This window comes from Saimiri boliviensis, chromosome 12 (genome assembly GCF_048565385.1).
Source record: "Saimiri boliviensis isolate mSaiBol1 chromosome 12, mSaiBol1.pri, whole genome shotgun sequence".
NCBI classification, from domain to species: Eukaryota; Metazoa; Chordata; class Mammalia; order Primates; family Cebidae; genus Saimiri; species Saimiri boliviensis.
Window position 1 is genome coordinate 101564465 of NC_133460.1, and position 60948 is coordinate 101625412.

Sequence of the window (60948 nt, forward strand, 5' to 3'; positions counted from 1 at the left end):
TGTAGAGACGGCATTTCACCATGTTGGCCAGGCTGGTCTCGAACTAACAGCCTCAGGAATTGCCCTTCCAACCAGAACCAAGGCAGACTGTTGCCTCAAATATAAGAGGAGTCTCAGCACTGTTCCTCAGCACTCTTCTTCCCCAAGCTGCCCTGTGAAATGGGGACACTGGGGAAGGCAGAGGCAATGGCATGAAGGTTCTAGGCCATTTCAGAGGAGGCACTAGCTGACATGAAGATGAAAACTACAGATGACCGGGCCTGATAAACCCTGAACCAAAACCCTGAGTGTGTGCCATCTTGGACAGATTCTGTGATTTTGACTATGCATGAGGAGAAAGAGAATGCAAGTGCTCTCTTCATTAATGGAGTTTTGAACCCAGAAAGACTTTTGAGCCTCAGAGAGCGCCTTCCACCCATCTCATATGTGAGTCATGAATGGCAAATGATACCTGAGCAGGGGACGCCTATATGTCCTGCCGTCCCTCTCAAAGGTGCCTGCCAGTGCAGGCCAGGGCTGGAGTCATCTCTCGGTAGAGAGCAGGAGGCGCTCAGGTCGGCCTGCCCTCTGAAGCCTTTCCAGACATCACTACAAACGGCTACCACTACCCAGCGGTCATTCACGCCCCAGATACATTGTCTTTCTTTCTTTCTTTTCTTTCTTTCTTTCTTCTTTCTTTCTTTCTTTCTTTCTTTCTTTCTTTCTTTCTTTCTTTCTTTCTTTCTTCCTTTCTTTCTTTCTTTCTTTCTTTCTTTTCTTTCTTTCTTTCTTTCTTTCTTTCCTGAGGCTCTGTTGCCCAGGATGGAGTGCAGTGGTGTGATCTTGGCTTACTGCAACCTCCACCTCCCAGGTTCAAGCGATTCTCCTGCCTCAAGCCCTGAGTAGCTGGGATTACAAACATGCTCCACCATGCCTGGGTAGTTTTTGTGTTTTAAGTGGAGATGGAGTTTCACCATGTTGGCCAGGCTGGTCTGGAACTCCTGAAATCAGGTGATCCACCTGCCTCAGCCTCCCAAAGTGGTGGGATTACAGGTGTGAGCCACTTCACCTGGCCAGATGCATAGTTTTTCTCATGCTTGTCCTTGCACATCTCCAGGGTGCAGGAATGTCTGGAGCCCATAAAGTGATCTGTGCTGAACCCCAAAACCCGAAAGTCAGGGCCAATTCTCTCTGCCTCCCATACTAGGTGGGGCCTTAGGTTTTTGCATGAAAACTAAAAGCCCACAAGCCCAAGGGTTCTCCACTCTTTATAACTGTTTCTAAACGTAAACAAGGAAATTTCTGGACGAGCTAAAATAACCCCAAGAAGAAGGAACAAGTGCTAGTGACATCTTCACATGAGGATGAAAGCCTCATGAATTCAGACTATTCTAAGCCACAGGTCATCTCAGGTGGGCGTTGTCATGCTTTTGGACGTGAGTGCTGGATCTCCTTCTAGGATAATTGAACCACCTCATTCTGACAGCAAAACACCACATCACTCACATCCCCATCCTAAACCAAGAGGAGGTTCTGCAGTAAGAAGTGGCACATGGATAGAATCCATAGCCAGAGTGGTTCTGACTTTAATTTCAGTGCCTGGAGAACAGAGTTGCATCTATTATCACTTTTCACAGGGCGGCTTGAGGAAGAGGGGCACTCGGGAATGGGGCTGGGACTCCTACGATGTTCGAGGTGACAGTCTGGGCTCTTTTTTGGTTGGAAGGGCAGTTCCTGAGCTGCAAAGCCCGGCAGAGGAGGGGAGAGAGAGTGCTGGATTCAGTCCTCTGGAGAGAATACTACAGACTGACTCAAAGCTTCTGCTTTGAGTCTGAAATGAGGGAAAACTCACGGTGGAGGACAGCTATTCTGCCACTCTGCAGATCCAGCATTATTCCGCCATATGCTTTTCACGAATTAGGAGTGTAGTTACAATCTTGGGCTTTTAAAACTGATCTTTGCACCTGCTGGTAGCAGAGAGCAACATTTTCTCCGCCCCCGACTTCCTTTTTGAGCTGGGAGGGAGTAAAATCCAGCTCTGTTGTTGGAGCTCTCTCTGGTGGCAGTTTCCGAAAACGATCCAGCCCCGTGGATTTTGCGGAAGGTTGGTAACACCAAGGCGTCATGGGCATTCAGCAGGAAGCAGTGAGAGGAAAGATCCTCCGCCCTTTCAGAGACGGGGCGGAAGGGCCAGCTGTGCCCTCTGCAAGGTGGCCGGCTGTTCAGATTCTGAAGAGGTGGAATTCCGCGGGAGTCGGCCCTGCCAACGCGCCCACGTGTCCTGGGGGCTGGATGATTTGCTCAGACGACTTGGAAATCCGCCGCGTGGCCCCCAGGTGCGTACATCTTTGCTTACGTTTTCCTAGATCTGTCTCAGCCCCGCGCAGATTGGCAGCTTCTAGGGCGCTGGAATGGCGCCTCAGCCACCTTTGCGGGGCGCCCCCTTCCGCCTTCCTGCTAGCATCTGGCAGGGACTTCCTGGAGACCCGCAGGCCGGGACAGGTCACCAGGTGAAGCAGTGCGCCTCCGAGGCCGACGCTGGGTAACCCACTGCGTCCACCACTTTCCTGGCCGCCTGCCCGTGCTGTGTGCGTCCTCACAGGTCTTGGCAGATGGTGGCGGCTTTGACAGTTCGTCAGCCCCGCCTGGACGCTCGTCCGCAGTCACTGCCCTCGGACCGCCAGCTCTGCTTAGGAGATGGTGCGCAGCTAGGGTGGGAATTTGGAGGCAGCGGCGAAGTGGGACAGGAGCTGTGCTGTGGAATAACAATGTCAACACCCAGGCGTGGCTTGTGCTGAACGCTGGAGAAAGGCTCAGGGGAGCGGGAGGCTGCAGCAGCGAGAGAATGGGACGTGGACACACGAGACCTGGGCCCCAGGCCTGGCTCCGCCTTCTCTCAACACAGTTTCTGTTTAATAACCCTGGCCGAACATGGTGTTTTCCAAAGGTCTTTTCCCAGATCCGGTATTTTCTTTACTAGGTATACATATTTTCTAAATGGATGTTGGCGTGTTAGGTGACCTGGGGATACTTGCTACCGCTGTCAAGGAGAGAAACTCAAGAATCTGAAACTCAGTATTTCCACGAATTTGCGCAACATGGGATGTCATCGCCTGGACACCACCGCCCCCTCGCGGCAGCTCACCTAAATTTGCAGATGGTGACAAGGAATTCAAGGGCTTGAAGGTTCAGCCCCTAGAAACCTGAGTTAAACGGGTTGGATAATGGCCCCAAAGCTTTATTCATCCCTGGAAGGAACTGTAACTAGATTGGAGGCTTTATCTGCTTAATGCCATAATGCCTTTCCCCAGCCTAAGTGCATCTAGAGCCAGATTACCCAAACCCACTTGCAAATTAACTCACATTAAAATTTGCAAGCTTCTTGGGGGTGGAGTAAGGCGGTTAAAAAAAAAAAAAGAAAAGAAAAAAAAAATCACAAGATTCGGAAAGCAGTATGCTCCTACCCCAGAGTGGATTCATTGAAAGAAAATGACCCTAAGCCCATGTGGCATTTCCTGTTATTAAATCCCCCATTTGTATGGACATAATCTTTTCTTTTTTGCTTTTATTGAGGTAAAGTTTACATAACACAAAAGGAACCATTTTAAGTGACTAATTTAGTGGCATTGAGTACATTCACTATTTTATGTAAACTATTACCTCTATCAAGGTCCAAAATATTTTTATCGTTCCAGAATAAAACCCACACCCAGGATGTAGTTACGCTCTGTTCTCTGGCAGACACCAGTTTGCTTCTGTACGTATGGGTTTACCTATTTGGGGTATGTAATAGAAATACATATATTTTCCATGTATTTGTGTCTGTTTTCTTTCACTTAAGACTTTTGATGTTCACACACATCATAGCATGTTACAATACTTCATTCCTTTTTATAGTCGAATAATATTCTGTTATGTGTATATTTCACATTTTGTTTGTCCACTGATGGATATTTGGGTTGTTTCAACCTTTTGGCTGTTGTGAACAATACTGCTATAAATATTCATATACATGTATTTGAGTTCCTATTCTCATTTCTTGTGGGTATATATCTAAGAGTGAAATTTCTGGGTCTTATAGGAGTTCTCTCCAGGCTGGAGTGCAGTGGTGCAATCTCGGCTCATGGCAGCCTCTGCCCCCAGACTCAAGTACTCTTCCCATCTCAGCCTCCTGAGTAGCTGGGACTGCAGGCACATGCCATCAGCATGCCCGGTTCTTTTTTTGTACTTTTAGTTGAGACGGGGCCTCGCCATGTTGGCCATCCTAGTCTTGAACTTCAGAGCCCAAGCGATCAGCCTCCCAAAGTGTTGGGATTAGAGGCATGAGCCACCCTGCCTGGCTGAAAGTGCTCTTTAGATAAAGTGAAAGGTCATTAAGTGGAGATGGATGACAGTGTCCTCCAGGATCTGCCAATTCCTAACGCCTTGTGTTAGGCCATTCCTGTGTTGTTATGAAGAATACCTGAAGCTGGGTAACTTAGAAAGAAAAGAGGTTTAATTGGCTCATGGATCCACAGAATATACGGGAGGCATAGTGCTGGCATCTGCTTCTGGGGAGGGCCTTGGGAAGCCTCCAATTCTGGCAGGAGGCAAAGGGGCATTATGTGTATCACATGGCAGAAGTGGAAGCGAGAGAAGAAGGGAGAAGTCCCCATGCAGTTTTTTTTTTAAATTGCATTTCAGGTTTTGGGGTACACGTGAAGAACATGCAAGATTGTTGCATAGGTACACACACGGCAGTGTGATTTGCTGCCTTCCTTCCCCTCAGCTATATCTGTCATTTCTCCCCATGCTATCTCTCCCCACCTCCCCACCCCCCCGTCCCTCCTCCATTTCCCCCCAGCGGACCCCAGTGTGTAATGCTCCCCTCCCCGTGTCCATGTGTTCTCATTGTTCAACACCCATCTATGAGTGAGAACATGTGGTGTTTGATTTTCTGTTCTTGTGTCAGTTTGCTGAGGATCATGGTTTCCAGGTTCATCCATGTCCCTACAAAGGACATGAACTCATTGTTTTTGAAGGCTGTGTAATATTCCATGGTGTATATGTACCACATTTTCCCTGTCCAGTCTATCATCGATGGGCATTTGGGTTGGTTCCAGGTCTTTGCTATTGTAAACAATGCTGCAATGAACATTCGTGTGATGTATCCTTATAATAGAACGATTTATAATCCTTTGGATATATACCCAGTAATGGGATTGCTGAGTCAAACGGAATTTCTATTTCTAGGTCCTTGAGGAATCACCACACTGTCTTCCACAATGGTTGAACTAATTTACACTCCCACCAACAGTGTAAAAGTGTTCCTACTTCTCCACATTCTCTCCAGCATCTGTTGTCTCCAGATTTTTTAATGATCGCCATTCTAACTAGTGTGAGATGGTATCTCAATGTAGTTTTGATTTGCATTTCTCTAATGACCAGTGATGAGCATTTTTTCATATGTTTGTTGGCCTCCTGTATGTCTTCTTTTGTAAAGTGTCTGTTCATATCCTTCATCCACTTTTGAATGGGCTTGTTTGTTTTTTTCTTGTAGATCTGTTTTAGTTCTTTGTAAATTCTGGATATCAGCCCCTTGTCAGATGGGTAGAATGCAAAAATTTTTTCCCATTCTGTTGGTTGCCGATTCACTCTAATGACTGCTTCTTTTGCAGTGCAGAAGCTGTGGAGTTTGATTAGGTCCCATTTGTCTCTTTTGGCTTTTGTTGCCAATGCTTTTGGCATTTTGGTCATGAAGTCCTTGCCTATGCCTATGTCCTGAATGGTTTTGCCTAGATTTTCTTCTAGGGTTTTTATGGTGTTAGGTCTGATGTTTAAGTCTTTAATCCATCTGGAGTTAATTTTAGTGTAAGGTGTCAGGAAGGGGTCCAGTTTCTGCATTCTGCATATGGCTAGCCAGTTTTCCCAACACCATTTATTAAACAGGGAATCTTTTCACCATTGCTTGTTTTTGTCAGATTTCTCAAAGATCGGATGGTTGTAGATATGTTGTGTTTCCTCTGAGGCCTCTGTTCTGTTCCATTGGTCTATATGTCTGTTTTGGTACCAGTACCATGCTGTTTTGATTACTGTAGCCTTGTAGTATAGTTTGAAGTCCGGTAGTGTGATGCCTCCTGCTTTGTTCTTTTTGCTTAGAATTGACTTGGCTATGCGGACTCTCTTTTGGTTCCGTATGAAGTTTAAGGTGTTTTTTTCCAGTTCTGTGAAGAAGGTCATTGGTAGCTTGATGGGAATAGCATTGAATTTTAAATTACTTTGGGCAGTATGGCCGTTTTCACGATGTTGATTCTTCCTAACCATGAACATGGGATGTTTCTCCATCTGTTTGTGTCCTCTCTTATTTCGTTGAGCAGTGGCTTGTAGTTCTCCTTGAAGAGGCCCTTTACGTTCCTTGTTAGTTGTATTCCTAGGTATTTTATTCTCTTTGTAGCAATTGTGAATGGCAGTTCGTTCTTGATTTGGCTCTCTTTAAGTCTGTTACTGGTGTATAGGAATGCTTGTGATTTTTGCACGTTCATTTTGTATCCTGAGACTTTGCTGAATTTGTTTATCAGTTTCAGGAGATTTTGGGCTGAGATGATGGGGTCTTCTAAATATACAATCATGTCGTCTGCAAATAGAGACAATTTGACTTCCTCCTTTCCTAATTGAATACCCTTTATTTTTTTTTCTTGCCTCATTGCTCTGGCTAGAACTTCCAGTACTATATTGAATAGGAGTGGTGAGAGAGGGCATCCTTGTCTAGTGCCAGATTTCAAAGGGAATGCTTCCAGTTTTTGCCCATTCAGTGTGATATTGGCTGTTGGCTTGTCATAAATAGCTTTTATTACTTTGAGATACGTTCCATCAATACCTAGTTTATTGAGGGTTTTTAGCATAAAGGGCTGTTGAATTTTGTCAAAGGCCTTCTCTGCATCAATTGAGATAATCATGTGGTTTTTGTCTCTGGTTCTGTTTATGTGGTGAATTACGTTTATGGACTTGCATATGTTGAACCAGCCTTACATCCCTGGGATGAATCCTACTTGATCATAGTGGATAAGCTTTTTGATGTGCTGTTGCAATCGGCTTACCAGTATTTTATTGAAGATTTTTGCATCTATGTTCATCATGGATATTGGCCTGAAGTTTTCTTTTCTTGTTGAGTCTCTGCTGGGTTTTGGTATCAGGATGATGTTTGTCTCATAAAATGATTTGGGAAGGATTCCCTCTTTTTGGATTATCTGGAATAGTTTCAGAAGGAATGGTATCAGCTCCTCTTTGTATGTCTGGTAGAATTCGGCTGTGAACCCATCTGGACCTGGGCTTTTTTTGGGTGGTAGGCTCTTAATTCCTGCCTCAACTTTGGACCTTGTTATTGGTCTATTCAGGGTTTCGACTTCTTCCTGGTTTAGGCTTGGGAGGATGCAAGTGTCCAGGAATTTATCAATTTCTTCCTGGTTTACTAGTTTATGTGCATAGAGTTGTTTGTAATAATCTCTGATGATAGTTTGGATTTCTGTGGAATCTGTGGTGATATCCCCTTTATCATTTTTTATTGCATCAATTTGGTTATTCTCTCTTTTCTTTTTTATTAATCTGGCTAGTGATCTATTTTTTTGATCTTTTCGAAAAACCTGCTCCTGGATTTATTGATTTTTTGAAGAGTTTTTTGTGTCTCTATTTCCTTCAGTTCTGCTCTGATCTTAGTTATTTCCTGTCTTCTGCTAGGGTTTGAGTTTTTTTTTAATCTTCCTCCTCTAGCTCTTTCAATTTTGATGATAGGGTGTCAATTTTAGATCTCTCCTTTCTTCTCATGTGGGCACTCATTGCTATATATTTTCCTCTAGACACTGCTTTAAATGTCTCCCAGAGATTCTGGTATGTTGTGTCTTCATTCTTGTTGGTTTCGAAGAACGTCTTTATTTCTGCCTTCATTTCATTGTTTATCCAGTCAACATTCAAGAGCAAGTTGTTCAGTTTCCATGAAGTTAGTTTCTGAGTTAGTTTCCATGAAGTTAGTTTCTGAGTTAGTTTCTGCATTCTGAGTTCTAACTTGATTGCACTGTGGTCTGAGAGACTGTTTGTTATGATTTCCATTCTTTTGCATTTGCTGAGGAGTGATTTATTGCCAATTTTTTGGTCAATTTTAGAGTAGGTATGATGTGGTGCTGGAAGAATGTATATTCTGTGCATTTGGGGTGGAAAGTTCTGCAAATGTCTATTAGGTTTGCTTGTTCCAGGTCTGAGTTCAGGTCCAGGATATCCTCGTTAACTTTCTGTCTGGTTGATCTGTCTAATATTGACAATGAGCTGTTAAAGTCTCTCACTATTATTGTGTGGGAGTCTAAGTCTCTTTGTAAGTCATTAAGAACTTGCCTTATGTATCGGAGTGCTCCTGTATTGGGTGCATATATATTTCGGATCGTTAGCTCTTCTTGTTGCATTGATCCTTTTATCATTATGTAATATCCTTCTTTGTCTCGTTTGATCTTCGTCACTTTAAAGTCTATGTTATCAGAGATAAGAATCGCAACTCCTGCTTTTTTTTTTGCTCTCCATTTGCTTGGTAGATCTTCCTCCATCCCTTTATTTTAAGCCTTTGTGTATCCTTGCATGTAAGATGGGTTTCCTGGATACAGCACACTGATGGATTTTGGCTTTTTATCCAATTTGACAGTCTGTGTCTTTTGATTGGGGCATTTAGTCCATTTACATTTAGGGATAGTATTGTTATGTGTGAATTTGATACTGTTATTTTGATGCTACCTGACTGTTTTGTTGGTTAGTTGATGCAGATTCTTGATTGTGTTGATGCTCATTACCGTATGGTATGTTTTTGGAGTGGCTGGTACTGGTTGTTCCTTTATATGTGTAGAGCCTCTTTTAGGAGTTCTTGTAGAGCAGGTTTGGTGGTGATGAAATCTCTGAGTACTTGCTTGTTCACAAAGGATTTTATTTTTCCTTCACTCATGAATCTTAGTTTGGCTGGATAGGAGATTCTGGGTTGAAAGTTCTTTTCTTTAAGGATGTTGAATATTGGCCCCCAATCTCCTCTGGTTTGTAGGGTTTCTGCTGAGAGATCTGCTGTGAGTCTAATGGGCTTCCTTTTGTGGGTAACCTGACCTTTCTTTCTGGCTGCCCTTAGCATTTTCTCTTTCATTTCAAACCTGGTGAATCTGATGATTATGTGCCTTGGGGTTGCTCTTCTTGAGGAATATCTTTGCGGTGTTCTCTGTATTTCCTGGACTTGAATATTGGCCTGCCTTGCTAGGTTGGGGAAGTTTTCCTGGATAATATCCTGAAGAGTATTTTCCAGCTTGGATTCATTCTCTTCATCACATTCAGGTACACCTATCAAATGTAGATTAGGTCTTTTCACATAGTCCCACATTTCTTGAAGATTTTGTTCATTCCTTTTTGCCCTTTTTTCTTTGTTCTTGCCTTCTTCTTTTATTTCATTGAGTTGATCTTCAACCTCTGATATCCCTTCTGCTTGGTCAATTTGGCTGTTGAAACTTGTGCATGCTTCACGAAGTTCTCGTGTTGCGTTTTTCAGCTCCATCAATTCACTTATATTCCTCTCTATGTTGTCCATTCTTGTTAGCATTTCATTCAATCTCTTTTCAAGGTTCTTAGTTTCTTTGCATTCGGTTAGAACATGTTCTTTTAGCTCACTGTAGTTTCTTACTACCCACCTTCTGAAGTCTGATTCTGTCATTTCATCACCCTCCTTCTCTATCTGGTCTTGTTCCCTTGCTGGTGAGGAGTTGTGATCCCTTTTAGGCAGAGAGGTGTCCTGGTTTTGGGAGTTTTTATCCTTTTTGTGCTGGTTTCTTCCCATGTTTGTGGGTTTATCCACCTGTTGTCTTTGTAGTTACTGTCTTTCAGATTGGGTCTCTGAGTGAGCTTCCAGTTTGTGGATGCTGAAGTTATTTTTTTTTTTAAATCTTTCCTTCTAGCAGTCTGGCCCCTCTGCTGTAGGACTGCTGAGGATCTATGAGGGAGTTCTTGCTGTTAGTTCTGAGATCTGATTATTTAAAACTGCATGGGGGACTTGCTGACTCTTTGGATCTATGGGGGTCGGGGAGCTGCTTGAGGAGACAGTCTGTCTTTTACTGGGGCTCAAGTCCTAAGCCATGAGCTCCGTTGTTCATTCAGAGCTGCTGGGCAGGTACGTTTAGGTCTGCTGCAGCTGAACTCATAAACTGCTTTTTGTTCCCAGGTGCTCTGTTCCGGGGAGTTAGGGCTTTATGAGTTTCCGTTGTGCTGCTGCCATTTTTGTTTTTTCTTTCAGGGCTGCTCCGCCCAGCTATCAGCCCACCTAGTCACTGTCTGCCTGCAGAGGCTTTGTTGAGCTGCTGTGGGCTCTGCCCAGCTGCCGTGTGATCTTCCCTGCAGTCATATTTATATTGGCCTAGTTAGAACTGCCTCGGCAATGGTGGCCCCACCTCTGTTATGGCAGACTCTCTCTGTTGTGGCAGGTTGCCTCAGCAACGGCCTGCCTCCATAGTGGTGGAGAGTCTCAGTAATGGTGGACACGCCTCCCCCACAGAGCTGGACCGCCCCGGGTTCAGCTGTGCTTGCTGTGAAACGCTCAATCCAGAGCGTTTTCAATTACTGTTTTTGTTGTCGTTGTTGTTTTTGGTGGTGGTGGGGTGGGACCAACTGAGCCTGATCACCTGGCTCCCTGACTCAGAGTCTTTTTTTTCTATTTTTTTAAGTTCAACGACCCAGCGTTCCAGTTGCTTCACAGTCCTTTCACAGTATTAACATCTCCGCTCCATTGAAAAGTCACCGGGATCTCCTGTGCTGCGACTCACTGAGCCGGCTCAAACAGCAGCGCAGAGGTTCCTGGCGGTTTTTTTTTGCCTAGGAATCTCCTGGCCTGGCTCGCTATTTCAGTTGAATGGGCAACCCTGCCATCTCAGGTCTCGCCAGCTAAGAGGGCTCTCAGACCAGTGGCTTTTGTACAGAGAACCACCGCAACAGGGCGTGGTCAAAGCAGCCACGCGGGCCAAATCAGCCCGGCTGGGGCCAAAATAGCTGCACCGGCCGGAACAGCAGCGCTGGCGACCCTTCTGCCTGGGTATCTCCTGGTGTGTGGGCGATAAAAATTCGTCTGGAAATGCGGCGTCCACTCACCCTCTGCACTTTCACTGGGAGCTGAAGTCCTGAGCTGTTCTTAGTTGGCCACCTTCCCTAGATGGCAGCAGTCCCCCATGCAGTTTTAAACAATCAGATCTCAGAACTAACAGCAAGAACTCCCTCATCATCAAGGGGATGGTGCTAAACCATTCTTGAGGGATCGAGAGTCACATTAACATGAGATCTGAGAGGGACAAACATCCAAACCATATCACACCTCCTTGTTGATTCTCCAGTGTCTGCCACAGGTTTGTGGGCTGGCTAGTTTGCCTTTGCTTCAGATGGGGTTCCTCGGGGCTCTGGGCACCAGGTGTCTAGAACCAACAGCTCCCAGAGAGTGCTTTTTTTTTTCTTTTTCTTTTTTTTTTTTTTGAGACGGAGTTTCGCTCTTGTTACCCAGGCTGGAGTGCAATGGCGTGATCTCGGCTCACCGCAACCTCCACCTCCCAGGTTCAGGCAATTCTCCTGCCTCAGCCTCCTGAGTAGCTGTGATTACAGGCATGTGCCACCATGCCAAGCTAATTTTTTGTATTTTTAGTAGAGACGGGGTTTCACTATGTTGACCAGGATGGTCTCGATCTCTCGACCTCGTGATCCGCCCACCTCGGCCTCCCAAAGTGCTGGGATTACAGGCTTGAGCCACCGTGCCCGGCCGAGAGTGCTTTTCTATAGTGCGTAACAGAAGCCTCAGAGGCTAAACCCATCCATGTGAACACATTCAAAGCCTCGTCTGGCATCACAGCTACTCTTTTACTGGCCAAAATAAGTCACAAGACCAAACCGAATTTTAATGGAGTGGAGATGTTAATACTGTGAAAGGAAAACATCTTGGGCCCCCAAAATCACTAAGCTAAAAGAAAAACTCGTGCTGGAAACTGCTAAGGCAAAGCTGCCTCCCATTCTCTTTAAAGTCATCCCTCTGCTCACTGAGAGAAATTCGAATCTGGTTGCCTCCTTTGGAAAGGCTAATCAGAAACTGAAAAGAATACAACCATTCTCTCTCACTTATCTGTGACCTGGAAGCCTCCTCCCAGCTTCAAGTCTTCCTGCCTCTGTTTCTAGTTGTCCCGCCTTTCCAGACTGAACCAATGTACTTCTTACATCTATTGATTGATGCCTCAGGTCTCCCTAAAATGTATAAAACCAAGTTGTGCCCCGACCATCGTGGGCACATGTTGTCAGGACTTCCTGAGACTGTGTCACGGGCATACCCTCAACCTTGGCAAAATAAACTTTCCAAATTAACTGAGACCTGGCTCGAATTTTCTGGGCATACAATACTCACCAGCTCTCTCAGGCACTGCTGCAGTCACATGGCGGAGGGTGTGGCTGTATCATCCTCTTACAGGCAAGGAGTAAAGGATTGGGAATGGTGATCTTCCCCATCATTCCCAAAGAAGTTTCTGAGCTATAATTTAAATGCTTAATTTACCTTTCCTCTGACATATTTACATTTTATCAAAGACATTCATGATCTTGACACAAAAGAGTTTGCACTGTGGGATATTTTTAATTAGAGATCCCCCACACCCAAGTGTGGAGCAGCCAAGCGTTCTGTCTGCAAGAAATGCCTCCAGGGAGGCTGGGCTCCCACTCAGTGGAAACCTTCAGTCTCCTTTAACCTCAGCCTTTTAAGGACTGTGAATCAATAAGCGGCATAAATCATTCATAAATTATTCACCTCACAGAACATTCTCAGAAATGGACAGCAGGCTGAAGAAATCGCCAGCAGGGGATGCATTCTTTGCAGTGTTTGGACCTCTGCTCACCTTCCAAATGGCTGGACCTTTCTATTAAATATTCAGCTTTCAGGGAAGAATGAATCTAAGTTGTGCAGAGATTTCAATGAGACTTCCTGTTTCCTTTTCAGATGCAACTAACTGGTATGGGGCCTCTTCTGCATGGTCGAAGGGAAGCGTGTGTGCAGTCTCGCTCAGGGTCAGGAGCAGCTGGCTGCCTCCCTGATGTGATCTCAGACCTGGTGAAAGGACCTAGCCTCTGCTTAGAAAGATCTTCTCTCCTGGTGAACTGAGACATCAGAAGACATCTCCCCATCTCTGCCAGGTGCAGCAGCTCACACCTGTAATCCTGGCACTTTGGGAGGCCAAGGTGGGCAGATCACTTCAGGTCAAGAGTTCAAGATCAGCCTGGCCAATATGGTGAAACCCTGTCTCTACTAAAAACACAAAAATTAGCTGGATGTGATGACAAGCGCCTGCAATCCCAGCCACTTGGGAGGCTGAGGCAGGAAAATTGCTTGAACCTGGGCGGTGGAGGTTGCAGTGAGTCGAGAAGGCACCACTGTGCTCCAGCCTGGGCCACAGAGAAATTTCATCTCAAAAAAAAAAAAAAAAAAAAAAAAAAGCATGATTGTTGGATTATAAGGTTAAGAATAGATTTAGTTTTGTAAGAAACTGCCAAGCTGTCTTATGAAGTGGCTGTATTATTTTGCTTTCTCACCATTGATGAATGAGAGTTCCTGTTGTTCCACATCCCTTCAGGATTTGGCGTTGCTCGTGTTTTGCATTTTGGCTATTCTAATAGAGATATAGAATATTTCATTGTCATTTTAATGTGCAATTCCCAATGACATATGATGGTGAACATCTTTTTATATGCCTGTTTGCCAGCTGTATTATTTTTTTCATGAGGCATTTATTCAGGATTTTTGCTCATTTTAAAATTGAGTTGTTATTTTTTTATTTTATGAATACATAGTAGATATATATATTTATTGGAATTTAGATATATATAGTAGATACATATATTTATTGGAATTTAGATATATACAGTAGATACATATATTTATTGGAATTTTTCTTACTGTTGAAATTTAAGAATTATTTGTATACTCTGGATAACAGTCCTTTGTCACATGTATCTTTGGCACATACCTTCTCTTAGTCTGTGGCTTGCCTTCTTATTCTCTTGAATCCAGTAAGATATATATATATTTATATTTATATTTATATGGAGCCTTGCTCTGTAGCTGAGGCTGGAGTGCAGTGGTGCAATCTCAGCTCACTGCAACCTCCTCTTCCCAGGTCCTGGTTCAAGCAAATCTCCTGCCTCAACCGCCTAAGTAGCTGGAATTACAGGCATGAACCACCATGCCCAGCTAATTTTTGTATTTTTTAGTAAAGACGGGGCTTCACTATGTTGGCCAGTCTGATCTCGAACTCCTGACCTCGTGATCCACCTGCCTTAGCCTCCCAAAGTGCTGGGATTACAGGTGTGAGTCACTACACCTGGCCAGTTTTAAATATTATGTATTTTAATTTTGAAATCTAGAATATCCTTTTGATTCTTTTTTTTCTTTGAGATGGAGTGTTGCTCTTTTTGCTCAAGCTGGAGTGAAATGGTGCAATCTCAGCTCACTGAACCTCCGCTTCCCAGGTTCAAGTCATTCTCCTCTCGCAGCCTCTCAAGTAGCTGGGATGACAGGCACATTGCAGCACATCCTGCCAATTTTGTACTTTTAGTAGAGACAGGGTTTCGCCATCTTGACCAGGTTGGTCTCAAACTCCTGACCTCAGGTGATGTGCCCACCTTGGCCTTCCAAAGTGTTGGGATTACAGGTGTGAGCCACTGTGCCTGGCCTTGATTCTCTTTTATAGACTCTTTGACAGATTGTCTGTTAAAACTGTTCACTCATCCCTTTGTCAATATTTTCCTCCATTGTATTGTGCACCTCACTTATAGCTATTTAAGTACTTGTCTGCTAACTCTAGCATCTGGCTCATCTGTGGTTCTACCTTTTGCCCCATGCCCACCCACTGCCATTTGATTAGGGTCACATTTATCTGCATGTCTGTGTGTCTATTTTTTATTGTGTGCTGGACATCAAGTACACAAGATGACGTTTTTCTCTTTTTTTGAGACAGAGTCTCACTCTGTCACCAAGCTGGAGTGCAGTGGCACGATATCAGCTCACTGCAACCTCTTACTCTCTGGTTAAAGCAATTCTCCTGCCTCAGTCTCCCGAATAGCTGGGATTACAGGCATGAGCCACCACGCCCAGCTAATTTTTGTACTTTTAGTAGAGATGGGGTTTCACCATGTTAGCCAGGATGGTCTCGATCTCCTGACTTCATGATCTGCCCACTTTGGCCTTCCAAAGTGCTGGGATTACAGATGTGAGCCACATTGTGCCTGGCTTTTTTTTAATTTTAATTTTAATTTTTTTTTTTGACAGAGTCTTGCTCTGTTTCCCAGGCTGGAATGCAGTGACATGATCTTGACTTACTGCAACCTCTGCCTTCTGTGTGATTCTCATACCTCAATCTCCCTAGTAGCTGGGATTACAGGTGACTGCTACCATGCCTGGCCAACTTTTTTGTATTTTTAGTAGAGATGAAGTTTTACCATGTTGACCAGGCTGGTCTTGAACTCCTGACCACCTCAGCTTCCCAAAGTGTTGGGATTACAGGCGTGAGCCATCATGCCTGGCCAGATGACATCTTTCATCAGTTAAAGTCCCTCCTTCCTTTTATTGGAAGATAAGGTGAAGGTGAAGTACTGATGACCTCAATTATAGGTTGAACTGCGGGAGGTAGCAATTTTATTGGGTCCTATCGTCTTTGCAACTTTTCTGGTCCCTCAAGAATTATCCCCTTGATTAGTACTTTGGGTGAGAGATTGGCAGTTGTCTCTCTTCTCAGCTATGAAAGACTTTCTTTTTAGATGCTCTCTCAGTTCGTAGTCTCTTGTCACATGTAGACAACATATGACAAACATCTTTGGGGGGAGACTTTCCATATATTTGAGATGGAACTCTTCTCTCTACTAAGACTTCATCTCCTAAGCACAGTGGGATTTTACTCCACCTTTCTATCTAGCCCAGCTTCTCAGCCTGTCACACCACCCTAAAATATATCAAGTTTTCCATGTGGGAAAGTCAGCCTCATGTTTGGTGTCCTTTAGTTTCTAATTTGTTGTGCTAGCTCCAGAATAACCACTGAAAGCTCTCTTTCTTTCTCTTTTCCCAAGCAAAGCCCCTGCATAGGCCATGTTCCAATCCTGCAGCCATGCCTGGATGACCAAATACCCAAAGGGAAGAAGACGCCTTGTGCCTACCAGCTTACCTAGGAAGGCTCTTTCCATTCCAGAAATTTTATCTCCTCCTTGTTTCCACAACTCCCTTATGCTTTTTAAAAATATGATTTTTGCTATTTGTCTTTTTTTTTTTTAAGTTGTTGCAGCAGGAGTGCTGGATTCCTGCAACTTTCTCCTGGCTACCAGAACACAAGTCCATGAATCAGCTTCTGTGTCGGAGTCACAGATGCTCATGTTTCTCCACACAGTCTCATTCTCTGAAGCATGAAGAGCATCTGTGCCAAAGTATGTCTTAAAGAATGCCCTACTGTGGTTTTCTAGGTTTTCTGCCATGCTGCAGACACATGCTACAAATTTTGATAAGTTGACTAACTTAATTCTTTCATTTTATTTCTTCAATTGATTCACAATTAAATATTACTGGAAATTCCCCAGCTTCTGTTTCAAGACAGCAATAAATTTCTGACAAATTGAAGTTTGGCATCCTAACTGTTAACTCAGCACATAAATTGGTCACACCAGTGTCTTTTAAGTTGAAATTTCTTTCCTTTATTCTGAGGGTATTAGCAACTTCTCCTCATGTCACTTATATTATCTGGCATGTTGTATCAACAGTGAACATAACTCAAATGAAGTGACAAAATGTGAACAACTGTGACCCAGTTTGTGCACATGGGAAGTGAGGGCAAAGCCCTTGCTGCTGCCTGGCAGGTGCAGGTTATAAAATGCATCATGAGGGCTGGGTGCGGTGGCTCATGCCTGTAATTCCAGCACTTTAGGAGGCTGAGGCGGGTGGATCACGAGGTCAAGAGATTGAGACCATCCTGGTCAACATGGTGAAACCCCGTCTCTACTAAAAATACAAAAAATTAGCTGGGCATGGTGGCGCGTGCCTGTAATCCCAGCTACTCAGGAGGCTGAGGCAGGAGAACTGCCTGAACCCAGGAGGCGGAGGTTGCGGTGAGCCGAGATCGTGCCATTGCACTCCAGCCTGGGTAACGAGCGAAACTCCATCTCAAAAAAAAAAAAAAAAAGCATCTTGATTTCAGAAATGTAACAAGTGCTAAAGCTAGAAGAGTTAATGAAGCAGGTACAGTCTCCACTCTTACGGAGTTTACACTTTAATAGAGGAGATGAACATTAATTAAATATGTATAAAAGCAATTACATGATTTAAAGACTTTAAAGTATCTTACATAGAAAGCAAGTAATACATTTTTTGATGAGCTGGGAATGAAGAAGTATAGGATGCTATCATAGCAAAAAAAATATGTTATATATTACCAAGGATAACTTTTCAGCTGCCATAACATTGAAAAAATAAAAATAAGAATGCTATTCTTTTCTCATGTGATAGTCTGGTAAGTGGCCCAGGGCTGACCAATTGGCTCTGCTCCATGCGAGCCACATTCACTCTATTATTTTGCCACTTTCAACAAGTTGACTACCACCGTCAGGTCTGAGTCTAGCCAGTGGGAAAGGGGAAAGAGGAGGTGAAGGGCAAACACCTTTCCTTCTAAGGTAGGACCTGGAAACCACACAGATTACTTTTTCCTTGCCTTCCATTGGCCCGAGTCTGGTCATGTGGTCACTTCCTACTGCAAGGGTGGCTGGGAAGTGTAGTTTTTCCTTGCATAAATCCATGCGCCCAGGTAAAATTTGTATTACCAGGGAAGACCTGATACTGGAGAGGAAACTAGCAGTCTCTACACAGGGAGATTTGATGTAGTTTTAAGGAAGGAGTTAAGATAAGGCTTCTTTGAAGAAGAATAATTTGCTGGAATCTGAAGAATGAGAAGGAGCTCCCTGCAACAGTGGGTGGAGGGCAAAGGGTAGAGCAGCCTAGGCAGAGGAAATGGCAGGTGCAAATGCACCAAGGCAAGAAGGAAAGGGGATGCTGATGCATTGGAGGAATGAAAAGCAAGCTCTGGAACCTGGAGGAGACAGTGTGAGTTGAGGCTGTATAGGTAGGCAAGGCCAGATGGTGTGGGACCTTGCCAATGTTTACTGTTTCGTTGTGCATTAGAACCAGGCTTTCAAATGAGATCTAACTGACTTTAAAACCACCCTTTCTTTCCCAATCCAGATGGATGGATTGACTCATTAAGTCAACTGCAGTGACTAACATGACAGTCACTGATTTTTTGGTCCATATGGGCATCTGGCTCTGGCAGCCTTTGAAGCTTCCTAAAGTGTCCTTGATGAATAGCCAAGGATGAGATCCACTGGTCCAGTGGGGTCCTTGGCTGAAACCATAACATACCAGTTTTATTGCTAGCACATTTTGTGAGTGTTCTAGGCTAAACATTTTACATGTGTGATCTTATTTTCTATCTTGCTAAGGAGGTTATTATCATTTCTATTTTACCGATGAAGAGATGGAGGCTCAGCGAGGTTAAGTAAATTGCCCCAGGTCACGTGGCCAGTAAACAACAGAAACATATGCTGGGGATATTACCCAGAAACTCTGTTCCTTTCTGTTCTCCCAACATCCTACTTACTCAGGGCTATACAGTCCGTCCTTGATCTGCCTGAGCTGGAAGATCATTTTGTACCAAGAAGTTGATTGGTCCCAAACCAAGACTTTTCAGGAAAACTCTAGTCTTCTAATAATCTTCAGTGAAAGCAACACAAGGCCCCCAAATTAAATCAGCTGATCAACTGTTTTCTTTCCTAGACCCAGGTTCAGACTTATCCTCCCCAACAGTGGCCCCCAACATTTTTGGCACCAGGGAGCAGTTTTGTGGAAGACAATTTTTCCATGGGCCACAGAGGGGATGGTTTTGGGATGATTCAAGTGTGTTATATTCATTGTGCCCTTTATTTTTATTAATGTTACATTAATGATGAAATAATTATATAACTTATCATAATGTAGAATCAGTGGGAGCCCTGAGCTTGTTTTCCAGCAACTAGACAGTGCCATCTGGGGGTGATGGGAGACAGTGACAGATCATCAGGCATTAGATTTTCATAAGGAGCATACAACCTAGATCCCTCACATACACAGTTCACAATAGGGTTTGTGCTCCTGTGAGAATCTAATGCCACCACTGCTCTGACAGGAGGCAGAGCTCAGGCAGTAATGTGAGTGATGAGGAGTGCCTGCAAATGGAGACAAAGCTTCCCTTGCTCACCTGCTGCTCACTCCCTGCACCCTGTTCCTAACAGGCCATAGACTGGTATCAGTCCATGACCTGGGGGTTGGGTACCCCTGCTCCAGAACCCTGCCTGTGTTTCTTAGGGAGAAGTTAGAAAGTTCTTTGATCTGGCCAGGCGCGGTGGCTCACATCTATAATCCCAGCACTTTGGGAGGCCGAGGTGGGCAGATCATGAGGTCAAGAGATTGAGATCATCCTGGCCAACATGGGGAAACCCCTGTCTCTACTAAAAATACAAAAATTCACCAAGCGTGGTGGAGTGTGCCTGTAGTCCCAGCTACTTGGGAGGCTGAGGCAAGAAAATCACTTGAACCCAGGAAGCGGAGGTTGCCGTGAGCCAAGATCGTGCCACTGTACTCCAGCCTGGCAACAGAGGGAGACTCTGTCTCAAAAAAAAAAAAAATGTTTTGATCTTATGTAAGCCATGGAACTGTGCCTTCTCTGTGGTGGTGTTTCTCCTCAGGCCAGGCCCATGACCAGCATTGGGCCTGGTTCAAGGTCTCATTGGTCCCTCAGGCTTCCCAGGGGAGAACATTCTCCCTTGACCACAGTCTGTCACCAAGACTCGAACACACTGCTGCTCAAGTGTCTCTGTCTCCACCATCTGGGAAGAAGATGAGGCTGCAATGGACAGGCTCCTCTGGGCCATTCGTAAGATGGAAATCTGGAATCCCTGCCACAAAGACCCTGAAAAATGACACTTGATTTTTATCCAAAAACAAAACCAAAAACCAAAGCGAACAACCCAGGCAACAACTCCAAAGGGCGCTGTGGTATAATGAGAAGAAAGAAGATCTGGCATCCAAGACCAGGCTCTGCCACTACCTAGCTGTGCAGCCTTGGGCAAATTGCTCATCCTCTCTGAGCTTGTTTCTCTTTCTGTAAAATGGCTATGATGACACCCATCTCAAAAGCCTGTCTTAACTTGCTTAGCACAAGGACTAGCACATCTGAAGCCCAAATACATGATTGCTCATTCATTAGTTTTGCCAGCATGGTGGCCAACACTCATTATGTGTTTTTTGATTGTGTTTCAAAATTGTCCTAAGAAAAACTGAGTAGGTATGATTCTGTGACAATATCGTTCAAAGAGGCTTTGCAGGTTGCTTGAAGACCCCAAGATGACTTTAACAATTTAGGTCACAAATAAACAATTTATTACCATGACCAGTACAAGCCACAGCTACTGGGTGCCAGGAGATATGCTAATGCTCCATATGCGTTATCTCATTTAATCTTCACAGTAAATGGAGAATGGAATGCATTAGAGTTCAGCACAGGAAATCTATTCTGGACGTTTCAGCAGTAAGGAATTTAATATGGGATACTACGTGCTTTCGACCACTGCAACGCCCAAAAGAGTGGGTTCTCAGCTGGTCCTGCAGGCATGACACCCAGAACACTGCAGACCTGGTTTTCTAGGAGTGCTGCTACCTTGGAGGCTGGCGCCGGAAACACTGAGTTTACAATGACACACAGCAGCAGCTGAGATCCAGAGATCAGAAAGCCAGAGTCGGGAAGCCACCTGCCCTGAAATTTCTTCTGTGCATTCAGGAAGCTGGAGAACACGTCTTGGAGCACAGCCCTGAAGAAGCGCCTTGCCTCTGTGACCCAGCTTGCCAGTGGAGAAATGTCCCAAAGGAAAGAGAAGAACGTCTTTACCGCACTTCTGCTTTCCAAATCTTGTGGAAGGGCATCTACTTTGAATCCAAACCTAATTGCATTTGTTATCTAGAATCTAATCTAATTTACATCCAGAATCCTAACAGCTAAAGAGAGTAGGAAATACAGTATTTAAATTTCCAGCCTCTGCTGGAAAAAGAACAGTTGCGTCTTAAGTCAGTAGTGCCACAGATGTCACTGTTATTCCCATTTTACAGAGGAAGAAATGGACTTAGAGACTAGGAGAGGTCATCTTTCCCCTGAGTGAATGAGCAAATCCATTCAATGTCTGGGGGAAGTCACTGAACACCCAATTTTGGCCTCAAGTTCAAATTACTTCCTCAGATCCAACTTTATCAGCAGTAAAGCTGATGCGGGGCCCCTCTCCAGCATGTGTGTCTATTTCCCAATTGGTGTGGAGCCTATAGGTGGGAAGGGGTGGGACCCTCCAGACCTCAAAATTCTAGAATAATAAAAATAGCCACCACCACGAGAACAAGAAGTGTGGTACTCTTTGGATTTAGACAGTGCTTTAAAATTCTAAAGCATTTTACATGTATGTTATCTTTAAGCTCTCCTCACTCTGTCCTCCTCCAACCAGGATAATTACTGGCAGACTGTAAGAAGTCATCTCTAAAAGGAGATTTTATTAAAGCCCTTGCCAAAGGCTCAGCGATGTGTTTCCATCAGCAAGGATGGTGATTTCAGCGGCTGTCTTAGGATGTCCTGTTGGCGGGATTATGGTCAGTTGTGCCCTCAAAATCAATCCTTCCCTTCTTCTTGTACAATGGAAGCCCACTAGAGACTACAGCTGGCAGCTGACTTTGTGGCTGGGTGTGGCCCTGACAAAGTGCTCATCAGCTGGATGTTAGCTGGATGTTGCCATTTACAGCTCCACTGGCTTAAAAGAAAATGGGTTAGCTTGGACTCCCTGTCTTTCCCTTTTCCTTCAGCTAGAAGAGAAGTATGCCTGAGATTCCAGTCTTATCCATGCAGATGAAGATAATGCTCTAGACTCACCTGGAGGGCTTGGTCAGATAGCTGGGTCCCACCTCTAGTGTTTCCAATTCAGTAGGTCTGGAACAGGGCCTGGGAACTTCCATTTCTTACAAGTTCCAAGATGATGTTCAGGCTATTGATCCATGGACCACACTTTAAAAACCACTGCCCTGGAACATAAAAGGGCAACAAATAGAAGACCCTGGACTTAATGGCTGGGTGGCACAGAGCTGTCCCCACACTGGAACTGTTGCTTCTGGACATTGGTGAGAGACCAATCAACTTCTATTTCTTTTAAGCCACTTTCGATGGTTAATTTTATGTGCCAACTTGACTGGACCACAGGAGGTCCAGATAGCTGGCACCACATTACTTCTGGGAGTATCTGTGTGGGTGTTTCTGGAAGAGCTTGGCATTGAATCAGTGGATTGAGTAAAGAAGGTCTGCTCTCACCATTGCAGGCAGGCATCATCCAATCTATTGAGGGCCTGCAGAGAACAAAAAAGTGGCAGAAGGGAAAACTTGCTCTCTTTTTGAGTGGGGGCACCCTTCCTCTGCATCAGAACCCTGGAGCATCAGAACTCTGAGTTCTTGGGTCTGAGGACTGTGGGACTTACACCAGTGGTCCCCCAGTTTCTCAGGCCATCAGCCTCAGACTGAGAGTTACACCACCAGCGGCCTTGGTTTTCAGCTTTTGGATGCAGACTGGATTACACCACTGGCTTTTCTGGGTCTCCAGCTTGCAGACAGCATATTGGGGGACTGCTAGTCCTCGTAATCAAGTGAGCTAACCCCCACAATAAATCTCTTCTTATATGGTTTTATATATCCCACTGGTTCTGTGGTTCTGTTTCTCTGAAGAACCCTGGCTACCCTACCATCGTATATATATTTTGGTCCTCTTTGTGAAAGCAACTTCTCTTTTGCCCCATCCAGCACCCGGGGCGATTGTCTAGGCAGGGAAAAGGAGCCAGAGGCTGAGGCTGATTTTCAGCTAGTGATTGCTTTAAAGTCCAGTTAATGACTCCTCTGTTGTTAGGTCCTGCAGGACCTTTTTTTTTTTTTTTTTTGAGATGGAGTCTCACTCTGTCACCGAGGCTGGAGTGCAGTGGCATGATCTCAGCTCACTGCAACTTCCGTTTCTGGGTTCAAGTGATTCTCCTGTCTCAGCCTCCTGCGTAGCTGGGGTTACTTACAGGTGCCTGCCGCCTCGCCTGGCTAATTTTTGTACTTTTGGTAGTGATGGGGTTTCGACCCGTTGGCCAGGTAGGTCTCAAACTCCTGGCCTCAGGTGATCCACCCACCTCGGCCTCCCAAAGTGCTGGGATTAGAAGCCTGAGCCACCATGCCTGGCCATACAAGACCATCTTTTTCTGAAAGAATTGTCCTTTGCCCATAGCCCCTACATAGCAGGCCACATGACTCTTGCTAGAACAAAGCCAATGGGGTCAGAGGTGGAACGCCTATCCTAGAGGTGCCCATCTGGGGGCTGAGTGTGTGGGCTGGGTCAAACAAACAAGCTTTGGAGACCCCTGCTCTCTCTCTACCAACCTTTTTATATTAAGACTTTATTTCTTCAATTCCCACACTCTCTCCTAAAGTGATTAAACCTGTAGGCCATGAATAGAAAGTTGGCCATAAAACTGGATTGTAACATAGCAATTGGATTTTAGGTACCCATGCCATGTTCATGCAGGAGTGCGATTGCCTTCTCATTATTCTTAAAAGAATTGGTGGGTATTTTGTGACCAAGTAGCCCATCTCCAAATGCCTGAGCCAGAATGAGAGAAAGAGAGACAGAGAGAGAGAGAGAGAGAGAGAGAGAGAGAGAGAGAGAGAGAGAGACAGAGAGAGACAGAGAGAGAGAGAGAGAAGAATATGGTGGCCATACCTCTCCAGGGCAGCCTGTAGCAGGGGAGCTCACACTGGTTGTTGCTGCTGCACCTGGGGAGGCTGGGCTCCCCCTGTCTGTCACAGTCATCTGTGCTGCTATAACAAAATGCCTCAGACTGGGTAATTGATAAAGAACAGAACGTTATTGCTCATAGCAGTTCTAGAGGCTGAAAGTCCAGGCTCAAGGTGCCGCCAGGTTTGGTGTCAGGTGAGGGCTTTCTCCACCAATGGGTGCCCTCTTGTGGCAGCATCCTCCCATGGCAGAAAGCAGAAGGGTGAAAAAGGCCCGACTAGTTCCCTCTAGCCCTTTTATAAAGTCACTAATCCTATTCATGAGGGCTCCACCCTCATTATTTAATCACCTCCCAAATGTCCCATTTCCTAATACTAAACCTTGGATCTCAGATTCCAATACATGAATTTTGAGGGGATACATACATTCACACCATAACAGTCCCCTAATCTTGGGTTAGATGGATTAATCTTTGGCTGCCAGAATATTACACTCTTTCTCCACTGTCTGTGTGCACCGTACCTGCCTGGAGTGAGGCACCCCATTGGGTCTCAGGCCACAGGAGGTGGCTGTATAAGTCTGTTTTCATATTGCTATAAATAACTGCTCAGGACTCGGTAATTCAGAAAGGAAAGAGGTTTAGTTGACTCACAGTTCCGCATGGCTGGGGAAGCCTCAGGAAACTTACAAACATGGCGGGAGGTGAAGAGGAAGGAAGGACCTTCTTCACAAGGCAGCAGGAGGGAGAACAAACACAGGAGGAACTACCGAACACTTATAAAAGCATCAGATCTTGTAAGAACTCACAATCACAAGAACAGCATGGGGGAACCATCCCCATGATTCAATTACCTCCACCTGGTCTCTCCCTTGACATGATTTTGGGGGTTATGTGGATTTTGGGAATTATGATTTAAGATGACTCAGGTCACTTTGGAGGTGAACCATGTGCTTTGGAGGAATGGCAGGACCTCACAGTCCTCACTTTATCCACAATATTTCCCTTCTTCTGTGGGTTCTCACCCATTCTTGCCACCATCATCACGTTGGCCCAAATGTGGCCAAATGACTCTTGTATACTTGAGACAAGACTGGAATGTTTCAATAAAAACTGAAACTGGAAAATAGACACATTGAGTTACACACAACCAGATAATCTGGCTAATGTGCTGGAGTTCACTTACCTTCAGCTTGTGGCTCATCTCCAGCTCCCTGTAGCTTTCCAGGTGATACATGGCATTGTGATACCCACCATCAAGGAGGATGAGTACACAGGGGTCTGTGAAGTCATTCTGTACACTATTCTAGATACTCGAAGTAAGCTTTTTTAAAAGACTTGAAGAGTAAAAATACATTTTCAGACTGTCACCATCTTAACACTTTTTTCCATTAACACTGACCTCGCATGCATTAAATAACACTTAGAATGCATTACCTAAAAAGTAACAAATAACTTGACTTGCTCATTCTTATATTTAAACATTAATTTTTTTTTTTTTTTAGACAAAGTCTCACTCTGTCACCCAGGCTGGAGGGCGGTGGCACGATATCGGCTCAGTGAAACCTCTATCTCCTAGGTTCAAATGATTTTCATGCCTTAGCTTTCCCAGTAGCTGAGATTACAGGTGTGTGGTGCCAATTGTACTTTTAGTAGCTAATGTCTTTGTATTCTTAGTGAAGACAGGGTTTCACCATGTTGGTCAGGCTGGTCTCTAGCTACGGGCCTCAAGCAATCTGCCACTTGGGAGGCTTGGCCTCCCAAAGTGCTGGAATTACAGGCATGAGCCACTGTACCTGGCCCTAAAAATTAATTCTTGCCTTGAATAAAGAATCATGGAGCACACTAAGCTGTTGTTCACAAGTAACAGACAGGAAAGCTACCCCATATTTATGGCTTGAAAGAGTCAACATAGTAAAGATGTTGAGTCTGCTCACATTGATCTATAGATTTAATGTAATCCCTGTCAAAACCTCAGCAAGGTTTTATGTATTCATAGATAAGACTACTTTTAAATTTATATGGAAAAGGCTTAAAATAGCTAGAAAGAATCTTGAAAAGAGAATAAGGCAGGAGAAATCACTCTATCTGACATTAAGGCCTACTACACAGCTATAGGAATTAGAAACTGTGTTATTGGTGAAGGGCTATGTGCTATTGATGCAGAGGTCAATGGAACAGAAGAGAAAACCCAGAAACAGACCAACACAAATATGTTCAACAGATTTTTCATAAAAGTGAGAAACCAGTTCAATGGAGTGAAGATAACCTTCTCAACAAATGAAGCCGGAGCAACTGAACATCCGTAGGTAAAAAAGTGAAACTGGATCTCACACCTTACCAGAAATTAACTCAGAATGGATCACTGACTGAAATGCAAAACATAAAATTCTAAAACTTTTGAGAAGAAGGGCCAGGTGTGGTGGCTCATATCTATAATCCCAGCACTTTGGAAGGCCAAGGCAGGTGCATCACCTGAGGTCAGGCATTTGAGACCAGCCTGGCCAACATGGTGAAAGCCCATCTCCACTAATACAAAAATTAGCTGGGCATGGTAATGCACACCTGTAATCCCAGCTACTCTGGAGGCTGAGGCAGGAGAGTTGCTTGAACCCAGGGGGTGGAGGTTGCAGTGAGCTGAGATCGCACCATTGCTCTACAGCTTGGGTGACAAGAATGAAACTCGGTCAAAAACAAACAAACAAACAAACAACTCTTGAGAATAAGATAGCAGAAAACTTTGGGCATCCAGGGCTAGGCAAATAATTTTTACGCTTGACTCATCTAGGAAGCTGGATATAGATGGAGGGTGGGAATGAGATGTGCAAGGTATTGGTTTGCTCAAGGCTTGGAGATCTTGCCTTCTCTTTCTTCAGGGCAGTATATATGCAACGAAGCATTTGCCGCTTCTATTTCAAATGGAAAATTATACAACTACATGTCTTCTTCGCTGTTTTCCCTCCCCAGAACTCTAGGGTCTGCAGCATTAGAATTATTGGTCCCCAAAGGGGACACACGCACCTGGAAACCCAGCAAGGGACCCACTGAATACACCGTATGATGGCTCCCTGGGCACTTTGGGATCCATGTGTCCAGGAACCAGCAGATAAGACAATGGGTGACCATCTTGTTAGGGGCTATGTTTTGGTTGTGTTCCCACCCAAATCTCATTCTGAATTGTAATTCCCATAATCCCCACATGTCATGGGAGGAACCAGGTGGAGATAATTGAATCATGGGGTTGGTTTCCCCCATCTCGTTCTCATGATAGTGATTTCTTACAAGATCTGATGGTTTTACAGGGGGTTTTCCCCTTCATTGGGCACTCATTCATTCTCCTTCCTGCCACCCTGTGAAGAAGGACGTATTTGCTTCCCCTTCCGCCATGATTGTGAGTTTCCCAAGGCCTCCCCTGCCATGCTGAACTGTGAGTCAGTTAAACCTCTTTCCTTTATAAATGACCCAGTCTTGGGTAATATCCTTGCAGCAACATGAGAATGGACTAATATAGGGGCAATTGATTTGGTCAGCAGAAGGAGGCAGGGCTGCTTTCATACAATAAGGACAGAGAATAATATGGGTGGAGCTCAGGTGACTCAGTTGGGTACCTCTTGGTACTTCTTACCCAACTATGTCTGTGAGTGGACAAGCGCTAGCAGCTCCAACCTGAAAAGGAAGGATATGGTTACCAAGGGCTCAGACTCCAACCCCACTCCAAGGAAAGAAGATTAGGGTCACACCACTGGGTAGGCCACGGAGACCAGTAGAAGAGGTAGCAGAGGGCAAGAAAGGTAGAATGGATAGTGAAGGAAGGAGATGATGAGTGTCAATTGCAGCCCTGAGACTGGAGGAAGTAACAGGGGCTGTTTGTTTTACTAACCTCCTTCTTCTAAGCTTGCCTGCACGGGGGGGTCAATGCAACTTTATAATAGCCATCCAAACTCACTGGGCTTGTGTTTATCATACCTCCAATATGTTTTGAATGCCTGAGTCACTGCACTAGTCAACACACCATCCCAGCTCACTGCTGGTGAAAAGTTTAGCAGTTGGGCAGCCACTTTGCACTAAAGGCTGCCTGTACACCATCTCCTTATCACTTGGGTATGGAGGGACCCAGTCCTCCAACTCCATCTTAGCTTTCTTGGTTTTTTTTTTTTTACACAGAGTCTCAATCTATTGTTCAGGCTGGAGGGCAGTGGTGTGATCTTAGCTCATTTCAACCTCTGCCTCCCAGGTTAAAGCAATTCTTGTGCCTCAGCCTCCCAACATAGCTGGGATTACAGGTGTGCATCACCATGCTTGGATAATTTTTAGTAGAGATGGGGTTTTGCCACGTTGGCCAGTCTGGTCTCGAACTCCTGACCTCAAACAATCCACTCTCCTCGGCCTCCCAAAATGCTGGGATTACAGGGGCGAGCCACTGTGCCTGGCCCCCATCTTAGCTTTTTGAGCAGGCTTTTTCAGACCACTTCTGGTGCCAACTATTGCTGGATCCTCAGAGAAGCAGACACCAACACAGAGTCACTATTGCAAAAGCTTTATTGGGAAATAAGACTTGTAAAAGGAAAATGAAGGAAGCGGATGGGACAGGGAAAGCCGGATCATAATGCAGACCTGACAAGGTCTCTCTGAAGACGAATGAGACACTCTGGAACAAAGACTGCAGGTTGGAGGAGTCCTATATTGGGCAGAAATGAATAGTCTCCTGGGTCCCTACCTTGCTTAGTCACTAGGCCCAGGCTTCCCCAAGAAGAGGGCTTGACAGCAGTGGCAACCCCTCAAAGAACAAAAGGGGCTGTCATGAACCATGCTCATCAAAGCCGCACAACAAGTCTTTTCTGGAAGAGGGATCTGAACCTGCATGCATCTCCACAGCTGCCATCTGGGGCACTTTCTACCCCCACTGGTTGTCAAGTGATCCTTTATTGAGATATTTTCCTTTGTGCTTCTTAACAAGCTGGGCATTCCAATGCACCACTGCTGATGTCATGAGGGTGATGGCCATCAGCATTGTAGCCCACAGATGGTCCTGTCCCCAGGGTCTCTTTAATTGTTCCAGAGAGTTCCCTAACTAAAGATCGGTGCTGCATCTGTCAGGCAATGTTGACATTCTCATCAGGTGATATTTCCATCGTGTTTAATGTTTTTCTGTTTCTTTCTGTCTCCTGGAGGTTCCTTGAGGGCTTTGATGATCAGGGCAGAGGCAGAAGGTACTACCTCAGTCTGTACATGTCTGTTCTGAATGGTCAGTTTCACTATAATCCTCAGATCCTTCAAGTCACCGGTTGCCTTGGCAATGTTGTTACCTATGTGTTTTGGAGACAGACACGGGGGTTGATCTTTGGGGCCAGCACAGATGTGGGACCAACATAATTTCCAGTGCATTTTGGACTTTAATCTTTTTGGGGTCAAACTTAGGTGGCATGGTGGAGGTAGATGGTGTTGGATGAACCTGGATTCAGGACAAACAAAGAAAGTTGCACATTGGCCTACTCCCAGCTACAAACTGAAAGCTGGGCACTTTTTCTCATGGCAGACACAGGCACAGCTGAGCAAGGCCAAATGCGCAAGCACAGGCCCAGCCCCTGCTTGCATCACATCTGCTAACACCCAGCTGGCTGGAGCAAGTGAGATGGCCCACCCTAATGACAAGTTCAAGGAAGTACACTCTGCCCACCATGAGGCCATGGCAAGGGTGGGTATGCAACAGGGGAGTGAAGAATTGGGATGAAATAATTAGATCCACACAGGATAAAGGTCCTTTGGAAACAGTTGAGCTCTGGCCACATTAGTTACTATGGTCACTATTACCATTATTTGTTACTATTATTATCACCTGTTCAGCAGACCAGGTCCCCTAAGCCAAGTGGTGTCACAGACAGCTCTCAGGAAGGAAAATCACTTGAGGAAACACCTAAGATCAGGTTTGGGATCTGCAATTCAAAACTGCAGTTAGGGGATAGAAAAGATCAAATGTAGCACAAAGCAACCACCACACTATCCTCCCAAAGCCCCTGCCAGACAGCTCCAGGGCTGGCCCAGCAGATCAATAGCAATCTGGGGTGCTAGGGAGGGCGCCATCTGAGTAGTTCAGATGAACTGAACATGATGAGTTGCCGGCTGCTTCCCGAGTCCTTGGGGAAGCACACGCACCATCCACTTAGCGCTGGAGCCTGGCTGTTCTCCGGGCACTCCTACCCCGTCTTCCTGGCGGGGCTTAGATGCTCCTGCCTCTTCCACCAGCTCCTCCTGCCCTGCATGCTCCAGGGAGGATGGAGACCTCCGGGCACCCCCAGGCCAGGAGATGCTGCCCAGAGGCCCTGGGAAAGCTCTTCCCCGGCTTTTGCTTCCTCTGCTTTCTGGTGACCTACGCCCTGGTGGGTGCTGTGCTCTTCTCTGCCATTGAGGACGGCCAGGTCCTGCTGGCAGCAGATGACGGAGAGTTTGAGGAGTTCTTGGAAGAGCTCTGCAGAATCTTGAACTGCAGTGAAACAGGTAGGTGCCTCACCTGGACAAGGGGGGCCTTTTCTCTGTGGTGGCAGCAGTTCCCTGAAAGCAGAGGGCTGCCTTCCAGGAGGCTGGGTCTGGGAGCTGCCTGCCTGTATCCTCCTCATGCCTGGGCACTTTAGGCGAGTAACTTCTTTCTGAGCCTCCATTTTCTTCTCTGAAGTATAGGGAGACTAGCCACCTCTTGGTGTTGCTGTGAAGAATGCAGGAAAAGCCCTGAGCACCCAGGAGGTGCTCGGGAAAGACCAGCTCCCCTTCCTGTGCCTCTTCTCCCACCCCCATCTGGACCAGCAGGCTCAGGGGAGGATGGATTTCCAGGAGTGGGTGGGGTGGGGTGCATGGGTGAGCAAATCCAGGGCTGGGGTTGCAGGGCTAGGTTGGTTCTCAGAACTATGTCTGCCTGACCCAGGATGCAGTTTGCAGGGATGAGAATTTAGGGAACAACCCAAACTGGGTTTGAATCCCAGCAGAAGCCCTGGCCCCCACACCCCCACTTCCTCTTCCAAACACCTTTTCTGCTGTCTGGCTCAGGAGAATGGGGAGGTAGGGGCAGGTCCTGGCTCTTGTCCCAGCTGCTCTCCCAGCTTGCTCTGCAATCCATGGAGGCAAAGCTTTGCTCTCTTTGGATCTCAGTCTGCAGGAGAGAAAGGGACCCTCAATCTCAGGCCTGCCGGTCACAGGGACCCTGTGAGAAGCAGAGGAGACAAGGAACACTCAGGATCTTGGAAGACAGAAGGCACTTAATAGTGTCCTCATTGCGTTTTATTTATATTTAGTTACGTATTTCTACCCTGCTCTATTCTGCAAAGGAAGCTCGTTATTGCAGTCAACAGAGCAAGATAAAATAAGGGAGAGTAGATAAATAAAAGACAAAGGGAAACCAGACTCTAAAAGTCAGGAGAAGAGCAGGGTGCAGGGAGCTCCTCCCCTCCCACTCCTGTATGGGGGCTCCACCCACAGTGCCCACCTTGCCTTGGGAACAGTTGCAGCTCCCGGAGACAAGAGGCTGGTCCAGGGAGGCAGTCTCCTGTCTGTGGAGGGTCCCACTCCCTGCACCCTTGCCAGACTGACGCCAGCCTGCTCTGTGGATCTGGAAGTTTGTTGCCAAATGGACACTGTGCCATCGTAGGGTCTAGACTATCAGCAAGTTCAAGGCTCTCCAAGCCAGCGACACATCAGAATCACAGGGAGACTGCCTAGAGTACACATTCCCAGGCTCTTCTCCAAATGCGCTCAATCAGGATCTCCAGGGCTGGGCTGAGAATCTTATTTTTAAAGTTTGCAGGATAAAGCCAAGCATGGTGGCTCACGTCCATAGTCCTCTCAGTTTGGGAGGCCAAAGTGGAAGAATCATTTGATGCCAGGAGTTTGAGACCAGGTCTGGGCAACGAGATGAGACCCCGTCTCTACAAAAGATTTTAAAATTTAGCCAGATGAGGTGGCATACACTTGTAATCCCAGCGACTTGGGAGGCTGAGCCTAGGAGTTTGAGGCTACAGTGAGCTGTGATTGTGCCACTGCACTCCAGCCTGGATGACAGAGTCAGACATGTCTCAAAAATAAACAGAAAAATAAATACAAATAAAGTTTCTCAGGTGATTCCAATGCACAGCAGGGTATGGGAACACAGAGCTGGTCCCACTCCATTTTGTATGGCTTGTCACTGGAGGTTAAAATGTTCCATAGGGTTAGACACATGTAGACCCTGTGACAAACACTTCACACAGTATCTCCCTTAATCCTCACAAGAACCCTGTATGTTGGGTAGACGTTGTCTCTTTCTTACAGATTAGGAAATTAAGGCCTCGGGAAGTTAAGCAATTTGTCCAAGTTTGCAAACTAGACAAATGGAGCCAGGGATTTAACCCCATGTATTTGGATTACAGATTCTGAACCTTTCACCACAATCTCATGCTGCCTCTCTGATGGGGAAACTGAGGCTCAGAAAACAGCCTCTTGTCCACAGTTACAGAACTGTCAGGGTCAGAGCTGGGTCTGGAATTCAGGTGTGTAGCCTCCCAGGCTGGTGCCAATTAAAATGAGTAGCAACTTCCTGCTGGATGCCAGGCTCAGTGCTGTTCTCTTCAGGCCAAACCAGAGTCCAGCAGGGGCCTCGGGGGTCCCAAAGCCCACTGGCTGCCCAGGCCAACTGAGCCATTTGGGAACCTCTCTGGGAAACCAGGGTTCCCGACCCCATTCTTTTGGGCCTGGGAAACAATGTTTAGGAAGCCAAGTTTCGCAGCCCTGGAGGAGACACTCACTGGCAGCTGGTGCCCACAGACCACAGCATGATAATATGGTTATCAAATTCCATCAAGCTTTTAAAATTTTTATTTTTTAGACGGATACTCACTCTGTCACCCAGGCTGGAGTGAAGTGGCATGATCTTAGCTTACTGCAACCTGCACTTCCCAGGTTCAAGTGATTCTCCTGCCTCAGCCTCCCGAGCAGCTGGGACTAAAGGCGTGCGCCACCATGCCTGGCTAATTTTTGTATTTTTAGTAGAGACAGGGCCTCACCATGTTGGCCAGGCTGGTCTCGAACTCCTGACCTCAAATGATCCACCCTCCTCAGCCTCCCGAAGTGCTGGAACCACAGGTGTTAGTCACAGTGCCAGGCAAACTCCATCAAGCGTAATGACCCCCAGGAGTGGGTATGATTTGCATCTGGGTAACAGCTTGCTTTTCCTGAAAGCCTTTTGCTTTTAGTGCTTGAAAACCCTGTGTGAGAGGCAGAGCAAAAGTAGTCTTCCTTTGAGGAATGAAAGAAATGGAGGTTCAGAAAGTTAAAAAGCGAAGGCTGCACAGCAAAGCCAGGACTAAGCTCTGATGGGGCCCCCAGGGGCCTTTCTGTTAGTGCTCTTCTCCTAGGGCCCTGTGGCCTCCTTATCTCCATGGGGACCACAGGCAGGACCCAGGATGCAGAAATATTTTAAAAGGGCTGGGTGCAGTGGCTCACGCCTGAAATTCCAGCACTTTGGGAGGCCGCGGCAAGTGGATCATGAGGTCAGGAGTTCAAGACAGCCTGGCCAAGATAGTGAAACCCCATCTCTACTAAAAATACCAAAATTAGCTGGGCATGGTGGCAGGCACCTGTGATCCCAGTTACTTGGGAGGCTGATGCTGAAAATTGCTTGAACCTGGGAGGTGGAGGTTGCAGTGAGCTGAGATCGCGCCACCATACTCCAGTCTGGGTGACAGAGTGAGACTCTATCTCAAAAAAACAAAAACAAAAACAAAAACAAAAGAAATATTTTAAAGGAAGACTTCGATTACTAAGCTTTAGTGTTGATACTAACCACAAGGCGAGGGGGCTGCTGGTCTTTGGGGAAGACTATCCCTTTCTCCTGGGCGGGGCTTATCTTGACGAGCAGAACCTTTCCCCCACACTCTTGGTCATGTCTTTCTCCAGTGGTGGAAGACAGGAAACAGGACCTCCAGGGGCATCTGCAGAAGGTGAAGCCTCAGTGGTTTAACAGGACCACAGACTGGTCCTTCCTGAGCTCGCTCTTTTTCTGCTGCACCGTGTTCAGCACCGTGGGTAAGTGCAAAGCCACAGTCTCCCCGCAGTGGCCCTGGGAAGGGTGGGCTTCTGGATGGCAAAGGCCACTGGAATTGGGGTGTGGAGATGACCCTCCTCTTCCTCCCTCCCTCCTTTCCTTTCTTCCTCCTTTCCTCAAATCTATATTGCACGCCTACAAACAGCAGCAGCTGCACTGGCCGACACTTTTGCACGAAGATGCGTCAGGCCCTGTTTTAAGTCCTTTACGCTGATTAGCTCATCTAAGCCTCACCACGAGGTGGGTACAATTATTGTTCCCACACTCTAGTAGGTCCGTTGGTTTTGAAAAGTCATACAGTGCATGTGCTTTTGAACCCAGCCACTTGGGTCTAGACTCAGCACCCCGCCGCCTCTCTCCATGTACAACTTACTGTGCACCTGGCACATAGAAACTGGGAGGGAGATGCCTCCCTGCCCTTATGGGTGAAACTCTGGTTTAGTGGCCCCTTTGAGGACATGACCATGTGGCTGGAGGGGAGAGATGGTCAGGTGACTGGTGGGGGATGCTGCGGGAATTAGGCCTTCTGGACTGGGGGTGTGATGCCACTGGGCCAGCAGTAACTAAGGCCCCTCTGGTGATTAAGGGCTTACTCCTATCTGGTTGGCCCATCCCCAGCTTTCTTTCTGGTGGGGCAGCAGGGAGGCCAGGTTGGAGGGGCCAAACCAGGCCTGGCAAGAACCTCCCGTGCCGGGACGGGGGTCAGAGGAGGTAGAAATGGTGGAGGTGCTCTCAGCCACAGGGCCGAAGCTCTTGGGTCAGAGCCCTCACCAGGACTGTGGCCTATCACTCAGCCCCTGCCCCTTTTGGCTGGCAAAAGGGACTGTGGCTCCTCTCCTCCTTCAAGAGAGAATTACCCATCCCTAGAAGGGTCTGGCCTACAGGGGCCGCAGAGAGAGGCTGGGGGCCTCACGCTAAAGTTCAGGGCCAGCCTGCGTTGGAGCTGTGTGATCTCCAGCAAGGGATGTTACCCCTCTGAGCCTTGTACTGGATTTATAAGCCCTCCTAGACCTGACTCTTAAGGTCAGCTGACGACTATACATGTAAGTGGCAGCCAGCATCCCCTCAGAAGCAACTAATAGAAAACCCAACTCGCCTGGCTTAAACCGCAAGGAGAATGTCACCTTGCAAGTAAGAAGTCCAGTGGGAGGACAGCTCTAGGCTGACACGCAGCTCATGCCCAGTGCCATATGCAGTTGTGGCACTAGGCATCAGGTTTTCCCCATCCTTCTGCCCACTGGGCCACAAGAGGCCACCACGGTCCACACCCCATCTGAGCATAACTGTGTCTTACATAGAAGGGGCTGCGTCTCTCTCCATGTTTCATCATCAGCGATGATGTCTTCCTGGGAGCCTCCCACCCTCCTCTAAGCTGGTCCCAGGCAGGGGGATTGGAGCACTAGGGTGACTAAGACCAATTGGATCTGCTCCTAAATCAGCTGGGGGCACAGTGGCATTGCAGGGAAGAAAGGAGGGAATGGCTGCTGGGTGGGCAACTGGTGTCTGCTGCACCCAGCTTCAGAAATGGCCACACAGCCCCCGGAAAGCTCTGACCGTCCCCACATGGTTTCACCCATTCGCCTGAGTGCTTTTATTTAATTATTTAATTTGAGATGGAGTCTTGCTCTGTCACCCAAGCTGGAGTACAGTGGCATAACGTAGGCTCACTGCAACCTCCGCTTCCCTGGTTCAAGAGATGCTTGTGTCTCAGCCTCCTGAGCAGCTGGGATTATAGGCGAGCACCACCATGCCTGGCTAGTTTTTATATTTTACTAGAGTGAGTTTTCACCATGCTGGCCAGGCTGGCCTCAAACTCCTGACCTCAGGTGATCTGCCTGCCTCGGCCTCCGAAAATGCTGGATTAGAGGCGTGAGCCACTGTGCCCGGGCTGGTTCACCCGAATGTTCGTGCAGGCAGGGATGGGTAAGGGACAGAAAGAGTAAGGACAGCAGCTATACCACTCAGCCCATGCCGGGCATGGGGTCCGGGTCCTTCTCTTGTGCAATTCTCACCACAACCCCACAAGGTAGGTGCTGTGACTATCGCATTGCACAAACAAGTGGGCTCATACTCTAAGAGGGAATCACTGTGAGCAAGTCACAGGCAGGGCTGAGGTCAAACCTCAAAGCTGACCTTTCCAGGGGAACCCATAGCTCAGGGGATGTTTTGAGGAAACAACAGTTCCAGGAGAACAGCAACTGTAAGAAAGACTCGGAGATGTGCAAAGGGGCTGCGAGTTAAGGGGTTTACTTTATCTTTTTGTTTGCCTCAATAATTTTTTTTTTCTTTTTGAGACAGAGTCTCACTCTGTTGCCCAGGGTGGAGTGCAAAGGTGCCATCTCGACTCACTGCAACCTCTGCCTCCAGGGTTCAAGTGATTCTCCCACCTCAGCCTCCTGAGTAGCTGAGATTACAGGCACCTACCATCACGCCGAGCTAATTTTTGTATTTTGGGTTTTTTGTTTTTGTTTTTGTTTTTGGAGATGAAGTCTCACTCTGTTGCCCAGGATGGAATGCAGTGGCACGATCTCAGCTCACTGCAACATCTGCCTCCTGGGTTCAAGTGGTTCTTCTGTGTCAGCCTCCCAAGTAGCTGGGATTACAGGCATGTGCTGTCACACCTGGCTAATTTTTGTATTTTTTGGAGAGACAGGCTTTCACCCTGTCAGCCAGGCTGGTCTTGAACTCCTGACCTCAGGTGATTCACCCACCTCAGCCTCCCAAAGTGCTAGGATTACAGGCATGAGCCACCACACCCTGCTTCCTTAAGAATTTAAATTGGTCCAGGCACCTTGGCTTATGCCTATAATCCCAGAACTTTGGGAGGTTGAGGTGAGAGTTGGAGACCAGCCTGAAAATATAACGAGACCTCATCTCCCCCCCCCCCCCCCACACACACACACTCAATTAGCTGGGCATGGTGACATGTGCCTGTAGTTCCAGCTACTCAGGAGGCTGAGGTGGGAGCATCACTTGAGCCCTGGAGGTCGAGGCTGCAGTGAGCCATGATCGCACCACTGCACTCCAGCCTGGATGACAGGGTCAGCCTGGATGGCAGAGCCTGCCTCAAAAACAAACCAACAAACAAAAAAACAAAAAAAAATTTAGATGTATCTGAGGCAGGATTTCTCAACCTCAGCCCTGTCGTCATCTTTCAGGGGATAATTCTTTGCAGTGGAGGCTCCTGTGCGATGTAGGCTGTTGAGCAGCATCTCTGGCTTCCACCCACCAGATGCAATAGTGCTTTCCCCATTGTCCCTACTCATTACGGCAGCCACAAAAGTTTCTGGGCATTGCCAAATGTCTCTTGGGAGGCAAAAGTGCCCCCTGTTGAGAACAAATGATCTATTGCAATGGTTATCAAAGTGCGGTCCCCGAGTAACATTGACATCACGGGGGAACTTGCTAGAAATGCAAATTAATTCTCAGGTGTCATTCTAGACCTACTGAGCCAGAAACTATGACTGTGGGACCCAGCAATCTGTAGTTTAGAAAGTTCTACCTGTGATTCTGATGTGTGCTAATGTTTGAGAGGCGTGCCCTGGTTGCATATCAGAGTCACTTTCAGAGCTTTTGCAAGATCCTGTGTAGACCCTGCCCCAGACCAAGCAATCAGAGTCTCTAGAGACCAGGCCCAGGTATTTTTCAGGACCCTCCAGGTGATCCTAATGGGAGTCATTGATCTAATGGGAAATGCATTAGCTTGGCTTAAATTCTAAGAAGGCAATGCTACTGCCCATTGTACAAGTCAATTAGGACATCATGCCACCCAGTAATTACAACTGGAAGAGGATGTTGGGGAATGTTCTGCACTGTCCATAATCAATAACGGTGTTTGAAAGTCTCTCTGGCAATACTGCTTCCTGCCCTGCATCTCTGGGTCGTCTGAAATGCACCTGGCCTTGATGCTAAGAACGGGAGACCTGACAGGTATGAGGCCGGTCAATCCCTGGTCATTCCCAACTGGGTCAGCCCTCTTGGATTACAAAGGAAAGTGCATGGGCTATTAAGTACTCACAGGCTAAGTGCAGTGAACTGATTGTATCAAAATATATGAATGCATTATTAGAAATAATGAGTTCCATTATGCATTTCAGCATTCAATAACTAGGATAGTTAGTACATTCCCTTTGTAGGGGTTGTGTGCTGAGACCTTGCTTCCTTGAAACATTTTCAGGAATGTGACATAATGCATATTTTGGATTGCCAAAGTGTCTCACCCAGAGGCAGCCGGAAAGGCTTTGTTTATAAGCCTCTAAATCTACCTTCGCCAAGGACAGCAGTGGATTCAGGTGGATTTACAGTGCCTGCTCTGTGCTCAAATCCCAGCTCCTTTCAAACACCGCAATCAAACAATCCCCTTGCCTTGCTAAGATTTCTGCCAAAGTTGTCTAACCAGTCTCTACAGGTCTCTCCTCTCTGCTCCCGCCTTAGCCAAAGCCCCCTTCACCTCTCACCTGGGCGGGAAACACAGCCTCCCCACTCATCTTCCTGTGTCCATCTGAAGTCCTCCAATTCACTATCTGTGATGCTGTCAGCATAATCTTTTCAAGATGCAAACCTGATTGGGCGTGGTGGCTCACTCCTGTAATCCCAGCACTTTGGGGGCTGAAGTGGGCAGATCACTTGAGGTCAGGAGTTCGAGAACAGACTGGCCAACATGGTGAAACCTTGTCTCTACTAAAAATACAGAAATTAGCCAGGCATGGTGGTGGGTGCCTGTAGTCCCAGCTACTCAGGAGGCTAGGGCAGGAGAATTGCTTTAACCTGGGAGGTGGAGGTTGTAGTAAGCTAAAGTCATGCCACTTCACTCCAGCCTGGGCAACAGAGCGAGACTCCATCTTAAAAAAAAAAAAAGATGCAAACATGGTTTTATTAGTTTCCTGTGGCTGCTGTAATAAATTCCCACAAACTCGGTGGCTTGAAGCAATAGAAATTTATTCTGTCAAGATCTGGAAGCCGGGTGCGGTGGCTCACGCCTGTAATCCCAGCACTTTGGGAGGCCGGGGCGAATGGATCATGAGGTCAAGAGATCGAGACCATCCTGGTCAACATGGTGAAACCCCGTCTCTACTAAACGTACAAAAAATTAGCCGAGCACGGTGGTGCGTGCCTGTAGTCCCAGCTACTCGGGAGGCTGAGGCAGGAGAATTGCTTGAACCCAGGAGGCGGAGGTTGTCATGAGCCGAGATTGCGCCATTGCACTCCAGCCTGGGTAACAAGAGCAAAACTCCATCTCGGAAAAAAAAAAAAAAAAAAAGAATCTGGAGCCCAGAAGTTTGAAATCAATTTTACTGATTTCAAAAATCAAGGTGTTGGCAGAGCAATGCTCCCTCTGAGGCTCTAGGGAAGGATCCTTCCTTGCCTCTTCCTTGGCAGCTTCTGGTGGCTGCCAGCATCCCCTGGCTTGCAGCCGCATCACTCCGGTCTCTGCTTCTGAGGTTGTATTGCCTCCCCTTCTCTATGTGTAAAATATCTTGCTCTGCATCTCCCTTATCAGGACACTTATAATGGTACCTAGGGCCACACACACAATCCAGGATAACTTCCTCATCTCAAGATCCTCAAAGTGGATCCTCAAAGACCCACTTTCCAAATAAGGTAGCATTGACAGATTCCAGGAGTTAGGACTTGACTATCTTTATTTGGGGGCTGTCATTTTTCAGCCTTCCATACTGATCAAGGTACTCCCCCATCTACCATGGATGCCCTTAGATGCTGCCCACCTCCCGGCCTCACCTTGCTCCCTTCCCCTACCTTCCTGTACACTAGCCATACTGGCCTTCTCTTGGTTCCTTAAACCTGGTTGACAGCTACACTCAGGGTGACACTTTGGTGAAAAATTAGAAAATCACATCCCTTGCTAGGCAGATACAGCCCTGTGCCCTGAGCCCTGAGTTCCGAGCTTGGTAGTGCACTGAGGCTAGGTTTCTGCACCCAGTCAGCTCCCAATCACCCCCTCGGTATATATGCAGTACACACAGTACACAAGTACCCACTGTCACTCTATGGATAGCCCTTTGTTGAACCTGCCACGGGGTCTTTGCACAGGCTGCTTCCTCTCTTTTCACCTGGCTAGTTCTTGGCCCCCTCCCAATATCAGCTCAAAATCACCTCACCAGAAAATCTTTCCTGCCTAAATTCAGGATGGGGACTTTTTTTTTTTTTTTTTTTTTTTTTTTTTTTTTTGAGACAGAATCTTGCTCTGTTGCCCAGGCTGGAGTACGGTAGCATGATCTCAGCTCACTGCAATCTCTGCCTCTTGGGTTCAAGTGATTCTCATGCCTCAGCCTCTCAAGTAGCTGGGATTACAGGTATGCACCATGATATCCAGCTAGTTTTCATATTTTTAGTAGAGATGGGGTTTTGCCATGTTGGCCAGGCTGGTCTTGAACTCCTGACCTCAAGTGATCTGCCCACCTCTGCTCCCCAAAGTGATGGAATTACAGATGTGAGCCACCACACCTGTCCTAGGATGAGTGCCTTTGTTCTGATCATTCATGGAATGGTCTGCTCTTTCACTTCATTATTGATCTCCATTTGTAATTATATACTCCCTAGTGTAGTTTTAAAAATTAATATCTGCCTCTCTTACCAAACCAGAGACTCAGATAGGTCATATCCCATATCTACTTTTCTTAGCACTATGTACCCAGTGCATGCAGTAAGTACTCAATAAATACTGAATGAATGAATCATGCACATACAGAGTTAACCAACACTGCCGTACCTAGTGGAACCAGCCAGATTGGTGTGGAGTGCTCTGGGTTGGATGTAAACTGATGAGACTCTTTAAGAACTGCAGTTCTCTCCCCTCCACTTGGAACCATGGTGAGGGTGGGCAACCTGAATGCCCCCCCTAATCCTAGAAGGCAGAGCCTGAGGCCAAAGTTTGCCACAGGGAGCTATACTCCTGGAGGAAGTTGGGGCTTAGCCAGTGGAGGAGTTGCCTTCAGATTAATTTACAAATTGGGCTGGGGTTTTCTGTATTAATAATCCTTTATGACATTAAAAATTAAACATAGGCATTAAATGCAAAAGCTTTGTCCTCTGCTTGTTGAAGTCATTGATGCTTGCCTACTCCAGAAGATTCAGCCACCTGTGCTCTGGGGTTTGATGTCTCTCTGCTTCTGCCCCTCTGTAGGTGCAAGGGGAGGGGAAGGGCTCCTTAAGGGGGTGGAGACCTCGACCCACCCCTTCCTCTGCTTGGCTTCCGGGTTCTCTCTGGTTGAAGGGTCCTGCCCCCTGGATGCTTCCGAGGATGACAGCACTGGTTGGGGATCTAAGAGTCCTATGGATTTGACTCCCAGCTCTACTACGTATCATATGTATGCTCATGGCCAAGCTGTTGTTTCCTCAATGGTGATAACAATACCTCCCTATGAAGGCTGACTGTTACCCAGCCCACAGGAAGTGCTCACTAGGAAGCTAAGGTCTTTAGGACCCCACCATTTATCAATTGCACACTGTGTGTCAAGCACGGGCCTTATGTAATCCTCCAAGCTAGTCAATATGCAGAGATTTTTATCTGTAAGATGGCATTGTCATCTCCATCTTACAGATAAAAATCCCAAAAATGTGAGCAGTCGAGTAATGTTATCACAAATGGCAGAGCTGGGATTCAAACCGTGGTCTTTCAGAACCTAGATGCTAGAAGGCTAATTGTTTCACTGTCATTTAGGAACATGTTTGTCTAATCTGCTAAGCCACAAATGGCTCTGAGGGCAATTGTATTTTACTCATCTTCCTTCTTTCTGTTTTTCCTAATACTATGCACACTGCTGAGCACACCATGGGAACACAGCAAATGTCTCTTACATAGAAACAAATAGCCCAGCCCTCTTATGGAGGACAAGGGTGAGTGGCTTCTTAAAAGCCAGCACCTTCACGGAGGATAAAGGTGGCAACAGATATAATTAGAAGCTGTTCATCCTCTCTCACTTGTACTCATCCTGTCCTTCCAGGTCAGCTGAACCCATCCTTTAGGGGATGCTCAGAAATGGCCAGAGCAGAAAAAAAGGCAATCTGTTCACCCCAAACCTATGCTGGTGCCCTGCCAAGGAAATTTCAAGTCAAAGACCTGGATATCAGTTGTTCCTTATTCTAAAGGGAAGCCTGGTTTCACTCCCTTCCCCCCCACCAAAGCAGCCCTAATGCCAGACCAGTGGCTGAATGCTTTGAGATGAGTATTTTCAAAAACATTGTGTAAAATGTCATGCCAAGGAGGAGAAATGGCAGGAGGTCTCTTTAAAGCTTTTGCGGGGGGAAAAAGGGAAGAGGCCAGATGAAGTCTCTAAGCTCCATCTTCTCTTTCAGGGTATGGCTACATCTACCCCGTCACCAGGCTTGGCAAGTACTTGTGCATGCTCTACGCTCTCTTTGGTATCCCCCTGATGTTCCTCGTTCTCACGGACACAGGCGACATCCTGGCAACCATCTTATCCACATCTTACAATCGGTTCCAAAAATCCCCTTTCTTTACCCGCCCTCTCTCCAAGTGGTGCCCCCAATTTCTCTTCAAGAAAAAAACAGACCCCAAGCCCACAGATGAAGCCGTCCCTCAGATCGTCATCAATGCTGAAGAGCTTCCAGGCCCCAAACCTGGCACACGTCCTTCACGCACAAGCTGCAACATGGAGCTGTTTGAGAGACTTCGTGTGCAAGAGAAACAGAACACACTGCAACTGCCCCCACAGACCATGGAGAGGAGTAGCTCATGTCCCGAATTGGTGCTGGGGAGACTCTCGTACTCCATCATCAGCAACCTGGATGAAGTCGGACAGCAAGTGGAGAAGTTGGACATCCCCCTCCCCATTGTTGTCCTGATTGTTTTTGCCTACATTTCCTGTGCAGCTGCCATCCTCCCCTTCTGGGAGACACAGTTGGATTTTGAGAATGCCTTCTATTTCTGCTTTGTCACGCTGACCACCATTGGGTTTGGGGATACTGTTTTAGAACACCCTAACTTCTTCCTGTTCTTCTCCATTTATATCATCGTTGGAATGGAGATTGTGTTCATTGCTTTCAAGTTGGTGCAAAACAGACTGATTGACATCTACAAAAATGTTATGCTATTCTTTGCAAAAGGGAAGTTTTACTGCCTTGTTAAAAAGTGAAGGTTTCATTATCTCTCAAGTGACAGACACTGGCTGAGCTGGTTTTCTTGTGTTGTCTTTGAGGCTCATGTGATTAGATCAGTGGCACTGCAGCCTGTCACCTGAGACCTTGAGTCTTGGAGACAAATCCCTTATGAGAACTAAGTTCAGTCTTGAGGGCCTGCAGAAATTTGGCCAATGCTCTTTGTATCAGGATATTAGGAAAAAAAACTATTACCATTCTCCAAAGTCCAATGAATTTATCTGTCCTCTTTTTTTAAAAAAGCACCACCTTATGTAGATGAAGCAAACTTATGGATGTCTCTGCTTTCCTTAAAATATGAGAAAGAACACCTTTATTCTTGGAAGTTGTACTTTTTGTTAAATTAAAATTTCCTGAGCTGTTCTTTGTTACCTGAAAAAGAACTAGTGTGAACAACTTCTTTTCTTGAATGACTGCATGAGTGCATGTAAGACCAGTCCAGTCCCAGTCCCTGTCAAATACATAGATGCTGGATGTCACCAAAATGACAAAGTAGAAGCAATTGGGCTTCACTGTCCCTTACGGAAAACCAAAAACAACTATCTAGTGCCAAGATAATAACCACCAATATCACAGAACTCAAAACTGAGGCTTTGACAAACCCTGAGGCCACAGAAAAGCAAAAAACAGTGAGTGGAAGGTAGGTAACATGGACTTCTCATGACACCCCTTCCCCAAATTGTAAGTCACCATGTGGAAAAGTTCCCCGGACTTGTGATTTCTACAATGGAAAAAAGTAAGATCAAGGCAGCCAGCCAGCTTCCTCATCATCTTGAGTACCTATTCAGGAAAGCTTTCCTGCCTCAATCCACAGAAAGAATCATGAATACTTGTAGGGTAAGGGACCCCTGAAAGCTTCTGGAGTCCCATAGACATTGGAGGTGGGGCTAGCAGCCCACTGCATGAAACTCTGGGGCTGCTCTTCATCTCAGACAAACAAGACACAAAATAAGAGAGGTAGTTCTGCAGCATCACATTATATGAGGCACTCTCTACAGGCCCTCTGGGCAAGAACCCCTAGCCAGCTCCCCCCAAACACAGCTGGAGAATCCCCTTTGGTGCCCTTTATCTGTGACAAGGCAGAGCTTTGAACTTTTGCAAGAGTCATGACAAACTTGGGCTTAGGGTACTATTTAGTGCTGAAAAGGAGGCAGTGATCTAGGGCTAAAGGAACCAATAGGCAAAGTGCACAGAACATCTAAGCATACGTATCCTAAAGAGACCGAACTAACCCAGGCAGCAAAGACTGGAATAAATAATCATTCAATGTGAAGACATACATGTATGTCCATAAGAAACTGCATACACCAGGAACCATGACTTCTTCAAATGGGCAAAGCAAAGAGCCAGTGAGTGATGGGCCCAAACAAGACGGTAGGTAGTCTGTGAGCTCTCAGGTCACGAATTCAAAACAGCAGTCTTAAGAAAACACAACAAATGTCAAGGTAACACAGAAAACCAATTCATAAACCTATCAGAGAAATTTAACAGAGATTAAAATAATTTTAAAATATCAAACAGAAGTCTTGGAACTGAAAAGGACATTAGCTGAACTAAAAAACACATCACAAGGTCTCAACAACAGAACAGATCAAGCAGAAGAAAGAATTAGTGAACTCAAAGACAGGCTATTTGAAAATATACATTTGAAGGAGAGAAAATAGAACAATGAAAAGGAATAAAGAATGCCTACAAAATCTAGAAAATAACATAAGAAGAGCAAATCTAGAGGTAATGGCTTTCAAGAGGGAACTGAAAAAGAACAAGGGGGCAGAAGGCTTATTCAAAGAAATAATAACAGTAACCTTTCCAAGCCTAGAGAAAGATATAAATATGCCAGGTACAGGAAGGTCAAAAATCACCAGATTTAATCCAAATAAAATGGCCCCAAAGCATAGAATAATCAGATTCTCAAAGGTCAAGGACAAAGAGAAGATGCTAAAAGCAGCAAGAGAAAAGAAGCAAACAACATATAAAGGAGCTCTGATTCATCTGGCAACAGACTTCTCAGCAGAAAGCATATAGATCTGGAGAGGATAGGATGACATACTCAAAGTGTTGAAGGTAAAAAAGACCTGTCAACTGAGAATACCTTACCCAGCAAAGCTATCCTTCAAACATGAGCTGAGGGAATTCATCATCACCAGAACTGTCTTACAGAATTGCCAAAGGGAGTTCTTTAATCTGGAAGAAGAAAAGAACATTAATGTGCAACAAAGACATCATCTGATAGTACAAAACTCACTGGTAAAAGTAAGTACACAGACACATTCAGAATACTCTTTTACCGTAATTGTGGTGTGCAAACCACTCATTTCTCTAGTATGAAGACTAAAAGACAAAGATATCAGTAATAATAACTAGAACAATTTGTTAAGAGACAGGCAATATAAAAATGTAAATTCAGACAATAAAAAGTCAGAATATAGGGGAATGGAGTTATAGAGTTTTTTAGTTTTTTTCTTTTCTTTGTGACCAAAGTTGTCATCTATTCAAATAATTTGTTAACTATGTTTTTTGTAAATGTCACAGTAATCACAAAGCAATCACAAAACCTAACATAGATACACTAAAAATAAGAAGCAGGGAATTGAAACCTACTACCAGGGAAAAATCACTTAAAATATACTGACGTCACAGAGTGGAATTGACACCTGTGTTCACAGGGGCCTGAGATATTTCCAGTGGCCAGATTCTGTGTAGATCACTTTTCTAATTGGTGTGTTAATGGTGCCTCCAGAATGAGTTGGCCTCTGAAAACATTGATGCCTAAATGAAAGAGTTAGTACACGGGAACACTGGCACTTGGTAGGTAGACACACTCCTAGGCTGTTCATAGATGGGTTGGCATGTGAATGGGCTGGTCTGTGTAGCAGATGCTACAGGTGCCCTATCCATATGTCTTGGCACTACAACTCCTTTTGCTTGAGAATTTTCTCTGGCCATGAAAGCATGGGCACATCCAGGGCTAGCTAGAAGTGTCAAGGAGTTAATCCTTTTGGGAGCATCCCTCGATCAATGACTGATGGGAGCTGGTAGATATATGATGCCCAGCTCCCTTGCCCCTCCCATGGAATAACTCTGTGGCATGTTTAATACTGATACTGTCTCCCTAAATTCCGCAGAGGACTTGAGCCCCCGTTGCTTATCAGTACACTCTGTATTGACCCCCTTTATCTCCCTGTCTCACTTCTCCACTGCTCTACTTGGGCTTCCTGAGATCACCTCCGAAAGAACCACTCACTCAAATCCCGTCTCAGGGTCACTCCTGGTGACCCCAGCCTAAGAGAGGATGTAAACAAGTCAGTATGTGACCTGGTTGGCACATGCATGGAATAGCACAATTTTTTTTTTTTTATGATTTTTTAAATTGCATTTTAGGTTTTGGGATACATGTGAAGAACATGTAAGATTGTTGCATAGGTACACACACGGCAATGTGATGTGCTGCCTTTCTCCCCATCACCTATATCTGGCATTTCTTCCCATGTTATCCCTCCCCAACTCCCCATGCCCCGCTGTCCCTCCCCTATTTCCACCCCACAGACCCCAGTGTGTGATGCTTCCCTCCCTGTGTCCATGTGTTCTCATTGTTCAACTCCCACCTATCAGTGAGAACATGTGGTGTTTGATTTTCTGTTCTTGTGTCAGTTTGCTGAGAATGATGGTTTCCAGGTTCATCCATGTTCCTACAAAGGACACAAACTAATCGTTTTTTATGGGTGCATAGTATTCCATGGAGTATATGTGCCACATTTTCTCTGTCCAGTCTATCATTGATGGGTATTTGGGTTGGTTCCAAGTCTTTGCTATTGTAAACAGTGCTGCAATGAACATTCGCGTGCATGTGTCCTTATAATAAAAAGATTTATAATCCTTTGGATATATACCCAGTAATGGGATTGCTGAGTCAAACGAAATTTCTATTTCTAGGTCCTTGAGGAATCGCCACACTGTCTTTCACAATGGTTGAACTAATTTACACTCCCACCAACAGTGTAAAAGTGTTCCTGTTTCTCCACATCCTCTCCAGCATCTGTTGTCTCCAGATTTTTTAGTGATCACCATTCTAACTGGCATGAGATGGTATCTCAATGTAGTTTTGATTTGCATTTCTCTAATGACCAGTGATGATGAGCATTTTTTCATATGTTTGTTGGCCTCAAGTATGTCTTCTTTTGTAACATGTCTGTTCATATCCTTTGCCCACTTTTGAATGGGCTTGTTTGTTTTTTTCTTGTAAGTCTGTTTTAGTTCTTTGTAGATTCTGGATATCAGCCCCTTGTCGGGTAGACTGCAAAAATTTTTTCCCTTTCTGTTGGTTGTTGATTCATTCTAATGACTGTTTCTTTTGCTGTGCAGAAGCTGTGGAGTTTGATTAGGTCCTATTTAGCTATTTTGGCTTTTGTTGGCAATGCTTTTGGTGTTTTAGTCATGAAGTCCTTGCCTATGCCTATGTCCTGATTGGTTTTGCCTAGGTTTTCTACTAGGGTTTTTATGGTGTTAGGTCTCATGTTTAAGTCTTTAATCCATCTGTAGTTAATTTTAGTGTAATGTGTCAGGACAGGGTCCAGTTTCTGCTTGCTGCACATGGCTGGCCAGTTTTCCCAACACTGTTTATTAAACAGTAACTCCTTTTCCCATTGTTTGTTTTTGTGAGGTTTGTCAAAGATCAGATGGTTGTAGATGTGTGGCGTTGCCTCCAAGGCCTCTGTTCTGTTCCATTGGTCTATATATCTGTTTTGGTACCAGTACCATGCTGTTTTGATTACTGTAGCCTTGTAGTATAGTTTGAAGTCAGGTAGTGTGATGCCTCCAGCTTTGTTCTTTTTGCTTAGAATTGACTTGGCTATATGGGCTCTCTTTTGGTTCCACATGAAGTTTAAGGTGGTTTTTTCCAATTCTGTGAAGAAGGTCATTGGTAGCTTGATGGGGATAGTGTTGAATCTGTAAATTACTTTGGGCAGTATGGCCATTTTCATGATATTGATTCTTCCTAACCATGAGCATGGAATGTTTCTCCGTTTGTGTCCTCTCTCTTATTTTGTTGAGCAGTGGTTTGTAGTTCTCCTTGAAGAGGTCCTTTACATTCTTTGTTAGTTGTATTCCTAGGTATTTTATTCTCTTTGTTGCAATTATAAATGGCAGTTCGTTCTTGATTTGGCTCTCTTTATGTATGTTATTGGTGTATAGGAATGCTTGTGATTTTTGCACGTTGATTTTGTATCCTGAGACTTTGCTGCAGTTGCTTATCAGTTTCAGAAGATTTTGGGCTGTGACTATGGGGTCTTCTAAATATACAATCATGTCATCTGCAAATAGAGATAATTTGACTTCCTCCTTTCCTAATTGAATACCCATTATTTCTTTTTCTTGCCTGCTTGCTCTGGCTAGAACTTCCAATACTATATTGAATAGGAGTGGTGACAGAGCGCATCCTTGTCTAGTGCCAGATTTCAAAGGGACTGCTTCCAGTTTTTGCCCATTCAGTATGATATTGGCTATGGGTTTGTCATAAATAGCTTTTATTATTTTGAGATACATTCCATCAATACCTAGTTTATTGAGGTTTTTAGCATAAAGAGCTGTTGAATTTTGTCAAAGGCCTTCTCTGCATCTGTTGAGATAATCATGTGGTTTTTGTCTTTGGTTCTGTTTATGTGGTGAATTACATTTATAGACTTGTGTATGTTGAACCAGCCTTGCATCCCAGGGATGAAGCCTACTTGATCATGGTGGATAAGCTTTTTGATGTGCTGTTGTAATCGGTTTGCCAGTATTTTATTAAAGATTTTTGCATCTACGTTCATCATGGATATTGGCTTGAAGTTTTCTTTTCTTATTGAAGATTTTTGCATCTATGTTCATCATGGATGTTGGCTTGAAGTTTTCTTTTCTTGTTGAGTCTCTGCTGGGTTTTGGTATCAGGATGATGTTGGTCTCATAAAATGATTTAGGAAGTATTTCCTCTTTTTGGATTGTTTGGAATAGTTTCAGAAGGAATAGTACCAGCCCCTCTTTGTATGTCTGGTGGAATTCGGCTGTGAACCCATCTGGACCTGGGCTTTTTTTGGTTGGTAGGCTCTTAATTGCTGCCTCAACTTCAGCCCTTGTTATTGGTCTATTCAGGGTTTCGACTTCTTCCTGGTTTAGGCTTGGGAGGATGCAGGTGTCCAGGAATATATCCATTTCTTCCAGGTTTACTAGTTTATGTGCATAGAGTTGTTTGTAATAATCTCTGATGATGGTTTGTATTTCTGTGGAATCTGTGATGATATCCCCTTTATCATTTTTTTATTGCATCTATTTGATTATTCTCTCTTTTCTTTTTTATTAATCTGGCTAGTGGTCTGTCTATTTTGTTGATCTTTTAAAAAAATCAGCTCCTGGATTTATTGATTCTTTGAAGGGTTTTTTGTGTCTCTATTTCCTTCAGTTCTGCTCTGATCTTAGTTATTTCTTGTCTTCTGCTAGCTTTTGCATTTTCTTGATCTTACTCCTCTAGCTCTTTCAATTTGATGATAGTGTGTTGATTTTAGATCTTTCTTTCCTTCTCATGTGGGCATTTATTGCTATATATTTTCCTCTAGACACTGCTTTAAATGTGCCCCAGAGATTCTAGTATGTTGTGTCTTCGTTCTCGTTGGTTTTGAAGAACATCTTTATTTCTGCCTTCATTTCATTGTTTATCCAGTCAACATTCAAGAGCCAGTTGCTCAGTTTCCAAGAAGCTGTGTGGTTCTGAGTTAGTTTCTCAATTCTGAGTTCTAACTTGATTACACTGTGGTCTGAGAGACTGTTTGCTATGATTTCTGTTCTTTTGCATTTGCTGAGGAGTGATTTACTTCCAATTATGTGGTCAGTTTTTCGAGTAGGTGTGATGTGGTGCTGAGAAGAATGTATATTCTGTGGATTTGGGGTGGAGAGTTGTGTAAATGTCTATTAGGTTTGCTTGTTCCAGGTCTGAGTTCAAGTCCTGGATATCCTTGTTAATTTTCAGTCTTGTTTATCTGTCTAATATTGACAGTGGAGTATTAAAGTCTCCCACTATTATTGTGTGGGAGTCTAAGTCTCTTTGTAAGTCATTAAGAACTTGCTTTATGTATCTGGGTGCTCCTGTATTGGGTGCACATATATTTAGGATCATTAGCTCTCCTTGTTGCATTGATCCTTTTACCATTATGTAATGTCTTCCTTTGTCTCTTTTGATCTTTGTTGGTTTAAAGTCTATTTTATCAGAGACTAGGATTGCAACTCCTGCTTTTTAAATTTTTTTAAATCTCCATTTGCTTGGTAATTCTTCCTCCATCCCTTTATTTTGAGCCTTTGTGTATCCTTGCATGTGAGATGTGTTTCCTGGTTACAGCACACCAATGGGTTTTGGCTCTTTATCCAATTTACTAGTCTGTGTCTTTTGTTTGGGGCCTTTATCCCATTTACACCTAGGGTTAATATTGTTATGTGTGAATTTGATCCTGCCATTTTGATGCTATCCATCTGTTTTGCCCATTAGTTGATGCAGTTTCTTCATTGTGTCAATGCTCTTTATCATTTTGTATGTTTTTGGAGTAGCTGGTACTGGTTGGTCCTTTCTATGTTTAGTGCTTCTTTCAGGAGCTCTTGTAAAGTAGGCCTGGTGGTGATGAAATCTCTGAGTAATTGCTTATTTGTAAAGGATTTCTCCTTCACTTATGAAGCTTAGTTTGGCTGGATATGAAATTTGGGGTTGAAATTTCTTTTCTTTAATGATGTTGAATATTGGCCCCCCTCTCTTCCGGCTTGTAGGGTTTCTGCTGAGAGATCCACTGTGAGTCTGATGGAATTCCCTTTGTGTGTAACCCGATCTTTCTCTCTGGCTGCCCTTAGCATTTTCTCCTTCATTTCAACCCTGGTGAATCTGACGATTATGTACCTTATGGTTGCTCTACTTGTGGAATATCTTTGCGGTGTTCTCTGTATTTCCTGGACTTGAATATTGGTCTGCCTTGCTAGGTTGTGGAAGTTTTCCTGGATAATATCCTGAAAAGTATTTTCTAGCTTGTATTAATTCTCTCTGTCACATTCAGGTACACCTATCAAATGTAGATTAGGTCTTTTCACATAGTCCCATATTTCTTGGAGACTTTGTTCATTTCTTTTTACCCTTTTTTCTCTAATCTTGCCTTCTCATTTTATTTCATTGAGTTGTTCTTTGACCTCTGATATCCTTTCTTCTGCTTGGTCAATTTGGCTGTTGAAACTTGTGTATACTTCACAAAGTTTTCAGGTTGTGTTTTTCAGCTCCTTCAATTCATTTACATTCCTCTCTAGCTGTTTATTCTTGTTAGCATTTCATCAAACCTTTTTTCAAGGTTCTTAGTTTCTTTTCATTGGGTTAGAACATGTTCTGTTAGCTCAGAGAAGGCTTTTATTACCCACCTTCTGAAGTCTCTTTCTGTCAATTCATCAGACTCATTTTCCATCCAGCCTTGTTCCCTTGCTGATGAGGAGTTGTGATCCCTTGGAGGAGGAGAAGCATTCTGATTTTGGGTGTTATCATCCTTTTTGCACTGGTTTCTTCCCATCTTTGTGGATTTATTTATCTGTCATCTTTGTAGTTGTTGACTTTCAGATGGGGTCTCTGAGTGGACGTCCAGTTTGTTGATGATGAAGTTATTTGTTTCTTAGTTTTCCTTCTAATAGTCAGGTCCATCTGCTGTAAACTGCTGGAGGTCCACTCCTGGCCCTGCTTGCCTGGGGATCACCTGCAGTGGCTGCAGAACAGTAAGGCTTACAGCCAGTTTCTTCTTCTGCTGTCTTTGTCCCAGTAGGATACCTGCCAGATGTCAGTCTGAACTCTCCTTTATGAGGTGACTCTTTGGATATATGGGGGTCAGGAAGCTGTTTGAGGAGACAGTCTATCCGTTATAGGAGCTCAAGTGCTCAGCTGTGAGCTCTGTTGTTCCATTCAGAGTTGCTGGGCATGTATGTTTAAGTCTGCTGCAGCAGAACTCATAAACACCTTTTTTTCCCCCCAGGTGCTCTGTCCTGGGAAGGTAGGGCTTTATTTACAAGTTTCTGTCATGCTGCTGCTTTTTTTCAGGGCTGTTCTGCCCAGCAAGGAGGTAGCCTAGTCACAGTCTCCCAGCAGAGGCTTTGCTGAGCTGCTGTGGGCTCCGCACAGCTACCGTGTGAACTTCCCTACAGTTCTATTTGTAGGGATATAGTTAGAACTACCTTGGCAATGGCGGCCCACCTCTGTAATGGTGGACTCTCTCTATAATGGTGGTCTGCCTTGGCAATGACAGGCTGCCTCAGTAATGGCAGAGTACCTCAGCAATAGCAGACTACCTTGGTACTGGTAAATATGGCTCCCCCACAGAGCTGGACTGTCTTGGATTCAGCAGTGCTTGCTGTGAAACTCTCAATACAGAGCATTTCAGATTGCTGTTTTTTGTGGGGGTGGGACAGGCCAAGCCTGATCACCTGGCTCCCTGCCTCAGACCCTTTTTTTTTTTTTTTTCCAGTTGAATGGGTGACTCTGTCTCCCAGGCGTCCCAGTCATCCGTTGAAATGGTGCCTGGATTTGTGTGATTTATTGTGCATTGACCCACTGGAACAGCCACTGGAGACTTGCAGCTCTTTTTCTCGTTGGGGAATCTTCTGGCCTAGCTCCCTGGTTTCAGTCCCCTTTTGTTAAGTTGAACGGGCGACTCTGTCTCCCCAGCATTCTAGTTGCCAGTTGAAAGGTGCCTGGATTTGTGTGAGATTTTGTGCAGAGACCCGCTGCATCAGCTGAAACAGCCATACTGGGGTCTCGTGGCGCTTTTTCACCCGAGAATCTCCGGGCCAGCTCCATGTTTCAGGCCCCTTTTTTTCAGTTGAATGGGTGACACTGTCTCCCAGGCATTCCAGTCACTTGCTGAAAAGGTACCCAGATCTGTGTGATTTCCCAAGTGGAGACCCACTGCACTGGCTGCAACAGCCATGCTGGAGATTTGTGGTGCTTTTTCACCCGGAAATCTCCTGGCCTGGCTCCCTGTTTCAGTCCCCTTTTTATCAGTTGAACGGGTGACTCTGCCTGCCAGGCATTCCAGTCACCTGTTGAAAAGGTGCCTGGATCTGTGTGATTTCCCGAGCGGCGACCCACTGTGCCGGCCCGGACCCACGTATTTTGTGTGGACACCCGCCGTGCCAGTGACCCATGGGGCTCCTCTGCCCGGGAATCTCCTGGTCTGTGGGCAATAAAAATCCATCTGGAAATGTGGCATCCACTCACCCTCCGCATTCTCGCTGGGAGCTGCAGTCCAGAGCGGCTCCTAATCGGCCATCTTGGACCCCCCCGCCCCGGCACAAATCTTTTACTATTTCCCTTGTTGGCTATTGGAAATTTTATTTGAGACAGAGTCTTGATCTGTCACCCAGGCTGGAGTGCAATGGTGCGATCTCTCACTGCAATCTCCACTTCCCAGGTTCAAGTGATTCTCCTTGCCTCAGCCTCCCAAGTAGCTGGGATTACAGGCACCCACCACCATACCTGGCTAATTTTTGTATTTTTAGTAAAGACAGGGTTTCACCATGTTGGCCAGGCTGGTCTCAAACTTCTAACCTCAGGTGATCCACCTGCCTTGGTCTTCCAAAGTGCTGGAATTATAGGCATGAGCCACTGCACCCAGCCTAGAAATGTTTTATGACTAGAACTTGCTTGAAAGAATTTTGCAAAAATCAATCTGTGTTCTACAATTAGCAAAATTAGTCCCTGGGGAAATGGTGAACATTGGTACCGGGTGTAGCATAGAAATTTCAAAAACCAAGAAAAAAATGTCAAGAGGTTCCCATTTGAAACTAAAATAAGCACCTGTCTTTTAAGTCTTGATTCTTCTTAGGTCTTGGCCAATGCCAAGGCTCTCTCTCAAAGAGATCTTTACCTTCTCCCCTACAACTGTCAGGCTTTCTGCCCCTCCAACCCTTGAAGACCTACTTCTGGCAATGGAATTAAAGAATCAATGAAAGACAAAGCACCAATAGTGGGATTTCAGGGAGTAGTCATAGACACTAAAGTTTTTGTGGAGTTTCTTGACATCCCTCAGACAACATTAGCCCAATTGAGGTACAGGAAAACCTTGAAACCAAATGCAATCAACAGTAGTCACTCAGGTAGAAGGCCATGATCGCACTGAAAGGTTGTTCTTTCAGTTCAACAACACTCAGTGAATGCTGGGTATTTTCTGGGATCAGAGTATCCAAACACGAATCAGCAGCGTCCTCAGAAACAGAGGTAAATTCATTACTGGTGGTACTGAACCTCTCAGCCACTCCCTTCTTGAGGCAATAGCAAGTCCTGTTCAAATGCAAATGTGGTGGTCATCAGGGATGCACTTTTGCAAATTAAAGGCCATGGACATTTGCTTATTTTATTTGCTAGTCAGAATTCTTCCACGGTTCTGAGGAAATGGTCCCGTGTATCCCCTCGCCCCTTGTTTCTTGCTCCCACTTGAGCTGTTTACTCCTGTGTGCCTGGACAGACATGTGAATTTGTTCCTTCAAGCCTTTGCTCAGTGGTTCTCAACCTTGCCTGCACACTGACACCTAGGCAGTGTTAGACGTTTTTGGCACTCCCCTCCCTGCCTTCTTAGTGCAGGCTGCTATAACAAATTACCATAGACTGGGTGACTTCAACAACTAAAATTTATTTCTCATGGTACTGGAAGTCCAAGATCAGAAAGCAAGAATGGTTGAGTTCTTGGTGAGGGTCCTCTTCCTGGTACATGCACAGAGAGAGAGAGAGAGGGAGAGAGGGAGGGAGAGAGAGAGAGAGAGAGAGAGAGAGAGAGAGAGACTGGAGTGCAGTGGCATGATCTTGGCTTACTGCAACCTCCGCCTCCCAGGTTCAAGTGATTCTCCTGCCTCAGCCTCCCAAGTAGCTGGGACTACAGGCACGTGGTATTTTTAGTAGAGACAGGGTTTCACTATGTTGGCCAGGATGGTCTTGATCTTATGATCTGCTCACCTCAGCCTCCCAAAGTGCTGGGATTATAGGCATGAGTCACCACGTCCAGCTGCCTCTTTCTCTTTTTATAAGGGCATTAATCCTATTAGGAAGGCTCCAACTTCATGATGTCATCTAAACCTATCACCTCCCAAAGCCCCACCTTCTAGTATCATCACATTGAGGGTAGGGTTTTAACATATAAACTTTTGGGAGACACAAACTTTTATTCCAAAGCACTCTCCAAGATTTAGACATTCTTGGTCTGGGGTGCCACTTGGAAACTGGGGTTTTTAAAGGTCTCCCAGGTGATCCGACACATGGTCCAAATTGAGAACCAGGGCAGTGGCTCTCCCAGCCTGAGGTGCTCTTTTCCCTTCTGGGATGGATGAAATCTTACCTTCCAGGCTCAGCTCACATGTCACCTCCTCTAGGTGGTGTCCCCTGACTCCTGAAAGCAGTCACCCCTGCGTGCTCCATGCTCTCATCCCATCCCCTGTGACCCCTTCCTCTGTTACAGGATCACAAGGTTCTCACTTTATCTCCTCTCCAGACTCTGAGCTGCCCAAATAAAATGATTGTGGCTTTTTTCATCCTTATTTCCTTTCTCCTGTTTAATCCTTGCATCGTCACTTTGCAGCATCTGCCACATATGGGAGGACCCTGGGTGGGACGTAGGTGCACACAAATACCAAGGAGAACAGCCAGCGTTTGCTGCACACCTACTACATGCCAGGTCCTGGGCTGAGCCCTGCGTGTGCCTCTCATCCAATGCTCCCTGCAACCCTGAGAGTTATGTCCAACTGTCCCCATCTTCTGGGTGAGGAAACGGAGGCCAATTAACAAGCCCCCAGTCTGGCTGCTAGTAAGTAATTCACGCCCCGGTCTCCTCTGACTCGAAGTCAGTGGCTCTCAGGACCAGCAGCAGCTGCATCCCCTGGCAACTTGCTGAAAGGCAGACTCTGTCTCCACCCAAGAACTGCTGAATCAGAACACGGGTGCAACAAGCCATTCGGGCGATTCCAATGCTTGCTTCGAAAGTTTGCTTAAGTTTGAAAATCGCTGCTGTAACTGCTCTGCTTACTCATAGCACCCCCATGGGGACAGTCGGTGAGGATAGCAGCCTAGGGGAAGCATGATAGCTGGGGTCCTGGGCAGGGATGCTCGAGCAGGCAAGGCCCTCCAGCCAGCGAGGCCTCCCGCAGACTGGGACTGACCTTGTCCTAGTAAGAGGGAGCATTTCCTCTTCTCCAGACTCAGGGTTTCTCTTAGTGATCCCAGGAGGCTGCTTCTTGCCAGGCTCAGACTCACTTGGGGGATCGCAGTCAATTGCCCAGCGGCATCCGGCTCCATGGGAAGGCCCTACGGGGTTTCAGGTTGGCTAAAGTCCACCTCCAGGAATTGGGGGTCATGGAAATTGGCCCGGAAGCTTCCAGACTCGGGAGGGGAGGGGATTCTGACAGTCACTTGCTGCACCTCCCACTCATGGGTGCAGAAGCACCCCGCCCCGCTTACACAGCTCATCTCCCGCCTCCCGGCATCCGGACCAAAGCCTGTGGCGGGACTCACCCAGCCGCTGTGGGGGGTCGTCCCGTCTAGTTGTCCACCCGCCCCGCACTCTGTATTGTAAGACCCCCCTGCCCCCCGGCCCTGCAACCTTTAAAATAAGAAGAAACCGAAGATCAGGGTAGGCGATTTTGTTCAAGATGACACATCCAAAGAGGGGCGGTGAGGGCGGTGGGCGAGGAGGAGGGGGCCCCTGAGCGGAGGCCCAATTCCCGGGGACCACAGGGGATCCGAGAATGGGCGCTGCGAGAAGAGGGGCGGCTAGTCCAGGCGCCCCAGGACGGGGTCGTGACTCGGAGGTCGCGGGCAGCTGGAGCTGGTGGAGGAACCCTTTCGCACACGCCTGTGCCCCCTCTGCTCCCCAGCCCCTCGGCTCTGGTGGGGTCGTACGGCCAGGCTGCGCTTCCCAAAGTGGCCACCAGGTGGCGCCGCCAGACCGCGCGGGCCCCGAGCTCTGGGCCAGCAGGTGGCGCGTCCCACGCTCCCCGCCTTAGCTACCAACGCCGCGAGGAAGGGGCCTCCCGGGAGCAGACCCCTTCAGCCGCGGTCCCCGGGGAAGGCTCCGACTCCAGTCTACCACCGCGGACCCCTGAGAGGGGAGGCCTCGGACTCGTTCTCACCTTCGTCCCGGGGAGGGGCGCTTCCCACCGCTGTCCCCCCCATCCCAAGTCCTTCCAAACTCACCACAGCATCCCCCCTAGCTTCACCCTGGCCGCCTCCTTCCCGATCCCCCAGCCTCCCTGCGGAGTGTGGGGCCTCGGGCAGTAGGGGTGCAGCTCTCAAGCGACACTTGGGAGCGCCTTGGGTCCGGATGTCGCGTCCCACCGGGAGCCCCCTGCCTCGGGCGCTCGGGAGCCAGGCCCAAGAATGGCCGGGATGCTGGGACTGGGGCTTTGCTTCCTGTCTCCAACACCGCGGTGATTCTCATCTGAGGTTGAGAACCCCGGACTTCACCGGAGTGCTGGGGCCAGGCCAGGCCAGACAGGAAGGGGATTGGAAGGGCCTCGTGCTTCCTGGGAGGGCCAACGGGAGAGGAGGGGCTCGGACACAGGAGACCTGGCCACACCCCTACCCTGCTGGGTAACCTCACACAAGTGGAGCCTGCTTCTGGGTCTCTCCAGGAAGGGGCAGGGGAGGGCCAAGGCAGCCCCAGGTCCTCCTTTGTCACTAAAAGAGCAGCAGCTATTTTCAAGGGTGGGAAGTCAGGTGGCCTGTCCTCCTAGGGCTCTGGCATGTGGCTGCAGAATGCACTGCTCTGGGCTGGGCGCTGCCTCTGCATAGGACGGTGCCTGGCAAGTGGGAGGACGGAGAGGAAGCCAACATTTAACGAGCAACTAATAGGTGCAGGCTGTGTACCCAGGTCACACATTTAAACCTTCTTAGCTGTGCCCGTGTGGTTCACAGTGATCTGCCCCTCACTCTGGCACCCTACTGGCATGTGGTAGGCACTCAGTAAACAGGTGCACGAATGAATCCCTGTCACCAGTCTTTGGAGAAGGTCAATGTTGGTGCCTGGGTCAGAGGCATTGCCCCTGAAGGCTTGTGCTGGAGCCCTGCTCAGAACTGCTGGAAATTTCCCGGACACTGTCACTTCCCCAGTTTAGGTGGGCCAGGCTAAACTCCCAAAGGTGGGGCTTTAGACAGCCCCAGTGGTCCTGCCTTGTCACCAAAAGAGTAGCGGCTGCTTTCATGGTTGGGAAGTAGGGGTGATCTGACTGCCCAGGGCAGAGACATCCATTGACTCCCAGCAAGGGAGCTGTTCAAGGCAGAGATAATTCCGATGTCCTGGAAGCCGAGGAAGCTTAAGCTCATCGTCCCTTGCTTACTTGAAACTTCATGGCTCAGAGAAGCCCTGGCAATGCGCTTGCATGATTGTAGGCTTCTGTATTTGTTGACATTGTGAAATTTGTGATTTGTTACTTCTCATTCTAAGTGAATATTCATGTTCATACCTAATTTTGAATGGGCGATTCTGTATTTTTTTTTCCTTAAAGAGAGCCCCTCACACTGGGAACCGAGGCTCATGCCTGTAATACCAGCACTTTGGGAGGCTGAGGCAGGTGGATCACGAGGTCAGGAGATTGAGACCATCCTGGCTAACATGGTGAAACCCCATCTCTACTAAAAATACAATTAGTGGGGTGTGGTGGCACATACCTGTAGTCCCAGCTACTTGGGAGGTTGAGGCAGGAGAATTGATTGAACCTGGGAGGTGGAGGTTGCAGTGAGCCAGTATTGCACTGCACTCCAGCCTGGGTGACAGAGCAAGATTCTGTCTCAAAAAAAAAAAAAAAAAGAAAAAAAGAAAGAAAGAAACAGAAAAAGAAAAAGAAATCCCCTCACATTGCATAGGCAGCCACCAAACCTGATCCACTCCTGGCTAAGAGGCATTAAACAGGAATAAATGCTGTCCTGGGGACAGTCCCTTAAGCCAGCTGCCTGTAGCCTTTTCCAATGTCCTCCGCAGATGAAGGTCCAGCCACATTTCCATTGGGCACGAGGCCCCCTCCTGCCACATCAGCCTATCCCCACCTAGTAAAATTAGTGTTACCAGATGGGAAGTCTTGACTGTGAGTTGCCCAGGCTCTTGGTGTGTTGAACAAAGCATTGAACAAAATGTGCAAACAAAGCAACAAGAGAACGAAGCAACCGAAGCGCAGGGAGCAGCCTTCAGCAACTGGCTCAGGAGCCCTGATCACAATTGTTTTAGGGTTTTTATTAAGCTAAGAGAATTTGATAACAGTCCTAGGTGCCCCATAGAGGCTTCCAATTGGTTACAGCCTATGAAGGATTGGCCCTTGACCAACCAGAGGCTGAAGTGGAGACGTCTTGTTATCGCAGGAGTGCGCACGTGGCTGGAGGCTGCCTAATCCTGCCCAGAACTGGCTGTACCTGCTGTTCTCCTGCTTAAGCCCTGGTTACCGTCATTCCCTATTCTTCTGCTTCATTAGCATGGAGTCACAAACAAGGGCTAGAAACTGGGCCTGGCAGGGACACAACGAAACCCCATACCCTGGTTTCCACCATGGGTACAGCTCCCCCAATCCAGGTGTCCAGAGCATAGGTACCTAGTGGACAGGTCAAGGGAAAGGAGATCAGTGCCCAGCCCAGAAGCTTCCCCAGAGCATCCCTCGATGTTGTGCTGGCCGGAAAGTGGGGGTATGTCCTGGTGGTCAACACCTTTGCCTGTGGGGACAGGTTGCCTGGCCAGCCTTGATGCTGGGCACGTTTCTTGACCTGTTTTTAGACACGGAAGTAGATAGTACCTGCCTCAAAGGGTGACTGTGAGGCCCAAAGTAGATATGTGTAAATCCTGTGCCAGTGCGCCCAGCTGGGTGAGCTCTTAAAAAAACTCAAGCTGTTCCCAGTACTATGTTTTTGGGGTTTTTCTTTGAAACTGGGTCTCACTCTGTCACCAGGCTGGAGTGCAGTGGTGTGATCATGGCTTATTGCAGCCTTGACTCCTGGACTCAAGTCATCCTCTTGCCTCAGCCTCTCCAGTAGCTGGGACTACAGGTAATGCCTAGCTAATTTTTTAAATTTTTTGCACAGATGGGGTCCCATTACATTGCCCAGGCTCATCTCAAACTCCTGGGCTCGAGGGATCCTCCCATCTCAGCCTCCCTAGCAGCTGGGAATACAGGCGTGTATCACCATGGACAGCTAAGGTTTGTAGAGACAGAGGTCTCGCTGAGTTGCACAGGCTGCTCCTGAACTCCTGGGCTCAAGTGATCTCCATGCCTCAGCCTTCCAAAGTACTGGGATTACAGGTGTGAGCCACTGCACCTGGCCTTCATTACTGTTTAGGAGGCAGATAATGGTATGGTTTAACTTTCTCCAGCACTCTCTCATTGCCTATGATGGGGGAAGAGGAGGTAAATTTCAAGATAAGAACCTGGTGTACTTAGGAGTGGTTCTCAAGACACTTTCAATGTGGCCCCCACCGAGGCCCTGGTCTTTGGGCACAGACAGTCTGGGCAGCCCCTACCCAGGTGGAACACCCACAGCAGCCAGCACATGTTGGTTGGGAGACTTTCTTCTGTAGCTCCCGCCTTGATGCCCTGAGCACGACCATCTTTCCCCCCCAGCCTGCGCTTATCACGCTCTCCTGGCTTCCCAGGCAGCACATTTGCCTGGTACTCACTCTCATCTCACTCATCTGCCCCTCCTTGTTGGCCCGTGTGCTCCAGGGCTGATCCCTTGGACACTCGGTCTCTTGCCCATTGATATGGTTTGGTTGTGTTCCCACCCAAATCTCATCTTGAATTGTAGCTCCCATAATTCCCACGTGCTGTGGGAGGGACTGAGTGGTAGATAATT

At 46.4% G+C, this 60948-nt stretch overlaps 1 protein-coding gene and 2 long non-coding RNA genes across 3 annotated transcripts; 2 read left to right on the plus strand and 1 right to left on the minus strand.

Annotated features, from left to right (window-relative positions):
* Positions 1–2008: 2008 nt before the first annotated feature.
* LOC141580656 (uncharacterized) lies at positions 2009–16971 on the plus strand. Its single transcript, XR_012512940.1, has 3 exons — positions 2009–2315; positions 12980–13218; positions 16099–16971. It is a non-coding gene; the product is annotated as an uncharacterized LOC141580656 (long non-coding RNA).
* Positions 16972–30162: 13191 nt separating this feature from the next.
* Positions 30163–43072, plus strand: KCNK18 (potassium two pore domain channel subfamily K member 18). Its single transcript, XM_003922163.1, has 3 exons — positions 30163–30385; positions 33809–33937; positions 42273–43072. Exons 1-3 carry the CDS (start codon positions 30163–30165, stop codon positions 43070–43072), a joined length of 1152 nt encoding a protein of 383 aa, XP_003922212.1.
* An 11671-nt stretch (positions 43073–54743) lies between these two features.
* Positions 54744–57601, minus strand: LOC141580733 (uncharacterized). The gene is made up of 2 exons (XR_012513026.1): positions 56280–57601; positions 54744–54834 (listed from the first exon to the last, which is right to left on the minus strand). It is a non-coding gene; the product is annotated as an uncharacterized LOC141580733 (long non-coding RNA).
* Positions 57602–60948: the final 3347 nt, after the last annotated feature.

Bases quoted from the DNA above. Each gene is read 5' to 3' on its own strand.
- KCNK18 (XM_003922163.1), top strand. From the start codon at position 30,163: ATGGAGACCTCCGGGCACCCCCAGGCCAGGAGATGCTGCCCAGAGGCC. The intron at 30,386-33,808 runs GTAGGTGCCTCA...GTCTTTCTCCAG, and splicing joins CTTGAACTGCAGTGAAACAG to TGGTGGAAGACAGGAAACAG. The intron at 33,938-42,272 runs GTAAGTGCAAAG...CTTCTCTTTCAG, and splicing joins CACCGTGTTCAGCACCGTGG to GGTATGGCTACATCTACCCC.